This window comes from Mobula hypostoma, chromosome 7, assembly GCF_963921235.1.
Source record: "Mobula hypostoma chromosome 7, sMobHyp1.1, whole genome shotgun sequence".
Taxonomy (NCBI): Eukaryota; Metazoa; Chordata; class Chondrichthyes; order Myliobatiformes; family Myliobatidae; genus Mobula; species Mobula hypostoma.
Genome location: NC_086103.1, coordinates 6,591,682 through 6,663,770, shown reverse-complemented (window position 1 = coordinate 6,663,770; position 72,089 = coordinate 6,591,682).

Below are 72,089 nucleotides of genomic sequence, written 5' to 3'. Positions count from 1 at the left end.
AAGGCAATGGCAAACCATTTCTGTGGAATAATTTGTCAAGAATAATCATGGTCATGCAGCCCATGGTCGGCCATGTCATACGACACGGCACATCCTGATGATGACTGTACGTAGCTTAATTGTACAATCTATCAATAACGTAAAGCTATACACAGGACTGTCTGTACATGAGGTGACTCTGACAAGAAATGATAAAGAAATAGTAGTGGGAGATGCATTGGGGCGAGTTTGTAGGTGAAAGAGTTGATCAGCCTTACTGCTTGGGGCAAGTAGCTATATTTGAGTCTGGTGGTGCTGGCGTGGATGCTATGTAGCCTCCTCCCTGAAGGGAGTGGGACAAACAGTCCATGAGCAGGGTGGGTGGGATCCGTTATAAAACTGCTGTCTTTTACTGACTCCCTTCCGTATATATTGTGTATCCTTGATTACGGGTGGTCTGGTGTTGGTTCCAGCTATCTTTCCCTGCACTTTCAGTCCAGATAGAGGGTCTTGACTCCCCATGATTGCTTCATCATTTTTATAATATGTTGGAAGGATTGGACAGAGTAGATGCGGAAAGGCTGTTTCCCTTGGTGGGTGAGTCCAGGACAAGAGGACACAGTCTTAGAATGAGAGCGTACCCATTTAAAACAGAGATGAGGAGAATTTTTTTTTCACCAGAGAGTCGTGGATTTGTGGAATTCGTTGCCACATACAGCTGTGGAGGCTCGATCATTGAGGGTGCTGAAGGAGGAGATTGGTAGATATCTAATTAATCAAGGTATCAAGGGATATGGGGAAAAAGCCGGAAATTGGAACTTGATGGGAGAATAGTTTAGCTCATGGTGGAGTGGCAAAGCAGACTCGATGGGCCAAATGGCCTTCTTCTGCTCCTTTGTCTTATGTGATCTAGTGATAATAATATTGATTGAATGATTTATCTCAGCCATTGAGAATAGCTTCTCTAATCTTTATATTATTTTTATTTTTTATTTAGAGATAGCAGTGTGGGACAGGCCCTTCTGGCACCACCCAGCAACTATACCTATTTAACACTAGCCTCATCACAGGACAATTTACAATGACCAATTAACCTGCTAAGTATCTTTGGACCTTGGGAGGAAACTAGAGCACCCGGAGGAAATCCACATGCTCATGGGGAATATGTACAAATTCCTAAAGACAGTGCCAGTATTGAACACTCAACTCTGGAATTCTCTGAGCTATAATGAGGCAGAGCTAACAGGATTGTACCACTGACTATGGAACACTCCATCAGCACTTCAGAAGGCCATAAGAAGTTTATTCATTCATTACGTATCGTGTCGTTTGACGTGAGCATCATGGTCTTTCTATGACCATGACTGTTCATGAAAATTTTTTTGACCGATGTAGCTTGCCATTGCCTTCTTCTAGGTAGTGCCTTTTCAAGATGGTGACCCCAGCCATTATCAATACTGTTCCGAAATTGTCTGCCTGGCGTCAGTGCTCACATAACCAGGACTTGTGATCTGCACCAGCTGCTCATACGACCCTCCACCACCTGCTCCCGTGGCTTCATGTGACCCTGATCGGGGAGTTAAAGCAGATGCTGCATCTTGTCCAAGGGTGACCTGCAGGCTGGTGGAGGGAAGGACCACATTACACCTCCGCTGCTAGAGATGTATTTCCACTACGCAACCCAAGACGTAGGAGCAAAATTAGGCCATCCGGCCCATCGAGTCTGCTCCGCCATTAATCATGGCTGATTGATTTCCCTCTCAACCCCATTCTCCTGTCTTCTTCTTATAACCTTTGACACCCTCATTAATCAAGAACTTATCAGTCTCAAACGGCTTGCTTGGCCTCCACTGCCATCCGTGGGAATGAATTTCACAGCCTTGCCATCATCTGGCTAAAGAAATTTCTTCTCGCCACTGTTCTACAGGGTCATCCTTCTACTCTGCGAATGTTTCCCTTGGGCATTGACTCTCACACTACAAGAAAATTATTCCCTCTGCTAGAGCTTGCATGCTCTGTATCTAGGCACCGCAATATCACCTCAAACTTTTGTCCTCAAGTATCGGACTATCTATGGAAGATGCTGCCTCAACAAGGCAATATTTGTCATCAAAGATCCCCACCATTAGGACCATGCCACCTTCTCATAGTTACCATCAGGCTGGAGGTACAGAGGCCCGAGGTATCACACCAACATGTTCCAGAAGAGCTACTTCCCTTCAACTGTTTGATTCTTGAACCAACTGGGATAACTCTTGCAACCACAGCTTAGCAACACTGTGACCACTTTGACTACCTTGCACAAAAAGGGACTTCGTTTTGCTGTGACTATGATTTCTTGTTAAAATTGTGTGTAATTTATTGGATGGTGGGGTGGGGATACGTCTTTACCAATGGACGTGTAAGCTGCTCTGTCCTTCCACTAGCCTGCAAGTCACTCTCGGGCAAGGTATAGTACCTGTTTATGCCCCTGATCAGGGTTATCTGAAGCCATGAGAGCAGGTGGTGGATGGCCAGATGAGCAACTGGTGCACATCACAAGTCCTAATCGTGTGACCACTAATGCCCAATCTCTGAGTGGTATTGATCATTGCTGGGGTCACCCGTCTTGTAAAGACACTGCCCAGAAGAAGGCAATGGCCAGCTACTTTTGTTGAAAAAATTGCCAAGAACAATCTTGGTCATAGACCACGATTATCTACATCATATGAAATAGCACATGATGATGATGATAATTTATGACTAACTTATGTTTTTCTTGTGAATGTTACTTATATAATGCTATGTGCATGCAATGTTACTGCAGATGAGTTTTTTATTACACCTGTGCATACATGTACTTGTGCATATGTCAATTATCTTGACTTTCACTTTGCCTCAGAAAAGTTCTCTATCCACTTGAGGCTTGGCAACATATCCAAATGTAAAGAACTAAAATCCCAACTCAGAACTGAGAATGTATGACAGGGTCTAAGAATCATAGTAACAGTAGAAAGCCGGCCCAGATAGTCTGGAAAGCCCAAGTGTGAGGACCAGAGGTGAGGGTCGGTTTGATTTTGCTTGCTATCCCACAATGTTCATTCCTCCCTCCAGCAGCTGTTGTCTCTGTGAGCTTCCCTGCATGCTTGCCCTGCTGATCTGATGAAATGACACTGAGGTTTGGACCTACTCCAGCTGCTCCTGGCAGCAGATCTAACGACTCAATCTGGTTCAGAATGCTGTCATTTGCTTCTATTGTTTGCATGATGTCTGCAGATTATTTTGTGTTCTTACCACATCTCTTGGACACTCGAGTTGTTTGGGTCATATGAACCCAGCCTATTACATGTGGCACATTGTTGGAGCTGTTCAGTGGGACTTGAACACACAAGCTCCGAAATGAGTGGCTAAAGCACAGCCCACAGGCAGCAAATAATCACTAAGGTTTATACAGTGGATGTGTTACATGGACATGCCCACTTATAACAAACTTAGCGAAATTGAATTGCTATCGGACAGTGGGAAACTGGGAAGCAGGGAGAGGAACAGGAACCACATGGTCTGATCATGCAGTACAACAATTCCCTTCTGCATGTCAGCCAGCAACAACTGTCTTAAAATATTATGCAGAGCAGACCATTAATTCACACGTAGACATGCAGAATAGTGAGTTTCATGGCTGCATCATAACCGATATGAAAGTGCATTGGAAAAGACTACAGAAGGTGGATACAACCCAGTAAGTCACAGGCAAATCCCCCTCTTGATTGAGCACATTTTTATGGAGCGTGTCACAGGAAAGTAGCATCCATCAACAAGGACCCCAACCATCCAGACCATGCTTTCATCTTGCTGCTGCCATCTGGCCGGAAGTACAGAAGCTTTAGGTCCCACACCACCAGGTTCAGAAACAGTTATCCTACAAACTTCAGGCTGCAGAACCAACATGGATAACTTCCTGAACCTCAACTATGAACTGATTCCACAGCCTATAAACTCACTTTCAAGGACTCCACAGCTCAAGTTCATGGTATTATTTTTTGCACAATTTGTCTTCTTTTGTACAATTGTTGTTAATGAGCCTTTGTTTATATATAATTTTTCATAAAGTCCATTGTATTTTATTATTTTCCTGAAAGTGCCTGCAAGAAAATAGATCTAAAGCTATGATATGATATATATAAAGATATGACTGTCATTCCACAGTCTGGCCACCTCTGGTGACGAAGACTCGAATCAAGTTTAGAATTCTGGTTCATCGGACAGCTCCCAATCCAGAATCCTATTGGGCTCTATAAAAGCATCTCATAGGCACACTAGAAATTCCCCCTCTTAGAATCCAGCACCAACCTAATTTTCCCAATCTACTTACATATTGAAATCCTTCAGGACTATTGTAACATTTCTCTTTTAGAATGCTTTTTCTATCTTCCATTGCAATTTGTAGACCTCATCCTTACTACTGCTTGGGTATCTGTATGCAATTCATCAAGGTCCTTTTACCCGTGCAGTTCCTTAGCTCTATCCGCAATTCAATACCTTCTGATGCTATGTCACCTCTTTCTAATGATTTGATTTCATTTTCTATCAACAGAGCAATGCTGCCCCATCTGCCTTCTTGCCTGTCCTTTCAATACAATGTGTTTCCTTGGACAATGCCATTGTTCTTTTGTGAACTTTTTGTTCAATTCCATCTCTGGTCTACACTGCACTTGGCTCCATCTGTTTCAAGTCCTTTCTGAAGCTGAACTTTGCCATAACAACCTTTGTTCAAACCCAGACTAGGAACTGCTCCTGTAACAGTACGCATACTTTAATAACAAATATATTTTGACTTTGACTTGACTTTGACTTTGACTATTCAGTGATTTGCAAATCAGTTACTTTTTGAAATTTCCCATGTCCTCACTTGAGCGTTGCATTGAGGCAGTAGCTTCTTTGAGTGTGATGGAAACTTGTAGAAGAAAGCTGAATGAGAAGTACTTTATTTCCTCAGAAAGTGTCCTAAAAAGGTCCAATCAGCTCAAGTACCTGTAGCAAATTATTGGCATTACCCTATCTCATTTTTCTACAATTTTCTTCTGCCCATAAAGAAAAGGAGCTTTCATTTACATGGCATCTTTCATGACCTGAGGACATCTCAAAGCTTCGCACAGCCAATTAAATTCTTTTGCAATGCAATTACTGTTGCACTGTGGAGAAATGTTTAGCATTTCCAGTACACATGGGAGGAATAAGAGTTCTAAAGCATATTTCGCATGCAAATTTCACATTTACTGGAGCAACTCAATGATATGAAAAAAAAAATCAAATGTCTTGAAGTATAATTTGGTTCCTAGCAGCTCGAGGCTTTCTGAGATTGTGACAAACCTACTGAGATACAGTGATATACACTCAATGGCCACTTTATTAGGTACTTCCTAGACCTGATAAAGTGGCCACTGAGTGAATGTTTCTGATCTTCTGCTGCTGTGGCCCATCCACTTCAAGGTACAATGTGTTGTGTATTCAGAGATGATCTTCCACACACAATTGTTGTAACGTGTGGTTATTTGAGTTCCTGTCATCTTCCTGTCTGCTTGTATCACTCTAGCAGATATCCAGTGATCTCTCTCATTAACAACACATTTTTGCCCACAGAAAAGTCACTCATTGGATTAGTTTTGTTTCTTGCACCATCTCTGAAAACTCTAGGGACAGTTGTGCATGAAAATCCCAGTTGATCAGCAGATTCTGATATACTCAAACCACCCTGTCTAGCACCAACAATGATTCCATGGTAAAAATCACCTAGATCACATTTCTTCCCCATTGTGATGCTTGGCTTGAACAACAACTGAACCTCTTGATCATGACTGCATGCTTTTATGCATTGAGTTGTTGCCACATGATTGGCTGACTAGGTATTGGCATTAGCGAGCAAATGTACAGGTGTAGCTAATAAAGTGGTCACTGAGAGTAAATAGATGGCACTGATGCACTGACTATTGCTTTCATAAGCGCTAACCCCATCCATCTAAAAATATACCATGCACTAAAAATGATATCCACACTGTCACCTAGGTATACACAAAATTCTAAAAGGCATACAAGTACAAACACTCAATAAAATACATCTAACACACATGCTGCCTTACATGTAACATACTTAAGTTCTAAGTTCTAAGTAAATTTATTATCAAAGTTAATACATATAGCATATGTTACCATATACAAACCTGCGGTACATTTTCTTTTTTGCACTCATAGTAAATACAAAAAACACAACGACCACAGCCAACAGGATGGTCAACAGGCAATGTGTGAAAAAAATCAAACTGTGCAAATACAAAGAGAAAATACATAATAATAATAATAAGATAAATAAGTAAGTAATAAATATTGGAAACATGAGACAAAGATCTTTAAAAGTGAGTTGATAGTTTGTGGGAACAGTTCAAGGATGGGGTGAGTGAGGTTGAGTGAAGTTATCCCCGCTGGTTCAAGAGCATGACAGCTGAGGGGTAATAACTGTTCCTGAACCTGATGGTGCCATTCCTGAGGCTCCTGATCCCTTTTACTGAAGGCAGCAACAAGAAGAGTGCACTGTGTTCCTTGAATATAAAATTAATTATGTCCTTTCTTTACTAAGATATAAAAATGTACATAATTATAACACAAGATATCCTGCAGATGCTAGAAATCCAGAGCAACCCATACCAAATGCTGGAGGAACAGCAGGTCAGGCAGCATCTGCATGTACTGTATTGTGCAGAAGTCTTAGGCACATATATATTGCAAAGGTTTTAAGACTTTTGCACAGTACTGTAGTAATTTTATGTATTACACCATACTGCTGTTGCAAAAAAAAACAAATTTCATGACATTTGTGAGTGATGATAAACATGATTCAGATATGCGTCTCTGAATCATATTTCAGAGACTGAGAATAGAAAGGTGGCAGGGAAAAGGAATAATGGTTGGGAAAAGGGGAAGTAAGAGGGGAGGGAGCGGAAACTACCAGAGAGACATTCCATAGTAATTAATAAACCAATTGTTTGGAATCAAATTACCTTGCCTGGTATCGCAGGACTTGGTGTGTTGGCACCCGCACTACCTGTGGAATGCTCTGCCACAGACTGCGGTGGAGGCCAAGTTCATGGGTATAGTTAGGGAGGAAGTTGATCATTTTCTGAACAGTCAGAGCATCAAAGGATATGGCAAGAAGGCAGGTGTATGGTGTTGAGTGGGAACCAGGGATCAACCACGATGGAATGGCAGAGCAGACTTGATGGATGTATGGACTAATTTTGCTCCTATGTCTTATGGTCTTATGATCTTAATATCCCCCGCCCCGGCAGTCCTTCTCTTCCCTGCTCCTGTGGTGCTCCATCACCACCATTTCCATCATCCTTTGCTCAATCAAATTACTCACTTTCTGCTCCATGTTGGTAAATACAGGACTGTGCAAAAGTCTTAGGCACCCTAACTATGTATAAGTGCCCAAGAGTTTTGAACAGTACTATACATAATTAGTTGCAACAACAGCACCAATAACTTCCATTTATATGAACTCTTCAATGTACCATGCATTGAAAGTCGCTAAATTTTCATGGAGACATAAAGAAAAGTTGATTTCCATCGATTTTGGGATAGATAGAATACAAAAAAAAGGCTATTTGGCCCATCGTGTACATGCTGATTCACTACCAGAGGAAGTCACTAGTTCCACCATGTTGTCCCACCTCCTGATAAATTGTTCCTTACTATTTATTTATCTAATTCCCCCGGAATGTCATGATAGAACCTACCTCTACCTCATCTGCGGGCAATAAACTCCAGATCCAAAGTTCAAAATTTCAAAGTAAGTTTATTCTCAAAGTACATATAGGTCACCAAATACTACCCTGAGATGCATTTTCTTGCGGGTATTGACAATGATCAGAAAGAAGCACAATGGAATCAGTGAAAAACCACGCACAACAAAGACAGACAAACAACTGATGTACGAAAAACAACAAACTGTGCAAAGGCCAAAGGAGAAAAATAATTCTCAGTAATAATAAATAAATAACCAATACGATGAAGAGTCAGTGAAAGTGAGTCCATAGGTTGAGAGAGCTGTCAGGTGTTTGATTGAGTGAAGCTGAGTGAAGTTATACCCTCTGGTTCAAGAGCCTGGCTGTAGAGGAGTTAAACAAGAGTTCCTGAACCCGATGGTGTGGTTCCTGAGGCCCCCGTACCTCCTTCCTGCTGGTTGCAGTGAGAAGAGAGCATAGTCTGGCTGTTGAGGGGTTAAACAAGAGTTCCTGAACCCGATGGTGTGGTTCCTGAGGCCCCTGTACCTCCTTCCTGATGGTAGCAGTGAGAAGAGAGTATGGCCTGGATGTTGGGGGTTGTTGATGATCGATGCTGTTTTTCTGCAACAGCACTCCAGGTAGATGGTCTAAACAGTGGAGAGTAGGTTTTGTTTTGTACAAGGGCATTGGTGTTTCTATACCAGGCTGTGATTCCAAGCACATGCTGTGTAGAAATTCCCAATAGCCTTTGCCTTTAATTTGTACCTTTGACCTCTTCTCCCTGACACTTCCACCAATAGAACAACCTCCCACAGTAGGGTCAGACCCTTTATCATTTTCTATATTTCTATCAGAACTCTCTCCAGCCTTCTCATTGCTAAAGAAAACTGCAGGTCTCTAATTTATCTTAGTAACTTTTGTCTTTCGTCACAGCTTTTATTTCCATAAATCTTTTCTGATTCCTCCCAAATTCTCTCTCATTCTTCTTATTCCACCGAGATGCAACACTGAGCATCATAGGAAGTCATTCCTGCCTGTGGCCATCGAACTTTACAACTCCTCCCTTGGAGGGTCAGACACCCTGAGTCAATAGGCTGGTCCTGGACTTATTTCCTGGCATAATTTACATATTACTATTCAATTATTTATGGTTTTATTACTATTTAATTATTTATGGTGCAACTGTAGCGAAAACCAATTTCCCCCAGGATCAATAAAGTATGACTATGACTATGACTATATTGAGGTGACCAGAACTGGACACAGTTCTGAGTCCATAACTCTGCATTCATGAATCCATAAGACCATAAGACTTAGGAGTACAATCAGGCCATTTAGGCCATCCAGTATGCTCTGCTATTCCATGATGGCTGATTTATTATCTCTCTCAATCCCATTCTTCTGTCTTCTGCACATATCCTTTGACACCCTGACTAACAGAAACATTCCCAATGTTAAAAGGCCTGAACAGATTAGATATGGCAAAGTTATTTCCCATGGTAGGGAATTCTAGGAGAACAGGGCACAACTTCAGGATTGAAGGTCATCCTTTTAGAACAGAGATGCGGAGAAATTACATTAGTAAAAGGGTGGTAAATCTGTGGAACCTGTTGCCATGAACAGCTGTGGAGACCAAGTCATTGGTCATTGGGTGTATTTAAGGCAGAGATAGATAGGTTCTTGATTAGCCAGGGTATCAAAAGGTATGGGGTGAAAGCAGGGGAGTGGGGATGACTGGAAGAATTGGATCAGCCCATGATTGAATGGCAGAACAGACTCGATGGGCCAAATGACCTACTTCTGCTCATATATCTTCTGGTCTTATAGTCTATCAAACTCCGCTTTAAATATACTCAATGACTTGGCCTCCACAGCTGTCGATGGCAATGAATTTCACAGATTTCACACCTTCTGACTAAAGAAATTCCTCCTTGTCCCTCTTCCAAAGGGACGTCCTTCTATTCTGAGGCTGTGACCTCTGGTCCTAGGTTTTCTCACTGTTGGAAACATTGTCTCCATGCCAGTTCTATCTAGGACTTTCAATCTTTAGTAGGATTCAATGAGAACCTTCTTATTCTTCTAAACTTCCATTTTAAATATACCTAATGACTTCGCCATCAGATAAACCCAGATACATCTTAATAAAGTTTCAGCATTACTCCTTTGTTTGCAGGAGGTATAGAAGCCTTAAATACCATCCCACCAGGCTGAGGAACAATCAGAATCATCAGGTTCTTGAACCAACTTCAACAACCCCAATTTCTTCCTTATGGACAACTGAATATACAACCATGGATTTGTATTTCTTGCACTAATATTTTGGCTTGCACAGTTTCCTTTCTTCACTGTCTTGCATACTTTATGCATGATTTATAGATAATTTTTATTCTGTTCATTGTTTTGTATTTATGTACAAAGTACATTTATTATCAAGGTATGTAAGAGAAAACTATTCTGAGATCTGCCCTCTCACAGGCAGCCACCAAACAAGGAACCAGCGAGGAACACGGCCACAGAAAATATCAAACATCCAACACACTGGGAGAAAAAGAACAAATCATGCAAAACAGCAAAAAGTAAGCAAGCAACACATAGAATATCAAACATCAAACCAGAGAACAGGTGTATTTGGTTTAGTTAATCTCAGTTCATTTCAGCAATGTGGTGCTATCTGTCTGCAGGCCACAGAGACAATCTTACTGAAGTGGCCCAATCAAACAGCAAAAAAAAATAGAGTAACCAGAAGCTAAAAACACATGCAATATGAGCCTCAAAGTCCCCCCAAACAAGTCCACAGTCACAAATCTCACTGATTAATCTATGCAACGTAGAACCCAAGACTTCTGCACTTTCCTTCAACAGCAGTTAGCTGAAGGGAGAGGATGACTGGTGAATTGCAAGCAGAGGGTGCTGACCATCCACCCGCCCTTCGCTCTCATCCTCGTTAACTTCAACCTTGCTCGATGGCTCAATCAGAGAGAATCATTGGAATTCACCTCCAGGACACGCACTCCGTTCCCAACCTCACTGAACTCTATTGGAGGCAGCAACGCACAAATGGCATAATAACACACCATCAAAATCACAGGTTCCAGTCACACATAGCTTAGTAGTTAATAGTTAGAGTTATATTTGAAAGAAGTAAAAGAAGTAAAATAAATAGTTTTATGGATTGTCTACATTGGCTACATTGCTCGTTGGCGCCATCTTGTCAACGTTCCGGTTAGGAAGATTTTTCATTATACCTGTACCTTACCTCGGTTGTGCACATGACAGTGAACTTGTGTATATTGACAAGAATTGGTTTCTTGTTGTCACATGTACTGAGATACTCGTCTTGCATGCTGTTCTTACAAATCAAATCATTATACAGTGCATTGTGCAAAGTAAACAACAACATGCACGATCGTAAATGAGTTAGCTTGAGACATCAAGACAAGGAAACCATTCAGAGCCATATACAGAATGCTGGAAAACTCACCAGTTCAGGCGGCATCTATGATGGAGAAGTAACAGTTGACTTTTCACGCTGCGATGTTTCCTCAGGATGGGAAAGGAAGAGGGATGAAGCCAAATAAGAAGGTGTGGGAAGGGCGGAGGACTACAAGTTGGCAGGTGATAAGGGAAGTCAGGTGAAGAGGAAGGTGGGTGGATGGGGGAGGGCAATGAAGTCAGAAGATGGAAGGTGATAGTTCAAAGAGGTAAAGGGCTGAAGAAGAAGGAATCTAGCAGGAGATGGAATGGATCATGGAAGAAAAGGAAGGAGAGGAGAACCAGAGGGAAGTTATGGGCAGGTAAGGAGAAGAGAAGGAGCAAGAGAGAAGCCAAATCAGGGAATGGAAAAAGTGAGAGGAGGGAACCGTTCGGTAGTCTTATTACAGTGGGATGGAATCTGCTCTTGATCCTGGTGGTTTGTGCTTTCAGGCTTTTCTATCTCCTGACCAATGGAAGAGGATGGTATCTGATCATATATAGATATATAAAAGGAGTTCTTTGATGCTGGTAGAATGTCTTTGGGCCAGGATTGGAAGTGGTGTAAAGGGATAAAGGCATGCCTACACTTGCTGCCGCTGGGGCTTTAGAGCAGAGGAAGGAATATGAAAAAATCGCCTGGTTTCCTTTGAAGAATTGTTTGTTCCCTGCACTGATTGAGCAGATTTTGACTCAGACTGCACTTGTGGCTGAGTGATGTGAAGGGCCATTGAAGTCTTGTACTTGATGTTGCCTGGGAACAGTAGAATGTGACTGGGGTCTGCTTACTTGATTAGTGTAATGTACTAATTGTGTAATTAAGCTATTTCTCACGCATTGACTAGATTAGAACCATATGGTTATAAACAACTGTTTGTAAGCTTAAAGTAAATTTATTTGTCAAAGTACAAACAGTATGTGTCATCATATACTACCCTGACATTTATTTTCTTGTATGTATTCACAGCAGAACAAAGAAATACAACAGAATCAATGAAAAACTACACACAAACACTGACAAACAACCAATGTGTTAAAGAAGACCATCTGGGCAAGTACAGAAATAATAATAGTAACAATATGATCACTTACACAGGCACAATCAAGTGCTAAACGTCATTCACCAAAATCTTGGTTTAAAATACAAACTCATAAAAGAAATCAAACCTTACTACAAATAGGAGCCTTTTGCAGCTTCAGAGTCGGAATACCACAAATTATATTTTGAACACTCCATTATTACAGATAGGACAATCCATAATAACCATCCAGATATAATAATACAGGATAAGCAAGCAAGAACAACTTGTTTAACAGGTATAGCCATTCCAATCACTCATAACTTACAGAAATCAATAAGTGAAAAACACCGGAAATATACTGAATTAAAAGAGGAAATTTAAAGAGTTTGGAACATGATCAAGGTATACCTTGTTCCGATAGTAATGTAAGACCATAAGACCACAAGATATAGGAGCAGAAGTAGGCCATTCGGCCCATTGTCTGCTTCCCCATTCAATCATGGGCTGATCCAATTCCAGTCATCCCCACTCCCCTGCCTTCCCCATACCCTTTGATGCCCTAGCTAATGAAGAACCTATCTATCTCTGCCTTAAATACACCCAATGACTTCGCCTCCACAGCTGCTCGTAGCAACAAATTCCACAGATTTACCACCCTCTGACTAAAGTAATTTCTCTGCATGTCAGTTCTAAATGTACATCCTTCAATCCTGAAATCATTTCCTCTTGTCCTAGAATCCCCTACCATGGGAAATAACGTTGCCATATCTAATTTGTTCAGGCCTTTTAACATTCCGAATGTTTCTATGAGATCCCCCCTCATTCTCCTAAACTCCAGGGAATGCAGCCCAGGAGCTGCCAGATGTTCCTCATATGGTAAACCTTTCATTCCTCTAATCATTCTTGTGAATCTTCTCTGAACCCTCCCCAATGCCAGTATATCTTTTCTAAAATAAGGAGCCCAAAACTGCACACAATACTCCCAAGTGTGGTCGTATGAGTGCCTTATACAGCCTCAACATCATATCTCTGTTGTTATATTCTATACCTCTGGAAATGAATACCAACATTGCATTCGCCTTCTTCACCACCGAATCAACCTGGAGGTTAACCTTTAGGGTATCTTGAACAACGACCCATCGAGTCCCTTTGCATCTCTGCATTTTGGATTCTCTCCCCATCCAAATAACAGACTGCCCGTTTATTTCTTCCACCAAAGTACATGACTATACACTTTCCAACATTGTATTTCATTTGCCACTTCTTTACCCATTCCCCTAAACTATCTAAGTCCCTTTGCAGGCTTTCTGTTTCCCCAACACTACCCGCTCCTTCACCTATCTTTGTATCATCGGCAAACTAAACCACAAATCCATTAATACCATAGTCCAAGTCATTGACATACATCGTAAAAAGCAGCAGTCTCAACACCGACCCCTGTGGAACTATGCTTGTAATCGGCAGCTGGCCAGAATAGGATCCCTTTATTCCCACTCTCTCTTTTCTGCCAGCCAGCCAATGCTCCACCCATGCTAGTAACTTCCCTGTAAGTCCATGGGCTTTATTTTGCTAAGCAGCCTCATGTGCGGCACCTTGTCAAAGGCTTTCTGAAAGTCCAAGTACACCACGTCTACTACATCGCTTTTGTCTACCTTGCTTGTAGAGCCCTTGAAATTGAGTCTGTAGGTTGTGGAGTCAGTTCAGAGGTGAGGTGAGTGAAGGTATTCACTCTGGTGGAGGAATCTCATGCTTATAGGGTAGTAACTGTTCTTGAACCTCATGGTGTGGGACCTAAACTTCCAAGAAAAGACACACTGGAATGCAACAAAAAGCGTGGTTGAAGATATGAAGGTAGACTTGGTTGAATAACAGTTAGTGTAATGCTATTACAGTGCCAGTGACCTGTGTTCATTTCTGTTGCTGTCTGTAAGAAGTTTATACATATTCCTCTAGATGCTCTAGTTTTCTCCCATATTCTAAAGACATATAAGTTGGTAGGTAAATTGGTGACATGAGTGTAATTGACCAGCGTGGACTTATTGAGCCGAAGATTTGCTCGGATGTTGCCCAGATTGGGGAACATGCATCATAAGAATAGGTTGAGTGAACTTGGCCTGTTCTCCTTGGGGTGACGGAGGATGAGAGGTGACCTGATAGAGGTGTATAAGATGATGAGAGGCATTGATTGTGTGGATAATCAGAGGCTTTTTCCCAGGGCTGAAATGGCTATCACGAGAGGGGACAGTTTTAAGGTGCTTGGAAGTAGGTACGGAGGGGATGTCAGTGATAAGTTTTTTACGCAGAGCGTGGTGAGTGCGTGGAATGGGCTGCTGGTGGCTGTGATCAAGGTGGATACAATAGGGTCTTTTAAGAGACTCCTAGATAGGTACATGGAGCTTAGAAAACTAGAGGGCTATGGGTAACCCTAGCTAATTTCTAAAGTAAGTACATGTTCGACACAGCATAGTGGGCCGAAGGGCCTGTATTGTGCTATAAGTTTTCTATGTTTCCATGTGATTCTGATTGTGTGTAGGATCATCTCAGACAGCTGTCTGAAGTCAACATCTGAAATTATGCATTGTCTGGAATAAGTAAACATGCCAAATTCTTTTCCCTACTAACAATCTGTGTTATAGAACATAGAACATTACAATACTTGCCCTTTGGCCCACAAGGTTGTGTTAACCTTTTAACCTACTCAAAGATTGATCTAACCTGTCATTCCTACATACTGTAGCCCTCTATTTTTCCATCATCCATCTGCCTATCTAAGAGTTTCTGAAATGCCTTTAAAATGTACCTGCCTCTACCTCCAGCCCAGTCAGGGTATTTCACGTACCCACCTCTCTCTGCGTAAAAAACTTACTTTCCCCCCTGTATTTTCCTCCTTAAACTTCTGCTCCCTTATATTACTCATTTCTGTCCTGGGAAAAAAAGTCTCTAGCTGACCACAATCTGTGCCTCTTTTTGTCTTGTGCTGCTCTGTCAAGTCACCTCTCATCCTTCTCCACTTCAAAGAGAAAAACTTTTGCTTGCTCTCTAGTCCAGGCAGGATCCTGGTAAATCTCCCCGTCACTCTCTCTAAAACTTCTGCATCCTTTCTATCATGTGGCGTCCAGAACGGAACACAAGTTCAAGTTGAAGTTTATTGACGTCTGACTGTAAATACCGTGCCTTGAAAAGTATTCCATTCACAAAAATGAGTATGACAAGAAAGGAATTTTTCTCAACATAACTGAGAATTTTAAATTCTGAATTGCATGCTCCTTTTTTCACAGTCGAGCCCAAAAATCAAAGAAAAATTTAACGCATAAAAAACTCAAAATTCAAAAACTGAAAAGTCAGCCATTCAAAAATATTCACCCCCTTTACTCTGTACTTAGTTGAAACACCTCTTACAGCTATCATAGCCAGTAGTCTTTGGATGCTTTGGGTTGTTGTCCTGCTGAAAAACTAATTTCCTTCCCAGTTTAAACTTTCTGGCAGAGGCAAGCAGGTTTCTAATCCAGGATCTCTCTGTATTTAGCAGTATTCATCTTCTCATCAATCCTGATGAGATCTCCAGTCACTGCTGTGAAAAGCATCCCCTAGCACGATGTTACCTCCCCATACTTTACAATAGTGATGGTGTTACCTGGCTAATGTGCAGTAGTAGGATTATGTTATATGTAACACTAAAAAAAACATAGACTTGAACGTAAAGACTTTGCGAAGTGTCACATAGAAGCTACCGTAAAGATGTAGAAGTAGATCTTGTGGTCAGATGAGACAAAAGTAGAACTTTTTTATTGAGTTATTTATGCTTATTATGTTTTTTATGCTGCATCAGATCTAGAGTAACAATCATTTCTTTCTCCTTTACTTAGTAGAGCAGTTATTCGAGTTGAGTACGATGTTCTCCAAAGGGGTGGTCTTATTGGTTCAGGATGCTTTAGAGGCTGTCCAGGGATCCACATATTCAGGACATTAGGGAGTAGTAAAAAGGTAAATCTGTGTGTTTGATTGTAACACCACCAGTGTGCGGCCTTGAATGCATGGTGGGACATATGCAGAGTGGTGTCAAGTGACGACTGGATCTGATTTGGTGGTTTGACATGGTACTAATGTATTGGAAGATTTACTGCAGCATTTCATATTTCATGGGTGCCATGGCAAGCCAGTGTTGCTATGACAGCTTGGGGCATCGGAGTTCAGACTTCAATTCTGCTGTCACTGTAAGGAATCTGTATGCCCTCCCATTGGAATGTGTGGATTTTCTCCAGGTGCTCTGGTTTCCTCCCACAGTCCAAAGATGTACCGGTTCATACATTAATTGGTCATTATAAACTCTCCCACAATTAGGCTAGAGTTATATCAGGGGTTGCTGCGCAGTGCAGATTGAAGGGCCAGAAAGCCTATACTGCACTGTATCTCAATAACTAAACAAATAAATATCAATGGAAAGGGTATAATTGTAGAGAGGTTGGGAGACTTGGGGTAGAATTTCAGGGTTCAATGATGGGCTGATGATGAACAGTGTCACCAATGTGAGGTGTGCTGCAGAAAAAGAGGCCCATGCATGCCTGGATAAGTATTTTAACGCTTGCTCTGTTCTGTCCTAATGATCAACGTTTTGTGAATCCAAGTAGATAATTGGAGTTTGTGCCTTTCTGCCTATCTGAGTCGGATCCGAGAACCTATTGTTTGACAGAAACAACTCCCTTCATGGAGAATGCCTGAGCGTGACTTTGTTTAACGTGGGGAGGCTGATGCAGAGACAGGCACCACACTGTCCGTTGCAGATCAGGGTCAGGGTCCAGTAGCGTGGAATGCAAGATGACCGGGGACGCTTTACTATGGCAGCATTCCTCCAACTTCATTGCATTTGTGATGCGTCATCATCTCCCGCCAGTTCCACCATTGATTGCTCCTTGTCTGAAGCCTCACCCTTGACCTTACAATCATGGGTGATCCCATCAGGAGCAAAGTATCTGATGGCTGAACTCCAGGCGGCATCACTCTTGGGATATCAGAAACTAACAAGCCTCTCCACCATGACAAGAAGAAAATCCTCGGAGAATGGGCAATAAACCCATGAATGTATTTTTGTAATCTTATTTAATTTCATTTATATTGATAAATATATCATATTGCTTATAATAGTTTATAGTGCATTTTATGTATTACACTGTACTTCTGCTACAAACCACTTCAAGATTCAATATGTTGTGTTCGGAGATGCTCTTCTGCACACCACTGTTGTAATGCTTGGTTATTTAAGTTACTATCACTTTTCTGTCAGTTTGAACCAGTCTGGTCATTCTCCTCCAACTTCTCTTATAAACAAAGTATTTTTGTCCACAGTACAGCTGCTCACTGATTTTTTTTTTTTGTTTTTTCACACCATTCTCTGTAAACTCTAGTGTCTGTTGTAAATAAAGATCCCAGGAGATCAGCAGTTTCTGAAGTACTCAAGCCACCCTATCTGGCACCAACAATCACTCCACAGTCAAAGTCACTTAGATCACATTTCTCCCCCATTCTGATGTTTGGTCTGAACAACAAATTAACCTCTTGATCATATTTGCATGATTTTATGCATTGAGATGCTGCTATGTGATTGACTGATTAGATATTTGCATTAACAAGCAGGTGTAGGAGTGTATCTAATAAAATGGCCATTGAGTGTATGTTAGTGATAATAAACACAATGCTGATTCTGAAGAAGCTTTTTCTTTATTCTGCCCCTTTAAATAACATTCCCTCACTATTTTAGTGAAAGGATTTCAACAATATTCCTGGATTAATCATTTAGGCTTCTCGCTATTGCACTAAGAAAGTCTGAATGTTTCTACACTGAGGGTGTCACACAGAGATCTCAGCTTCAGTCTACTGATACTGAATCTCAAATTCAGTGTGTGTGTGTCCAGCCAATCAATAAATGTATCTGTTGGCAAGACAACTTGAAAGTGTTTTGCTGTCTATTGACAGGTCTGCTGCTGGGTTCACTGGACACTGGATGTGGGATACCTGCTTAGTTTAATGAAGAGTCCAGGCACAATAACCTAAATGCTGAGTAACAGTGGGATATTAGACCTTTGTACCCCTGTCAATCTTACCTAAATATAATCAATGAATTCTTACTCGCGCTTTATATCTGATGATACTGTGTTTGATGAGTGTCTGTGTGTATGTGTTACTTGAAGTGTACTATAGACTGGAAAAGAGATTTTTAGCATATGAAGACCTTGCTAACCATCAAAGTACATCAAGATGGCGGCGCGTGTGTATCGTGAGGCTCAGTGTCTGACCAGATTTCGAAAAATAGTGTTAATTTATCTGCTTGTTTCATGCGTGTTCGCTCGATTCGGCTATGCGAAATACACTTACAGCAAACAGTCACTTTTGGACATTAACTATCGATGCACCAACAGAGTTTTGGACTATCCATTCAACTTCGACCAACTACCTCTGGAGTCAGTAAGGACACCACGGACCTGCATTCAACTCGCTCTGACCAGAAGGGCCCGGCACCAGCGTCGAGACGGTAAACAAAAATGGGGGAAGCATGGACGCTTGCGTGCTGGGCTAAGGCTAAATCCACAGCATCTTCCTCACCAACGTTCGGTCTCTGACGAACAAGCTGGATGAACTAAGGACTTGGATCCTCACATAAAGAAGGCTTATGGATTGCAATGTGATGTTTTTTACGGAGACGTGGCTAATCAGTGATGTCCCAAACAACGTGGTGGAACTGGAAGGGCGCACGGTCTTCAGGGCTGACAGAGCTGCAACAGCGACAGGTAAAAGTAGGGGAGGTGGTTTATGCATCTATGTGAATCGATCATGGTGTACTAACTCTACCATTGCTGACACTTACTGCTCTGCTGATCTGGAATACCTGATTATTAAGTGCAGATCTTTTTATCAACCTTGAGAGTTTACATGCACCATTGCTGTTGCAGTTTATGTTCCACCGGATGCTAATGCTAAAGTAGCCATGAAAGACCTCAGTGTCATAATTAGCAAGCTGCAGACGGAGCCTTTATTGTCGCTGGGTCTTTAATCATGGTAACCTACGTAATGTGCTCCCAAGATTTTACCAAAATGTATCATGCACCACAAGATCGTGTCTACACAAATGTGGCTAACGCTTACAAAGCCACTACCCTCCCCCACCTGGGACAGCCCGATCATCTTTCACTGTTTCTGCTTCCCAAGTATAGCCCGGTCATTAAACGTGTGAAACCCACAATGAAGACTATTAAGATCTGGCTGGAGGGTGCTGACTCTGCTCTTCAGCACCAATTCCAGCACACAGACTGGAGCACGTTGCTGCCCATGCCACCACAGACTCTCAGATTAACATTGATTTATATACCAACTCTGTCCTTGAGCACATCAACAAGTGTGGGGATAGAGTGACAGCACAAAAACAAATAAAAGTTTTTCCCAATCAGGAACCATGGATGAACAGGGAAGTTCACCTCCTGCTCAAAGCCAGAGATTCAGCCTTCAGGTCTGGAGACCGGGAGGCTTACAGCTCAGCCAGGGCCAACCTGAGGAGGGGAATCTCTCAGGCTAAACACACATACAAACAGAGAATCGAGGAGCATTTCAACTCCTCGGACACCCTGTGCATGTGGCATGGCATACAGGTCATTACAGACTTCAAACCACCTAGTACTGTGCCCCCTTCCAGCTCTGCTTCCCTCCCTGATGAGCTCAATTACTTCTACGCTCGCTTTGACCGAGAGAACAAGGAGGTCATCCTCAAAGCGGATCTCCCACCTGGTGAGCTGCCTCTCTCACTTTCCATCTCCGATGTTTACGCCACCCTGAGCAGGGTGAATGTACGGAAGGCAGCTGGTCCGGATGGAATACCTGGCTGTGTGCTCAGAGTCTGTGCAGGACAGTTGGCCAGTGTCTTCAGGGACATTTTTAATCTGTCCCTGGCCCAGGCAGTTGCCCCCACAAGCTTCAAGATCGCCACCATCGTGTCAGTGCCGAAGCATTCCACTGCCACGGGCCTGAATGACTTCCGCCCAGTTGCACCCATCCCCATCATTGCAAAGCGCTTTGAGAGACTGATTCTATCACATCTGAAATCCTGCCTGCCCACTATCCTGGACCCCCATCAATTCACCTATCGCACCAACAGGTCAACAGAGGACGCCATCTCCACAGCACTTCACTCTGCCCTGACCCACCTGGACAGCCCCAACTCTTACGTCAGAATGCTGTTCATTGACTTTAGTTCGGCATTCAAAACTGTGATCCCCTCCAAGCTGATCGCCAATCTTTGCCAGCTTGGTATCATCCCTCTGCAATTGGACCTTGGACTTTCTGATTAACATACCCCAATCAGATAAGTTAGAGAACCTCTCCTCCTCCACTCTCACCCTGAACACCGGCGTGCCTCAAGGCTGTGTGCTGAGCCCTCTTCTGTACTCCCTTTTCACCTATGATTGTGTCCCTATACATGGTTCTAACTCCATAATCAAGTTCGCAGACGACACCAGGGTGGTTGGCCTGATCAGAGGGGATGACAAGACGGCCTACAGGGACAAGGTCCAGCACCTGGCCGCGTGGTGCGCTGACAACAATCTGGCCCTTAACACCCAGAAGACCAAGGAGATCATTGTGGACTTCAAGCATGCTAGGAGCCACACTTACGTCCCCATCTACATCAACGGAGCTGTAGTGGAGCATGTATCAAGCTTCAAAGTCCTTGGTGTCCACATTACCAAGGATCTCACCTGGTCCCTGAACTCCTCCATCCAGATCAAAAAGGCGTAACAGCGCCTTTATTTCCTGCAGAGCATCAAGAAAGCTCACCTCTGTCCCAGGATACTGACGGACTTTTACTGCTGTACCATTAAGAGCGTACTCACCAATGGCATCTCAGTGTGGTATGGCAATTGTCCCGTATCGGACTGCAAAGCACTCCAGCGTGTGGTGAAAACTGCCCAGTGGATTATCGGCACCCAATTGCCCACCATTGAGATCATCTACCATAAACGCTGATTGGGCAGGGTGAAAAGCATTATCAAGGATGCATCTCACCCTAACCGTGGACTTTTTACTCTCCTCCCACCCGGTAGACACTACAGGAGCCTCCGCTCCCGCACCAGCAGGCACAGGAAGAGCTTCTTCCCCGAGGCTGTGACCCTGCTGAACCTCACATCACAGCGCTAAGCAGTATTGCATCTATACTGTACTGTCTCAGTACTTTTATATTTGTGTGCTGTAGCACTTACTTAATATTCGCAGGTATTTTGTAAATAACACTATTCTTTGCATTTCTGCTCAGGTGTTAACTGCATTTCATTGGCTTTGTATCTGTGCTTGGCACAATGACAATGAAGTTGAATCTAATCTAATCGAATCAAAGACCCATTTACACTCATCCTACACTAAAGGAGGTGGCACAGTGGTATAGTGGTTAGTACAATGCTTTACAGTCCCAGAGATCCTGGTTCAGTTCCCACTGCTGCCTGTAAGGAGTTTGTATATTCTCACTGTGACTGTGTGGGTTTTCTCCGGGTGCTCCGGTTTCCTCCCACAGTCCAAAGACGTACTGGGTGTTAAGTGAGCTGGTCATTGTAAATTGTCTGGTGATTAGGCTAGCATTAAATTAGGGTATTACTGGGCAGCATGGCTCAAAGGGTATTCTGCCCTATATTTGAGTAAATTATACATTTTCAATCCTTTACATACGGCTGTACTCCAGTACTCACTTGGCTTCTAAAAAAGTGTGTTGTGGAGAGCATCCAAATATCCAAAGATTGATGGAAGTTTTATCTACCTATTGTAGGATTCCACAGAAAATGTGAAACGTGGTGGGTAGGTGGATCCTACAATGGGTGGTTATCACTGACCCGTGCACCAGCAACACCAGCTTACCCACCATTAAAGACATACAGTATCTACTGAAAGGTGCCAAAACAAAAGGCTGGCAATAGCATGAAAGACCCCACCCACCCTGCTCATAAACTGCATGTACAACTCCCTTGTACATGAAGGAAGCTAAGTAGCACCCACAGCAGAACCAGCAGACTCAAAAACAGTTTTGTTTTCTGAGCCATCATGCTGATCAAAACCTCCACCAATCAAAGTATCCCATCATCCCTATCACCATGACTTTATCACTTCCTGTCGGAGTCACCTTATGTAGATACAGTACTCTTGTACTTGGCGTCGTTCTGTGTACATACCATCAGTCTATATATATATAAGCTAACTTTATGTATTTATATTTATTGTGCTTCTTTTTTATTGTGTTAATTATGCTTATTATGACTTTTTATGTTGCATCAGATCTGGATTAATAATCATTTTGTTCTCCTTTACACACTAGTGAAACACTGAAGTTGCGTATGATGTTCTCCCAAGGGGTTGTCTGTCGGTGGGTTATCAGACGGCTGTAGAAGCTGCTCTGGGATCCACGTATCCTGGTGCCGTGTGGGTGAGAGTAAGTGGTGGCTGTGGTTAGTAGTTGGGTCTTTTGTTTGTTCAGCTTCTCCTTTCGCAGCTGCCGCTTGTTCTCTGCGATACAGCGGAGATCGTTTTCATAAACAAGAGAAAATCTGCAGGTGCTGGAAATCCAGAGAAACACACACACTGGAGGAACTCAGTAGGCCAGGCAGCATCTATGGAAAAAAGTACAGTCGACGTTTCGGGCTAAGACCTTTCGGCAGGACTTTTTTCCATAGGTGCTGCCTGGCCTGCTGAGTTCCTCCAGCATTTTGTGTGAGGTCGCTTTCAAGTTACACAGTTCCCTCTTGAGCAGATTTCCTCCAGGTACATCTATTGAGTGCCAGTCTTCCCAGTTTTTAGATGTAATATTGAAATTCTTCAACCCGATTTTAGTGTTATCTTTGAAGTGTTTCCTTTGCCCTCCTTTACACTTGGTACTGAAGAATGACAATAAACAATCTTGGATTTGAATCGGCTCTCTGCAGGTCTTTCCATTTACATGCACAGATCAATTTACAGTGATAAATAGATAGAAAAGCATCTGAGGAATCACATTGACAAGTCTGCCAATGACACAGCAGTGATGGGGATCATCACCAACAATAATAAGATGGCATATAGGGAGGAGGAGGAAGAGCTTGAGGCCTGGCGTCTAGTAAATGACTTCTTCCTCAATGTCAAGAAGACAAAGGAGATGGTTATCGACTTCAGGAGAACTTGCCTTCTTTACACTGCTGGCACCAACAGTGGAAATTGCAAGCAGTTTCAAACTCCTAAGAGGCCACATCTCGCACAACCTCCCATGGTCCCAGAACACATTCTACACAATGAAGAAATCTCACCAATGACTCAACTTTCTGAGGAAGTTGAACTATGCACATCAATACTCGCATCTTTCTACAGCAGAGAGCACTGTAACAAACCATATCACTGCGTGTTACAGAAACTGTACTGCGGTGGACAGGAACGCTCTACCACAGGTAGACATAACCGCCCACCACTTCACTGGCATCAGCCTATCCACCATTCAGGACATATATACAGAAAGGTGCCAGAAAAAGGTCAGTAACATCATGAAGGATTCCACCCACTCTGCTTATGGACTGTTCTTCCCACTCCCATCAGGGAAGAGGCTACGTATCATCCATGCCAAGACCACCAGACCTAAAAACAGTTACTTTCCTCAAGAAGTAAGGTTGATCAACACCTCCACCTACGAGCCCACCCCACCACTACTACTCTACCATTTCCTGTTAGAGTTACCTTTTGTGGAGACAGTCCTGTGCCTAGCATCACTTTATGTACATACAATCTATGTATATAAGCTATTTTATGTACCTATATTTATTGTGATTTTAAAAAATTATTATCGTGTTCTTTACCGCTGTGGTGATATCACGTGCAATGATGTGCCAGTACATGATTGGACAGAGCACTGAGCATGTGCGGGACTTGCCAGTATGTTCCAGCACATGGCGTGATTAAGTCGTGTTTGTTTACAGCTGTAAATAAAAGTTCTCTAATACTTCCAGAATATGATTCTTTACTGTTAACCCATGGTACATTTAAATAGAAGAAATATAACATGGTGTCAGAAGTGTTTCTGGAAGAATAATACAGGAGAATTGAGAATCGAAGATAATCGAAAAAAGAAGAAGAAAAAAGTTCGAACTGCGAACGGTAAAATGGAAGGTTTACAAACCTCACCAAAACTTCAGCTGACTGGGAACGTAGCGGAGAACTGAAGGATCTTCAAGCAACAGTTTGAACTGTATCTAGTGGCGATCGATTATGAAGAGAAATTGGATAAAACAAAAGCAGATATTTGAGATAATCCTCCTCTTGTCTGTATATATGTACTTTTTTTAAATTAATAAAAAGATTGATAAAGAAAGAAAGAAAACCAAAGCTGTGCTTCTGCTCTGTATAATCAGGAATGAAGTGGTAGAGGTGTATAATAATTTTGTCTTTGAAGATGGAGATAATTTCAATTTAGATTAGATTATGAGGACACGCAGTTCTCTTTTATTGTCATTTAGTAATGCATGCATTAAGAAATGATACAATATTTTTCCAGAATGATATCACGGAAAACATGAAATACCGACTTAACAAAAACCACATAATTACAACATATAGTTACAACAGTGCAAAGCAATACCGTAATTTGATAAAAACAGACCATGGGCATGGTAAAAGTCTCAAAGTCTCTCGAAAGTCTCATCATCTCACGCAGACAGTAAACCTCCAGCGCTGCAAACTTGCCAATGCAGCATCTGGAAGCATCCGATCACAGTCTGACTCCGAAACCGTCCAAAATCTCCAAGCCTCCGACCAGCTCTCCGACACCGATCACCGAGCACCATCTCTGCCGGGCACTTCGACCCCAGCCCTGGCTACAGGCAATAGGCAAAGCCGAGGATTTGGGGCCTTCCCCTTTGGAGATGCTCGATCGCACAGTAGCAGCGGCAGTGAAGCGGGCATTTCAGAAGTTTCTCCAGGTGTTCCTCCGCATTTCTCACGGCTGTCTCCATCAAATCAGGATTGTGCACAGCCCCTAGTTAACACGTATCGATATCAATTTGGAATCACCGCGTGCGCTGCGTCACGCCGTCATTTAAAGTCGATAATGGACAGATTTGAAGTATTTTGTATGCCTAAGTGCAATTTAACGTATGAATGATATAAATTCTTCACATGTGCACGGGGAGCTGCTGAAACAATTGATCAGTTTGTTACTGAGTTAAGAAAACGTAGTAGAACATGTGAGTTTGGATTGCTCACGGACTCCCTCATTAAAGATAGAATTGTCTGTGGCATTCGAGATAATGCTCTGAGAAAGGCTGTTGAGAGAGCAAGATTTAAATTTTGAAAAAACTTTCATGATCTGCAAAGCTTCTGAGACTGTAAAGTTGCTAGCTGCAGAGCTTTTTGTTGAAAACTGCAATGTAAACGCTGTAAAAAAGCGCGAATATATCAAGAAATATAATAATACCGACCGGGAGCAAGATGGCATTTGAAAAAAAGTCATGTGATCGCTGTGCATGGGAACATCATCCAAATCAGTGTCCCGCATATGGCAAAATTTGCTACAACTGCCGTAAGTTTAATCATTTTTCGTGCTGTTGTAGAAGTAGAAAGAAGGAAAATAAAATGAAGCAAGTAAATGCTGTACTTGAAGAAGAATGAGAGGAATTTTATCTCGACGTGCTTTGTGAAAATAAGCAAAGTAAGAATGGCTGGACTATTCTGTTGCAAGTGAATCAAAACAATATTCTGTTTAAGCTTGACACTGGAGCGCAAGTAAATGTTCTTGCAGAATCTGAGTTTAATGCTTTAAAGCCAAGACCAAAATTACATCAGACAAATACTAAAGTGACTGATTATTCAGGTGTTCCATTTAAAGGGACATATGTGGCAAAAGTATCACATGCTTTCATTTGTGGTCATGCCAAAAAATGTACAATCAATACTTGGTGTATCTGCCTGTGAAAGACTGAATTTGGTGAAAAGAATTTTTGTCTTGGATAGTGACACAGAGCTGGAGCGAGAGAATGTTGCAGTACAGTCTGCAGAAGGTGATGTAGCTCGACTGCAGGTCCAGCTCATGGAGGCAAATGATGTTGAGAATATAAAAGCAGTAGCTGCAGTGTCTGAGACAACCAAACGGGAGGCAATTGATGATGTGAAAAAGCAATGGCAGGAGGAGGTTGCTTCAATGCAAGCGATAATGAAAGAGACACGGAGAGAATATGAGATTCAGTTTCATCACCGTCTAGAGCAAGAACGCTCACAGTGGGCACAGTATAAGGAAGAAGTGAAAGCACAAGTAGCAGAATTGAGAAGTTTTATTGAAATGATGAAGTCTCAGCATAAAAAAGAGACTACACAGTTAATGGATGAATTAAATGAAGAAAAGAAGATTTGTATTTCATTCCAAACAGAAGCAGGAAAGCAGATTGCTGAGGAGGACAGCGTGAACTGCTTACCTGAAATTCCAGATTCTAACGAGGAGGCGTGTGAGAGTATACCAAAAAGTTTAGTTGAGATACATAAAGAAAAGCTTAAAGCAGGAAAGAAGAAGCACAAGAAGGGTCATGGCCCAGATAGCGAAGAGCCAACTTCAGAGTTTCTGTTAGCTGATTTGTTTATTGGTTAATTTTATTATTTGTTTTTCTTTTTAAAAGGAAAAGAAGATGTGATTCTTCAGAGATTCAGTTAATTGATGAAGACGAGACAAAACATGTAAATAATAACAAGGAAACAAAGGAACTGTGTGTACCACTTGGAAGGTCTACTCGTGTTCGTAAACCCACAGAGAGACTGATAGAGACTTGTTGAATTATGTATTTGCTTTGATTAATGTTGATTTTTTTTTAAGTAAAGGAAGATGTGGTGATATCACGTGCAATGATGTGCCAGTACATGATTGGACAGCACTGAGCATGCACAAGGCTTACCAGTATGTTTCAGCACATGGCGTGATTAAGACGTGTTTGTTTATAGCTGTAAATAAAAGTTCTCTAATTCTTCCAGAATATGATTCTTTACTGTTAACCCACGTTACGTTTAAATAGAAGAAATACAACAATTGTGTTATGTTTATTTGGTGCAGCATTGGATCTGGAGTAAAAATTATTTCATTCTCCTTTACACTTGTGTATTGGAAATGACATCAAATCAAATCAAATTCAAGCTTAATTAACATTCAACCATACATGGATATGGCTGAATGGAGCAACTTTCCTCTGGGTCCAGGATGTAAAACACACAGAGCATATTCAAAATAGCCAGCAAAAAAACATACAGTAGTCACACAAAAAAGAACACATTTATAGCCCAAGACACAGAACAACATGAAATAATCTTGAATCTTTACTCAAAGGGCAAGAGTTTCTGTCATTTAATAAAACATAGCTCACAGAACAGATACAACATAGTACCGGCCCCATGGCCTCAGATTGATATGCCAACCTATATAAACATAGTCCACAATCAATATATTGCCTCCCTCCTGCACAGCCCATAACCTTCCAATTTTCTTTCATCCACACACCTCTCTCAGTGTCTCTTAGAGTGTCCCTGTTGTACCACTCCCGGCAGTGCGTTCCATCTACTTACCACCCTGTGTTAAAAAAAAAACTACCTCTGACATCACCCCTAAAGATTTTTTCCACTCACCTTAAGGACATAAAACACGGGAGCAGAATTAGGCTGTTCGGCCCATTAAGTCTGCTGCACCATTCCATGGCTGATTTAATATCCCTCTCACCCTTGCTAAATTTTGCTGATAGTTAGAAAGATCTGCCAATCGAATACAAAGCCTGAGAAATGTACTTATTCATTCCTTATTTATCACACTACATCATCTCAACACATAAAGCAAATGTGATTCCTCTGATTTTTCTGATTTTGATGATCCTTTTTGATGTGTTTGACTCGTCATGAATACAAATTACCACTAGGACAAAAGCTTTTTTGTTTAAATGGACAAAAACGACATTTTAAATTCAGAAGAATAAAGCCATTTTAGACGATTTAGGATTTGAACCACACAACATTAATGGCAGCTAGATACTGAATAATGAGGTGTGAGACTCGTTCATTTAAATGTGCAAATTTTGCAGAGGTGATAATGGTAAAAAATTGGACCTATTAATCTTGTGTTTAAATGTGTACAGAGAATCCAAAATGTAGACTCTGCTGTAAATGACCTACTTTGGGACAAGATTAACGTAATTCCTGAATCTTCTGCAGACGTACTGTTGAATGTATCCTGAGAGATTGCATCCTGCTCTGGTATGGCAATTTGAACAAACAGGAATGTAAGAAGCTGCAGACAGTACTGGACTCTTCCCAATACATCACGAGCATTTTACTCTCTGGCATCAGTAGTGTCTACAGGGGGTGCTATCTCAAGATGACAACGTCCATCATCAGAGATTCCCACCACCTTTCACAGCTACCTTTTTATTCTGGCTTCTTTACCCTCCAACTTTCTTTCAAGGTCCGATGATGGGTCTTCAACACTTCAGTCCCCTCCATAGACGCTGCCTGACCTGCTGAGTTCCTCCAGCATTTTGTGTGTGTTACTCTGGACTTCCAGCATCTGCAGAACTTCTGTGGATTAAGTTGCACATTCAAATAACTGATTCAAAAATATACTGCTGCATAAGATACATAAAATAAAACTGTTTCAGTCATCACCAGCGTGTTTGAGAAAAACAGATGTGTGCTTTTTCTCTTGGAACCACTACTTTAGTTTCTGTTATAGGTCAGCATACAGGGTGTATCTTTTCAGTCTTAAGTCCCACTGTCACATAATGCGTCAGGACCATAAAATGAATTGTGAATTGTGAATTGACTTTATTATTTACATCCTTCATATATATGAGGGGAAAAATTTTTACGTTACGTCTCTGTCTAAATGTGCAATTTATAGTAATTTATAATAAATAGTATGTACAACATGAGAGTCAATACAGCATAGAAATACAATCATATCAGCATAAATTAATCAGTCTGATGGCCTGATGGAAGAAGCTGTCCCAGAGTCTGTTGGTCCTGGCTTTTATGCTGCGGTTCTGTTTCCAGATGGTAGCAGCTGGAATAGATTGTGGCTGGGGTGACTCACGTCCCCAATGATCCTTCAGGCCCATTTTACACGCCTGTATTTGTAAATGTCCTGAATCATGGGAAGTTCACATCTACAGATGCACAGGGCTGTCTGTACAGAGTCTTGTGATTGAGGGAAGTACAGTTCCCATACCAGGCAGTGATGCAGCCAGTCAGGATGTTCTCAGTTGTGTCCCTGTAGAAAGTTCTTAGGATTTGGGAGCCCATAATAAACTTCTTCAACTGTCTGACATGAAAGAGGCGTTATTGTACCTCTTTCACCACACAGCTGGTATGTACAGATCACGTGAGATCCTCGGTGATGTGTATGGCGAGGAACTTAAAGCTGTTCACCCTCTCAACCCCAGATCCATTGATGTCAATAGGGAATTGCCTGTCTCCATCCCTCCTGTAGTCCACAACCAGCTCCTTTTTTTTTGCGACATTGAGGGAGAGGTTGTTTTCTTGACACCACTGTGCCAGGGTGATGATTTCTTCTCTGTAGGCTACCTCATTATGATTTGAGATTAGGCCAATCAGAGTAGTATCGTCAGCAAATTTAATTAGCAGATTGGAGCTGTGCGTGGAGATACAGTCATGGGATTATAAAATACGTAAAACAAAGTTGTTTACAATAAGTTACCATATAGCACTTTTCAGGAATATCACAGTGTATACATTTTGCTAGTTGATTCAAAAACTAAATAATTGAAGGGAAGTAGTCATTCATGAACCTGGTGATGTGGGACTTCTGGCTTTTGTAGCCCTGCCCAATTGTAGCTACAAAGATAGAGAGGGTGCAGAAAAATTTCACAAGGTGCCACCATGAATAGAAGCCTTGAGTTCCAAGAGATTGAAGAAGGTGAGATGCTTTTCACAGAGTCATAGATTCATAGGATCATAGAGCACTAAACATTGATAAAAGCCCTTCAGCCCTTCTAGTCTGTATCATATAATTCTGCTTAATAATAATAACAATATATTAGTAACAATAATTCTGCCTCGTCCCACCAACCCGCACGTGGCCTTCCATACCCACATCATTCATGTTCTAATCCAAATTTCTCTTAAGTGTTGAAATTGACCCCCTATCCACCACTTCCACTGGTAGTTCATTCCACACCCTGACCGCCCTCTGAGTGAAGAAGTTTCCCCTTCGGTTCTCCTTAAATATTTCACTTTTCAACCTTAACCCATGACCACTAGACCTAGCCTCACCCGCCCTCTGTGGAAAAAGCCTGCTTGCACTGACCTGGCAACGTTCTTGTATATTATCCCTGTACTCCTTCAATCTTATTGACCTTTCCTGTCGGTGGGTGAACCCAGCTGCACACAATACTCCAAGTATGGCCTCATCAATGTCTTACTCAACGTCAATATAACATCTCAACTCGTGTATTCAACACTCTGATTTCTGAAGGCCAATGTGCCAAAAGCACTCTTTATGATTTGATCTAGCTGTGACACCACTTTCAAGGAATTATGGATCTGTATTCCCAAATCCCTCTATTCTACTGCACTCCTCACAAACCTACCGCTCACTCTGTAAATACACAGTTCCTCTGGAGTGAAGGAGACTGAGGGGTCACCTGAGGGAGGTTGATAAAGTCATGAGGGTCATAGATAACACAGGTAGATGTGTCGATATCTTAGCCCTTGGTTTGTCATGATTACCGCACAAAAATTGGGGAGGAGGTACAGGAGCCTGAGGACACACACTCAACAATTTAGGAACAGATTCTTCCCCTTTGCCATCAATTTTCTGGATGGGTAATGAAACCATCAACCCTGCTTTGTTGTTTCTTATTTGCACTGTTTACTTATTCTAGAATTAATAGTAATTTTATTTCTTTGCTGCCACAATGCAACAAATTTTACAACATATAAGTCAATGATAATAAACCTTTGTTACATTATCCTACCAGCTGCATCAATGTTTAAAACATTTCAAAGTAAATTTATTGTTGAAGTATATATATGGCAGGTTCATTCAGGCTGTTTTAGCTGGGGGAGGTAGTGGGGATAAGCTCCCATTAACTATTAAATGTCCCCAGCAAAAGGCCCTGATGGCAGTTATATACAGGCTTCCGAACAGTATCTGAGATGTTGACCATAGCTCACAATGGGAAACAGAATGGTGTGTCAAAAGGACAATTTATGATAGTCATAGGAGATTTTAACATGAAGGTCTATTGGGAAAATCAGGTTGGTAATGGATCACAAGAGAGTGAGTTTGTTCAATGCCTGCAAGATGGCTTTTTAGAGCAATTTGTCGTTGAGCCTGTGAGGGGATCAGTTATACTGGATTGGGTGTCATGAATGAACGGGAGGCAATTAGGGAGCTTCAAGTACAGGAACCCTTAGGAGGCAGTGATCACAAATGATTGAGTTCAACTTGAAATTTGATAAGGAGGAAGTAAAGTCTGACAGAGCAGTATTTCAGTGGATTTAAAGGAAGCTTACGGTGGTATGAGTGAGGAGTTGTCCAAAGTAAATTGGAAAAAAATGCTAGCAGGTTTAGGATAGATGTATTCCAAAAACAAAGAAATGGTCAAATGGCAAAATAGTACAACAGTGGCTGACAAGGGACGTCCAAGCTAATGTAAAAGCAAAAGAGGGGGCTTACAACAAGGCAAAAATTAGTGGGAGGATAGAGGATTGGGAAACTTTTAAATACCTACAGAGAGCAACAAAAATAATCGTTAGGATGGAAAAATAAAATATGAAGCAAGTAAGAAAACAATATCAAAGTGGATAGTAAAATCCAAAGTATACAAAAAATAAGACAGAGATGAGAGTGGATATAGGACCACTAGAAATTGAGGCCGGAGATAACAACGTGGGGGACAAGGAGATGACAGATTAACTAAATAAGTACTTTACATCAGTCTTAACTGTGGAAGACATCACCAGTGTGCCAGATGTAGAAGGGTATGAGGGAAGAGATATGGGTGCAGTTACTATTACAAGGGAGATGGTGCTCAAAAATCAGAAAGACCTAAGTGTACATAAATCACCCGGACCAGATGAACTGCACCCTAGGGTTCTGAAAAAGGTAGCAGTAGAGATTGTGGAGGCATTAGTAATCATCTTTCAAAAAGAAGGAAATCAGGAAGGCAAAAAGAAGACTTGCTTTGGCAGATAACGTGGAGATAAACCCAGAGTTTCTACTATTAAGAGTAAAAGGATAGTAAGGGGCAAAGTTGGTCCCCTAGAAGACCAGAGTGGTCGCCTATGTGTGGAGCCTCAGGAGATGGGGGAGATCTTAAACAGTTTTTTTTCATCAGTATTTACTCAGGAAACTGACAGAGTGTACATGGAAGGAAGGGAAACAAGCAGTAGTGTCATGGAACATATAGAGATTAAAGAGGAGGAGGTGCTTGCTGCCTTACAGAAAATAAAGGTAGATAAATCCCCCAGGCCTGACAGGATACTTCCTTGGACATTGAGAGAGACTAGTCTAGAAATTGCAGGGGCCCTGGCAGAAATATTTAAAATGTCCTTAGCCACTGGTGTGATGCTGGAGGACTGCAGGGTGGCTCATGTTGTTTTGTTGTTTAAAAAAGGTTCCAGAAGTAAACCAGGCAATTACAGACCAGTAAGCCTAACATCAGTAGTAGGTAAATTATTGGAAGGTGTTCTGAGAGATTGGATATACAAGTATTTGGACAACCAGGGGATGATTAAGGATCGTCATCATGGCTTTGTGCGTGGTAGATCGTGTTTAATGAATCTTGTAGAGTTTTTTGAGGAGGTTACAAAGAAAGCAGATGAGGGAAAGGCTGTGGATGTTGTCTACATGGACTTTAGTAAGGCCTTTGACAAGGTCCCACATGGGAGGTTAGTTCAGAAGGTTCAGACACTAGGTATCCATGGAGAGGTTGTAAACTGGATTTGAAATTGGCTGTGTAGGAGAAGACAGAGAGTGGTAGTGGATAATTGCTTCTCAGACTGGAGGCCTGTGACTAGTGGCTTGCCTCAAGGATCTGTGCTGGGACCATTGTTGTTTGTTGTCTATATCACTGATCTAGATGAAAATGTGGAAAACTGGATCAGCAAGTTTGCTGATGACACTAAGACTGGAGGCGTTGTTGATGGCGAGGAAGACTTTCAAAGCTTGCAAAGGGATCTGACCAGCTGGAAAAATGGGCTAGAAAATAGCAGATGGAATTTAATGCAGACAAGTGTGAGGTGTTGCATTTTGGAAGGGCAAATCAAGGTAGGACATACACAGTAAATGGTAGGGCACTGAGGAATGCGGAGGAACAAAGGGATCTGGGAGCCCTGAAAGTGGTCTCACAGATGGACAGGGTGGTAAAGAAGGCGTTTGGCGTCCTGGCATTCATAAATCAAAGTACTGAGTATAGGAGCTGGGATGTTATGGTGAGGTTGTATAAGACATTGGTGAGGCCAAGTTTGGAATATTGTGTGCAGTTCTGGTCACCTAACTATAGGAAGGATATCAGTAAGATTGAAAGTGTGCAGAGAAGATTTACTAGGATGTTGCCGGGTCTTCAGGAGTTGAGTTACAGGGAAAGATTGAACAGGATAGGACTTTATTCCTTAGAGTATAGAAGAGTGAGGGGAGATTTGATAGAAGTTTACAAAATAATCAGGGGTATAGACAGAGTAAATGTGAATAGGCTCTTTCCACTTAGATTAAGAGAGATAAACACGGGAGGACATGGCTTTAGGGTGAAAGGGGAAAGATTTAGGGGGAACATTAGGGGGAACTTCTTCACTCAGAGAGTGGTGGGAGTGTGGAATGAGCTGCCATCTGACATGGTAAATGCAGGCTCACTCTTAAGTTTTAAGGACAAATTGGATAGACACATGGATAGGAGAGGTCTGGAGGGTTATGGACTGGATGTAGGTCAATGGGACTAGCGGAATAAAGTTTCAGCACAGACTAGAAGGCCCGAATGGCCTGTTTTTTGTGCTGTAGGGTTCTATGTTCTATGGTTCTATTAGACTCTGGCCTGGTGCCAGAGGACAGGAAAATTGCAAACGTTACTCCAATCTTTAAAAAAGGAAGTCAGCAGAAATGAAATTGTAGACCAGTTAGCCTGACCTCAGAGGTTGGGAAGATGTTGGAGTAAATTGTTAAGGATGAGCTAAGGTGTACTTGATGATACAGGACAAGATAGTACACAGCCAGCATGGTTTCGTTATGGGAAAATCTTGCCTGATGAACCTGTCGGAATTCTTTGAGGAGATTACAATTAGGATACATAAATGGGATGCAGTGGATGTTTTATATCTGGACTTTCAGAAGGCCTTTGACAAGGTGCTACACATGAGGTTGCTTACCAAGTTAAGAGCCCATGGCATTACAGAAAATTTACTGGAATGGTTAGAACATTGGCTGATTGGTGGGAGACTGGTGTTCTGCTGGGGTTGGTGTTGGGAACGCTTCTTTTTATGCTGTATATCAATGACTTAGATGATGGAATAGATGGCTTTGTTGACAAGTTAGCAGATGATATGAAGATTGGTGGAGGGGCAGGTAGTGTTGAGGAAACAGAAATGCTGCAGAAGGACTTACACAGATTAAGAAAGTGGCAAATGAAATACAATGCTGGAAAATGTATGGTCATGCACTTTGGTAGAGGAAATATATGTGCGGACTATTTTCTAAGTGGAGAGAAAATCTAAAGTCTGAATTGCAAAAGGACTTGGGAGTCCTTGAGCAGAACACCCTAAAGGTTAACTTAGAGGTTGATTTGGGGCTGAGGAAGGTAAATGTAATGTTGTCATTCATTTCAGAGCTCTAGAATATCAGAGCAGGTATGTGATGCTGAGCCTTTATAAGGCACTGGTAAGGCCTTGCCTTGAGTATTGTGAACAGTTTCAGATTCCTCATCTAAGAAAATATGTGCTGACATTGGAGAGTGCTTAGAGGAGGTTCACAAGGATGATTCTAGGAATGAAAGTGTTATCTTACCAGGAACATTTGATGGCTCTGAGTCTGTGCTCACTGGAATTGAAATGGACAAGGAGGAATCTCATTGAAACCCTTTGAATGTTGAAAGGCATAGATGTGGAAAGGGTTTTTCCCATGGTGAGGGAGTCTAGGACAAGAAGGCACAGCCTCAGGATAGAGGGTCACGCAGTTAAAACAGATGCACAAAAAACAGAGCTGTCAGGGCACTGGAGCAAGGATCCAGTCACAGACCCAGTACTGTGCACACAGTGATATTAATTGAGTAACAAATCCCAAGGTGCAAACAATGTCAGCGTCAAAATTCAGGCAGAGATCAAAGCATTCAGAGAAATCCAAAAACCAGAATTAGGAAACAGACAGAGCCAATATTCAGACGGAGAGATGATAGATACAAATGCTGGAAAGGCTCAGGAAAATTCACTAACACAACCTGTAACAAACAGGTGAAAACACAGGACTGAACTACACTGAGCAATAAACAGAGAGGCAGATGATAGGTGGATCACAGTGAGACACAGGTAGCAGCAATATAGGTAATAATTAGAAGCAGGTGAGAGACGGAGTACTCAGTAATATGGGAGCTGGAGTAGAGCAGGAGCGGGGACAGGAGCACATGGCAATACAAAACCACAGACTGACAGCTAGGGGGAAACACAGAAAAAGACAGAGTTCAACTGGAGGTACTGACAAGAGGGTGGTGAATTTGTGGAATTTATTATCGCAGGCAGCTGTGGAGGCCAGGTTGTTGGGTATATTTAAGGCCGAGCTTGATAGGTTCATGATTGGACGTGGCATCAAAGGTTATGGGGAGAGGGCCGGGGAGTGGGGCTGAGGAGGAGAGAAAAGGATCAGCCACGATTGAAAGGTAGAGCAGACTCGAAGGGCTAAATGGCCTAATTCTGCTCCGATATCTTATGGTCTTTTGGTGTAGCTATCTTTCAACAAACAGGTCCAGCTCCTGGCCTTCGCTGGTGTGGCTTCGCTACTAAGCCCATTGGAACCATTTATATCAACAAGAAAAGGGGCAAAGGTGGGTTACTAGTGCTTTAAAACCAGTCACTTCAGAAAGGTGGGGGCTTATCAGCTGTGGTTGATAGGTCACCTGGGAGAAGGAAAACCTGATCAGAAACCTACACTATCTTGCCTCTATATGGGGAAGACTTAGGAAGTAAACCCCAAGGGAAAAATACGGAACTGGAGTCCCTAAAACAGTCTTATGTTGAGTTCAGCGCTGACTGGCAACTCTTGCAATGCTGCTGTTACCAAACTATATCAGTCTCTGCCGTTCCTTTGGTGTCATCAGATGGGTGGAGATGGGGAGCTTGCTACTGCATATGGACAGCAGCTTGCTCTCCAGTTGGTACTGCCCAGGCTTTCATATGTAGGCAGCTAGCACACAACATCCACAGTTGACTCCAACCGATAGAGGCCTCTCTTACATATATTTTACCATATCATTCCCCGAAATTCCATTTCCTCGTGGGCATTCACAGTAAATACAAAGAAACACAATAGAATCAATGAAAATTCACACAACAGAGATGGTCAATGTGAAAAAGACAGCAAACTGTGTAAAAACAAATTGAATAGGAATAAATAGATAGCTAGGTAGACAGATAGATAGATAGATAGACGGACATTCAGACACACAGGCAGACAAATAATAGATAGGTAGATACACACATGCCTAAGTAAATAAATATAAATATAAATAAATAAGCCGGCAAGCAAGCAATAAATATTGAGAACTAGAGTTGCAAAGTCCATAAAAGAGAGTCTATAGGGTTGTGGAATCAGTTCAGTGTTGAGTGATTGAGGTTATCCCCTCTGGTTCAAGAGCCTGATGGTTGGGGGATAACAACAGTTCCTGGACAGTTATAACCCATCATCCTCTAAACCACAGGTTCCTAACCTGGATCCGTGGACCCCTCGGTTAATGACAAGGATCCATGGAATAAAAAATGGTTGGGACCCCCTGCTCTAAACTAAAAATGAGAAATAAATACTGACTGTAGAGGTCTAATCTGTACCACACAGCCTCAAACTGTTTATTTAAATCCTTAAATCAGGATTTATTTGCTGGTGTTCATTTTGTTAAACTGTAATGAATAGTTCAGCTCACTATCAGCTATATTCAGCAGAGATCTGATCCATTATTCCAGAGAGTGCCACTTCCCTGAGTGAGAAAGAATTCAGATTTCACCAAATTATCACTTCTGAAAAATCTCCCTCCCCCCGACAAGTAGCGAAGAACCAATCAATTTCCTAATTGCATCTGGCAGTATCTTGTTGCCTGCGAAATTGCTGCCTTCAGAATAATTCATTGTGTGTTCCCAGAAATCTGATAAAGAGGGATATAAATGGGTGCAGTCTCTCTCAATCTAACTGCTCTCTTCTGTAACTGATTTATTTCATTTTCCAAACTTGGGGAACTGCAGACTAACCAAGCCGGACAGGTGGATCATGTTTTGCTTCTGGGCATTTTGCAACCAATTTCACATCACTTGTTCAATGATAATAAACCTGATTTTGATTTTTATTCTGATTACATATAAACAGTGCATGCAAGCTCAATTTTGACTTTTAAGAGAAGTTTGGATAGGTACCTGGATGGTAGTGGTATTGAGGGCAATGGTCCCGATGTTGGTTGATGGGACCAGGCATTTTAAATAGTTTGGCATGAACTAAATGGGCCCAAGGGTCCGTTTTTGTGCGGTACTTTTCTATAACCATAACAAATGTGGTGACACAGCAGCATTGCGGTTAGCATGAAGCTTTAAAAATTCAAAAATCCGAGGTGCAAAGGGACTTGGGAGTCCTCATGTAGGATTCCCTAAACGTTAATTTTCAGGTTGAGTCGGTGGTGACAAAGGCAAATGTGATGTTAGCATTCATTCTAAGAGGACTAGAATACTTCAGCAAAAGCGTAATGTTGAGGCTTTATAAGACACTACTGAGGCCTCACTTGGAGTATTGTGAGCAGTTTTGGGCCTCTTATCTAAGAAAGGATGTACTTACATTGGAGAGGATTCAAAGGAGATTCAAAAAAATGATTCAGGGATTGAAAGACTTGTCATATGAGGAGCACTTTTTTTAGATTATGAAGACTGCAGTCCTCTTTTATTGTCAGTTAGTAATGCATGCATTAAGAAATGATAGAATATTTCCTCCGGTGTGATATCACAAAACACAGGACAGACCAAGACTAAAAAAAACTAACAAAACCACATAATTATAACATATAGTTACAACAGTGTAACAATACCATAACTTGATGAAGAAGTCCATGAGCACAGTAAAAGTTCAAAGTCTCTCAAATGTCCCACATCTCACGCAGACGGGAGAAGGAAGAAATACTCTCCCTGCCATGCCGACCACAATCCGTCTCTGAGTCATCCGAAAACTTCGAGCTCTGATCAGCTCTCTGACACTGAGTACTGAGCACCATCTCTATTCGAACGATTCGACCTCCATCTCGGTCGCCAACAACAGGCAAAGCCGAGAATTTTGAGGCCTTCCCTCCGAAAGGTTCCCGACAGCGCAGTAACAAAAGCAGCAAACGAGCGTTTCAGAAATTTTTCCAGATGCTCCTCTGTGCTTTTCTGTCCATCTTCATCAAATCAGAATTGCCCACGGCCCCTATTTAACAGATACAATATAATTTTTCACCGGAGGGCTGCGCACGCGTGGTGCGCTGCTCTCTCTCCTCCCGCCTATGATGGCTCAGGGACTGCACTAACTGGAATTCAGAAGAATGAGGGGTGACCTCATTGAACCCTATCAAATGTTGAAGGACCTTGACAGAGTGGATGTGGAATGGATGTTTCTTATGGTGAGGGAAGTATAAAACCAGAAGGGACAGCCTCACAATAGAGGGGCGTCCTATTATAACAGAGATGAAGAGGAATTTCCTAAGCCAAAGAGTGATGAATCTGTGGGGTTTGTTGCCACAGGTGGCTGTGGGAGTCAAATCACTGGGTATACTTAAGGTAGATTTTGAAAGATTCTTGATGAGTCAGGGCATGAAAGGATACGGGAAGAAGTAAGAAGATTGGGGCAGAGAGGAAAAATGGATCAGCCATGATGAAATGGTGGAGCAGGCTTGATGAGCCAAATGGCCTAATTCCACTTCGTATATCAAATGGTTCAAAGTTTCAAAGGTTCATTTTATTATCTATGGTATCTTCTGTAGATAACCACAGAATATAGAAAACCATATAAGTAGATGAAAGAAAGACAACAATTCACCGCCCCACCGCACGAAAAAGAAACAAAAACTCACAAACCCCAAACACCTCCAACCCCTCAGTTGCACAAAAACTAACAGATCATCCAAACCCCCCAGGCTACCAATCAGCAACAAGAAAGAATGGGTGAGAACATGAAAAAACACAGCACTGAAAGAAGCCAGTATGAACTTTAGTCCAATCCATCAATCTCAGAATTACAATAACATCTCCGAGAGCATTGGGACCTAGCAGCCCCTCCAGTGGCAATGACTCGAACCAGCGGCCTTTTTGACAGCAACAACTTGAAACACATGCCCTTCCAAGGAAAGTGACGCGAACTAGAGGCCTTATGGTCTTTAAGGATGTAATGCTAAGACTTAATAGGTCAAAAGGACTAATTCTGCTCCATATATCTTATGTTTCAAAAATGAATTTTATTATTTTATTGAGAGAGAGACCGGTCAAAAGCAGGTACCTTCCTCTCATATTAACGACCAAGAGAGAGTATACTAGACCATGGTAAACAGTTTTGCATCCCTTATCAAAGAAAGGATACATTGGCATTGGAGAGGGTCCCGAGGAGGTTCTCGAGAATGATTCTGGGAATGAACGAGTTAATATATGAGGAGGTTTTGGTGGCTCTGGGCCTGTACTTACTGAGCTTAGAATAATACGGGGACATGTCATTGAAACATATTGGTTAGAGCAGATTTGAAGGGGGGTGGGGGAGTGTGGGACCAGAGGGCAGACCAGAGGGGTCCTTTCAGAATGGAGATGAGGAGGAATTACTTCAGCCAGAGAGGGGGGAATCTGTGGAATTAGTTGCCACAGGCAGCTGTGGAGGCCAAGACATTGGGTATATTTAAGGCAGCGGTTGATAGATTCTTGATTAGTCAGGGCATGAAGGGTTACGGGGAGAAGGCAGGAGAATGGGAATGAGAGGGATAATAGATCAGCCGTGATGAAATGGAAGACCAGACGTAATGGGCCAAATGGCCTAATTCTGCTCTTAAGTCCTATGGTCTTCACGGCCTCAGCGATTAGCAATCTGGGTTCAAGTCCCACCTCTGCCTGTAAGGAGTTTGTCCCAGTGACTGCATGTGTTTCATTCAGGTGCACCAGCTTCCTCCCACGTTCCAAAGATGTATTAGATTAGATTATGTACGGGTTAAATTGTGGTCATGCTCTGCTGGCGCTGGAAGTGTTCACACTCTTACACTGAATTGATATTTCAGTGTACGTCTGACAAATAAAGCTAATCTTTAACCTTCATTACCTCTATGTGTGGGTTCCAGTGTCAGATGTCCTGACAAGTTTTAAACTTTTGATGTGTAGTCACTGTTGCACTTTAAACAAAACATGGTGGACGCTACATACTTTGTTGTAGTCAGGGCTTTGAGTATGAAAAGCCATGTCATGGCTATTTAAAACTTTAGTTAGGCTGTAGGACCTTAAGACACAGGAGCAAAATTAGGCCATTCGGCCCATCAATGTCTACTCTGCCATTCCATCATGGCTCATTCAATATCCCTCTCAACTGCATTCTTTTGCCTTCTCCCTGTATCCTTTAACACTCTCACTGATCAAGAACCTATCAACCTCCACTTTAAATATGCACAATGGCTTGCCTCCTGGGACATTGTGTGTGATTTTGGTTGCACCGTTACAGTTGTGGACACAGCTTAGCATACCAGAGGCACCAACCTCCCCTCTGCAGACTCTGTCTATACTTGTCGCCAGCTCAGTAAAACAGAGAGCACAATAAAGACCTCACCCACCCCAGGCATTCTCTCTTCTCAGCTCTCCCTTCAGGGAGAACATACACAAGCTGAAAGCTCTGGGCTGAAGAACAGCTTCTACTTTGCTGTAATACACTGAAGATTCCTCATTTGACAAGATGGACTCTTGACCTCACAATCTACATTGTTGTGACCTTGCATTTACTGAGGGCCGGATCCCTGAGTCAGCGAATTGCTGTGAGTCCACTAGAAAGTCATAATCTCAGTGCCTGTGAATCCACAAGTCTGCTGGAGGCCAAAGATGACCTGTCCCCATGTTAGAGGACTCTGTGTGTGTGTTGGGAGGGAAGTGGTGCTTGCTTTGCTGTTGTTTTTGTTCCGTATTGTTCTGCCAAGCATTGTGGGTATGCTATGTGGGCGCCGGAATGCTTGGCGACACTTGTTGGCTGTGTTGGTTGATAATGCAAGTGACACATTCACTGTACATTTTGATGTACATGTGACAAATAAATCTGAATCTGAATCGACTATTTACCTGCACAGTGCTACCTCTGTACTGTAACACTTTATTCTGCTCCCTCTCATTGTTTTGCCTTGTTCTAACTCAATGCACTGTTTACTGATTTGATCTGTATGAACAAAAGGCAAGACACGTATCTCGGTACATTGTGACATTAATAAACCAATCCAATCACAAGCAAGAGAAAATCTGCAGGCGCTGGAGATCTAAGCAACACACAAAATGCAGGAGGAACGTAGCAGACCAAACAGCATCTATGGAAAAGAATACAGTCAACGATTCAGGTCAACTCTTTTCCACAGGTGCTGCCTGGCCTGCTGATTTCCTCCAGTGTTCTGTGTGTGTTGCTTAAACCAATCCAATGTTAGGTTGGACAAACTTCATGCTTTCTTCCAAAACCTATCACAAATTTATAGTGTTTTTAATTTGCTGTCAAAGAGACTGAAAAACAGAAGCCTCGGCGGATAACTGAGGGAGTCATGTCTCCACTGTTGCTGTTATGATCATGAAGGCTGTACACTACAGCTTTCTTTTGGGTGGCACGGTGACGTAGTGGTTAGTGTGACTATTTACAGTGTTGGCAGTGCAGTTTTATTTCCTACCGCTCTCTGTGATGAGATTGTAGATTCTCCCAGAAACTGCAAGGGTTTCCTCCCACATTCAAAAGTTGTATGGGGTGGTTGGTTAATTGGTCACATGGGTGTAACTGGGCTGTGTGGGCTTGTTGGGCTGGAAGGGTCTATTGCCGTTGATATTTGTAAATAAAAACAAATAAATAAATAAATACCTACATTCTCCATGAGATCAAAATATGACAGAGACAATATACCTTTTTGTCAATAATTTAACAGTGCTAGTTTCTCCAGCATTTTAAAATAAAATCGTCATCCTTATTAATCCAGAATATAAACAAGCTCTCACTATTTGATGTTTTAATCAGTGCAGCTCATCTCATTATAGGAAGGATGTGGAAGCTTTCGAGAAGGGCAGTGGAGATTTACCAGGATGCTGCCTGGATTGGAGAGCATGTCTGATGAGGAAAGATTGAGCAAGCTAAGGGTTTTCTCTTTGGAGAGGTGACTTGATAGAGGTGTATAAGATGATAAGAGAAACAGATAGAATGGTCAGCCAGAGACATTTTCCCTGGGTGGAAATGCCCAATACAAGGAGGAATAATTTTAAGGAGATTGAAGAGGTGGGTGCATGGAACACACTGCCAAGGGTGGTGATAGAGGCAGGTACATTCGAGATATTTAAAAAACTCTCAGAGAGGCACATGGATGAAAGAAAATGGAGGCCTATGTGGGAGGGAAGGGTTAGATTGATGCCAGAGAAGGCTAAATGATCGGTACAACATAATAGGCTGAAGGGCCTTCACTGTTTTTACTGTTCTATGTTACATGTTTTATAAGATATCCCAAGATATTTAATGCTAAGACATCTTGGCAATGATTGAATATATGTGGCCTATAATGCTGTCCTGGCAACTTCCTACATGTGTCTGAACACCCTTTCAAATCACCCACTTGAACAAGTGGACATCCATCTGTTTAAGATCATAAAAGACACATCAGCTGTTTGATTCATGGCCCCTGATCCCTCAACAACAACAAAAAAAAATTCTTCTGGCTTACTTTGTTAAAATAACTGGGTCATGAAAATTCCCAGTCATGGAATTTCACATTTACAGAACAGAAATACTGTGACAAGCCCTTTTGAAGAGACATGTAGGTTGTCCCAGGTCCCATCTCTTCCCATTACAGCCACAATATTTTCTCCCCTTTGTTCTTATCCCATTGTACTTTAATGGCCTTCCAGTTTAAGAAGGCACTGATAAAGCCGAGCGACTACTTACTGGCGGCAAACAAAGAAAAGAATACGACTAGATACTTTATTAATGACACTTTTTCTGGTATAAATTTATGTTCCACAATTACCACAAACAGTGGAGAGGTGCGTGAACATGAGGCTGTCAAGGATCACAGCAAGGAGGTGTGAAGTGAGGTTGAGGCAGCTGGGGCTAGCAGAGGGGAGCAAAGCCAGAGCGGAGGTGAGGTAGATTCAAGGCCCTTGCACCTAAACTGAGAGCGAGGTTGGATCGGTCTAACTGCCAGGCTCATTTGGAAAGGTCGGATTTGGCCCAAAACGTGGTGATGATGTCCAGGCCTGGGTTCTAAAGCAAGGAACAACCGGATGTTTGGATGATGTAAACACCTGGTCAGATGGATTGAAAAGGCAGGGTGTCGAGACACATGAAAAGCTAAGGCTGCTTCTGCTTGCTACTCCATGACGTTTAGTCAGCTCTGTGCTAAGCTGAGGCTGAGGCTGAGGCCTGCTCCAGGCTTCCTGTCTGTGGACTTGATTTCATTCAGAACACTATTTGCTTACTTTTTATTTTTAGCATGATTTGTTTATTTTCCCTCCCTGCACATTGGGTGTTTGACAGCCTTCTTTTGTTTTAACAGGTTATTTTGTGGTTCTTGTTTTGTGGCTATCTATAAGGAGACAAATCTCTAAGATGTATAATGTATATATACTTTGATAATAAATGTGCTTTGAACTTTAGTTTATTCAATTCCCCTTCAGTCAGTGCAATCCAACTCATAACCAAAGTTTAAAGTTAATTTATTATCAAAGTACATGTATGTCATCATATACAACCGTGAGAGTCAATTTCTCTGGGCATACTCAATAAATCCATAGAATAATAGCCATAACAGAATCAATGAAAGACCACCCAACTTGGGCATTCAATTAGTGTGCAGAAGACAACAAGCTGAGCAAATACAAAAATAAATAAATAATAATAAATACATACGTAATAAAAATGGAGAACATGAGATGAAGGGTCCTTGAAAGTGAGTCCATTGCTTGTGGGAACATTTCAGTGCTGGGGTAAGTGATCGGGGATGTGGGGTTGCTGGGCCAGCATGGCTGAAAGGGCCCCTTTGGTTGAAGAGCCTGATGCTTGAGGGGTAATAACTGTTCCTGAACCTGGTGGTGTGAGTCCTGAGGCTTCTGTCCCTTCTTTCTGGTGGCAGCAGCAAGATGAGAACATATGCTGCAGGAAAGATTCAGGTTATTTATTTATATATTTGTTTATTGATTGATTGATTAATATAGTGTGGAGCAGGTTTTTCTGGCCCAGAAACATCCCCACATCCCTGATCTTACCCTACATCCCTGGAGCAACTTACAATGACCAGTAGGTTTGCACTTGGAATGTCAGAGAAAGCAGAGAACTCATGGAAAACCCACACATTCCATGGGGAGGACATAAAGGGACTCCTTAGGAACACCAGAATTGAACTCTGAACACCGGAATGCCTTGCCATACTAATCACTATGTTACCATGGTGCCCATTGTCACATCAGAATCACATTGAGGCAATTACAGAGAAGGCATGACAGCAGCTATATTTCATTACAAGTCTGAAGAGATTTAGTATGTTTACAAAAACTCTAAGTAATTTCTGTAGGTGTTTTGTGGAGAACATTCTACCTGGTTCCGTCCCCATCTAGTATGGTGGGGCCACTGCACAGAGTTGAAAAAAACTTGCAGAGTAAACCCAGCCTGGTCCAACATGGGAATTGGTCTCCCACCATTGAGGACACCTTCAAAAGGAGATGCCTCAAAAAGGTGGCATCCATCATTAAGGACCCCCAATACACAGGACATGCCAACTTCTTACTGCTACCTCCAGGGAGGAGGTACAGGAGCCTGAAAATTCACACTCACCATCTTAGGGACTGTTTCTTGTAGAAAAAAAAACTATTTCATAACATAAGTGAGTGATAATAGACCTGATTCTGATATGGGTCTCTTTTATAAACTGAGAGTGAGAAGGGGGCAGGGAGAGCGGAATCATTCTTGGGAAAAGAGGCAGGGTGAGGGGAGGGAGCAGGAAGCACCAGATAGACATACTGTAATGATCAATAAACCAATTCTTTGGAATCAAATGACTTTGCCTGGTGTATCAGGACTGGGTGTGCCTACCCCCTCACCACACCTCTCCCCCACCTCTGGCACTCTTTTTCTGTCACCTGCCCTATACCTTTCCCATGGCATTCCACCCTCACCATTCCCAACATCCTTTGCTCCCACCAGATTTACAAACTTGCCCACTATTCCTTGTTGACAAACACTGTACTGTGCAGAGGTCTTAGGCACCTTAGCTATACATGTGTGTCTAAGACTATTGCATAGTACTGAATATATTTCTTACTGGAATTTATAGTAATTTTTATGTATTGCTCTGTACTGCTGCAACAAAACAACTCATTTCATGACGTATGCCAGTGATATTAAAACTGATTCTGAGGTTTGTTATCACTGACATATGTCATGATATTTATTGTTTAGCAGCAGCAGTACAGTAAAATACATAAAATAATTCTATGTTACAATAAGGAACATGAAAACTAAGCAGTGTAAAACGAGAACAAAATAATGAGGTTGCATCCATGTGTTCATGGACCATTCAGAAATGATGGCAGATAGGAAGAAGCTATTCCTAAAACTAAAAGAGTATCTTCAGGATCCTGTACCCGCTCTTTGACAGTAGCAATAGTGTACATGGGTTCATAATCCAGTCAGAAATCTGATGGCAGAGGGGAAAAAGCCATTTCTGAAACATTGCGTGTGTGTCTGCAGGCTCCTGCTCCTCCTCCCTGTTGGTAGCAATGAGAAGAGGGCATGTCTTGGATGGTGAAGGTCCTTAATAAGACCATAAGATCATAAGATATAGGAGGAGAACTAGGCACTTGGCCCAGTGAATCTGCTCCACCATTACATCATGACTGATCCACTTTTCCTCAGCCCCAAACTCCTGCCTTCTCCCCGTATCCCTTCATGCCCTGACTAAGCAAGAATCTATCAATCTCTGCCTTAAATATATTTGCACACTTTTGCACTTGGTTGTTTATCAGTCTTTGTGTGTGTGTAATTTTTTTTATTGAATCTATTGTATTTTTTGTTCTACTGTGAAAGCCTGCAAGAAAATGAATCTTAGGGTAGTGTATAGTCTCTCACACACGCACGCACACACACACATACGCACGCACGCACACACGCACGCACACACACACACACACACACACACATATATATATAAATAATAAATTTTCTTTGAACATTGAACTTTTAACCTTGGTACCACTTCACCAATTCTATTTGTCGTACTTCTATGCAATTAATTATCCTTTCTATGTCTAAAGTCTTTCTGATTTGAAACATTCTCCATCAATTCTCCTCTTCCTCCATTTTTGGTGTAACCTTTTCCAATGTTGACCTTTCCCACTAGGTTGATTTAATTTCTTGAATTGTGATTTCCTGTTTCAAATTTGAACTCAATTGTCCAAATTTCTGGACACCTTTCCAATAACTTTACTACAATGCTGCCCAACTAAGAGTTCAGTGAGTGGTTGCAGACAGATCTGGATTTTTGTTAAAATAATCTATTTAGTTTCATAAGCAGAACTCTTTCCAATTAAATCAGAATTGAGTTTAATGTTTCTTTCCAATATGACATGAAATTTGTTTTGTGACAGTACAAAGACACTTAAAAAGAAAGGCCCTGTCAATATCCTAGATTGAACAAAAGTAGTGGAAGCTTTTTTTTCCCTTTAGTCTTGTAAACAAGATCTTTAACAATAATAAGCAAGCTTGAAAATAACCTTGATTGTTTCCCTCAGCTACAATTGTTACCAAGGACAGTTTTCAAGGAAGAAACACAAGTTCTTTCACCACCCCCATGGCCAAATTCTCTTGATAATTTCAAAAGATGAAAACTTCAATTAAGTGTGGCATTCCTAAACCATATGTCCTTTTCTCGGAAACATTCAGGAAATGTTTCCCTTCTTGTTTTTTTTAACTGTTTTTAATGGAGGTCGGGTTTGAGGACGTGATTTTAAGTTCTTTAACTCTACTTGGTTCCAAGTTAGCCCATTGCTTTGCTTTGCTTTTAGTTTAGTTGCACGGTGGGTTTTTTTTTGGGTTTTTTTTTCCTTTTCTCTATTGATATATATATACAAATTAGTATACTATTATGTTACCTTATTATGTTATGTTTAAATTACATTGTTTGTATAATTTTTTTATCTGTATTAATATCTCCTGTAATTTTATTATATTCTAACAGTGTATTAGTGCCTATATGGCTTACCTTTTTGTATACTTATTCAATAAAAAGATTTAAAAAGAAAGGAAACATTCAGGAAATGTTTAGCGTGACAATGTTCCCTGATGAACTGCTCTCTCTGTCATCGAACACTACAACCATAGGCAAGAACAGAATTCAGTGAGAGAATTAGGCTATTTACAAAGGACGTGTAGTCGTATTTGTGTTCCAACTGCATTGTGTGATCCTGGCAAGGAAATAAAGATCTGTGAGTTTATAAATCACTTTGCAAAGCTACAAAATGGTTTCCACACAAGCCCAAGATGTTTGGGCCATGTTTATTTATTTATTGATTTGGCTCCTTAAGGTTCTCTTAGCCGAGTGTGGTAATGGGCACAAGCTCCCACGACCTATTAAATGCTCCCAATGGTGTGTACTTCAAATAGCCTTTGACAACCAAGTTCAGCTCCTGGCCTTCACATGTGGCCTTGATACTAAGTTTGGCAGAACCGTTTCTACTGATAGGAGAAGGGGTACAGGCGGGTAGCTGGTGCCTTAATACCAGTCGCTTCGGGTAGCTAGGCTTTGTCAGCCGAAGTTGGCAGCTCATCTGGGAGAAGGAAATCTCTGATCTCAAACCTCTGCAGTCTTGCGGCTATCCCCACTCATGGGGAAGGCTTCAGGAGGAGACCCTGAGCTGGAGTCCCTAAGGCAGTCCTACATTGACAGTCGCAAGGCTGCTGGACCGGATGGCATCCCAGGGCGAGTACTCAGGATGTGCACAGCGCAACTGGCAGGTGTGTTACTGACATCTTTAATCTCTCCCTCTCCCAGTGTAGAGTGCCCTCCTGTTTCAAATTATCCACCATTATCTCTGTACCAAGAAGGACCAAGGTAAATGCCTGAACGACTGGCGTCCTGTTGCACTCACCTCAATAATAAGCAAATGCTTTGAGATGCTAATCAAGGATTACATCTGCAGCTTGCTACCACCCAAACTGGACCGCCTACAATTCACCTACCGACACAACCGATTGACAGACGACACAGTAGCCACTGCTCTACATACCATCCTGACACATCTGGAGAAGAACGATGCTTATGTGAGAATGCTGTACTTGGACTACAGTTCAGCATTCAACACCATAGTTCCATCCAGGGCCAACGAAAAACTCAGAGACCTCGGCCTTGACCCTACTTTGTGTAGCTGGATCCTGAACTTCCTGTCAGATCTCCATCAGATGGTAAGAGTGGGTTCCCTCACCTCCACCCCTTTGACTCTCAGTACAGGAGCCCCTCAGAGCGGTGTATTAAGTTCCCCTCCTTTACTCCTTGTATACCCATGACTGTGTCACCGCCCACAGCTCTAATCTGCTAATGAAATTTGCAGATGACCCTACATTGATTGGTTCAATCAATATGGATGGCTACAGGGAAGAAGTCATCTCTCTGACACAGTGGGTGTCAAGAAAACAAACCCTCCCTCAATGTCACAAGAGCAAAGGAGCTGGCTGTGGGTTACAGGAGGAATGGAGACGGGCTAACCCCTACTGACATCAGTGGATCTAGGGTTGAGAGGGTAAATAGCTTCAAGTTCCTCGGCATCCACATCCAGCTGTGTGGTAACAAAGGCTGAATAGTGCCTCTTTCACCTCAGGTGGTCGAGGAAGTTTGGTATGGGCCTCCAAAACCTAAGGTCTTTCTACAGGGGCACAATTGAGAGCATCCTGACTGGCTGCATCACTGCCTGGTATGGGAACTGTACCTCCCTTAATCGCAGGATTCTGCAGAGAGTGGTGCAGGTAGACCAGCGCATCTGTAGTTGTGAACTTCCCATGATTCAGGACATTTACAAACACAGGTGTATAAAAAAGGGCCTGTAGGATCATTGGGGACCCAAGTCACCCAAGCACAATCTATTCCAGCTGCTGCCATCCGGGAAACGGTACTGCAGCATGAAAGCCAGGACCAACAGGCTCCGGGACAGCTTCTTCCACCAGGCCATCAGACTGATTAACTCACGCTGATTTGAGTGTATTTCTGTGTTACATTGACTGTTCTATTTATTATAAATAACTATGATTGCACATTGCACATTAAGACTGAAACATAACGTAAAGATATTTACTCTTCATCTATGTGAATGATGTAAGAAATAAAGTCAATTCAATTCAATTGAACGTTGACTGCTATCTCCTACAATACTGCTGGTACCAAACTGTTTTGGTATCTGCCGTTCCTTTGGGTTCATCAGATGCACGGAGAGGAAGGGCTTGCTATATGGACAACAGCTTGCTCTGCAGGTCGTACTGCCCAGGCTTGCATATCTAGGCAGCTAGGACACAATATCCATGGTCAACCCTGAGCAACAGAGGCCACAGACTTACCCACTTACTCGTGATTTATTGACATACAGCATGGAATAGGTCCCTCTGGCATTTTGAACTGTGCTGCCAGTAACCCCAGTATAATCTTAGATTAATTATGGGACAATTTACACTGACCAGTTAATCTACTACCCTGTACATCTTCGGATTATGGGAAGAAACTGGAGCACCCGGAGGAAACCCACATGATCATGGGAGAATGTACAAGTTCATTACAGGCAGCGGCGAGAATTGAACCCGGTTTGCTGGAACTGTAAAGCGTTGTGCTAACCACTATGCTACCATGCTGTGCTATGTTCGGTTGGTCCACAAGGGCCTCTTCCCATTTTCCTTCATTTCACCCCACTAAGTACAATGCTTGCAAAAGTCTTAGGCACATACCATAGCTAGGTTGCCTAAGACTTTTGCACAGTCCTGTTCTTGTCAATGTAGCAGAGAGCGAGTTTGTGAATCTGGCGGGAGCAAAGGATGTTGGGAATGGTGAGGGTGGAGTGCCACAGAAAGAGGGTGGGACAGGTGGCAGAGAAGGAATGCCGGAGAAGTCACACCCAGCCCTGAGACAACAGGCAAGGTAATCTGATTCCAAACAATTGGTTTGTTGATCCTTACAGAATGTGTCTCTGGAGCTTCCCACTCCCTCCCCTCTCCCTTCCCCTTTTCCCAACCATGATTCTCCTCTTCCTGCCCCCTTCCCACTCTCAGTCCAGAATAGAGACCCAGATCAGAATCAAGTTTATCATCACTCACATACATCATGAAATCTGTTTTTTTTTGTGCCAGCAGCATAGTTTAATTCATAAAATTACTACAGTACTGTGCAAAAGTCTTAGGCACCCTAGCAATATTCAATATATGTGCCTAAGACTTTAGCATAGTTCTGTACATTCATAAATTATAAACACAAGAGATTCCACAGATGCTGAAAATCCAGAGCACCACGCATAAAATGCTGGAGGAACTCAGCAGGTCAGTCAGTATCTATGGAGGGGAATAAACTGTCACCCTTACTGCCATGGGTGACCCTACCAGGAGCTAAATGCCAGATAATTAAATGGCAGATAGCCAGGAACTCGCAATCCTCTCCACCTCAGAGAAGATCTAGATAATCAGTACTCTCTGAGTAAGACATCGATTCCTCACATCTTTGCTGGACATTTTCATTGTGCCCTCTCATCTTTGAACCGACAGTAAATGAAAGCACTTTCCCTCTACTTAGTCGCTCTGCACCAGTCCATAACCTTCAAATGACCATAGGAGAGAGGAGCAGAATTAGTCCATTTAGTCTGCTCCGCCATTTCATTATGACTGCTCCATTTTTCCTTTCAATCCTACTCTTCTACTTTCTCCCTGTAACCATTCACACCCTGACTAATCAACCTCTGCCTTAATTACACCCAATGACCCGGCCTCTACAGCTACGATTTTCACAGATTCACCACCATAAAGAGATTCTCGTATATCTCTGTGAAATCTTCTCTCCTTCTTCTTTGCTTCAAGAAAGAAAACAACTATACCCCAGATTAAAACTTGAGGCCACAATTCCTCATCTCTGAACCTACCCTGAGAAATCTACCTCTCTGAGGCATCTGCACCTTCCCTAAAGGATGTTGATCAGAATTGGACTCCAAATGAGGCCTAGCCGATATTAAATAAAAATTAAACTAGCATCTCTCTTTTGTCCTCTCTGCTACTATATCTGAATTTTTGTATTGCTTATAAATTAATTCACCTTCCTTCAACCACTCCTGCTCAGGGTTGAGTAAGTTTAAATGGGAATGGGCTCAGTGGACCTGCACACCTTTGCCACAGCGATGAACGAGAATCAGAATCCAGTTTAATATCACTGGCATAGGCTGTTTGGCAGCAACTGTACATTGTAATAAGACCATAAGACTATAAGACATAGGAGCAGAATGAGTGCATTTGGCCCATTGAGTCTGCTCCGCCATTTCGTCACAGCTGATCCATTTTCCTTCTCAGCTCCAATCTCCTGCCTTCTCACCGTCAACCTCCACGCCTTGACTAATCAAGAATCTATCAACCTCAGCCTTAAATATACCCGGTGACTTGGCCTTCACAGCTGCCCATGACAACAAATTTCACAGATTCATCATGCTCTGACGAAAGAAATCCTTTCTCAGCTGATTGTAAAAGGACATCCCTCTATTCTGAGGCTGTGTCCTCTAGTCTTAGACTCCCCCATCATAGGAAACATCCTCTCCAAATCTACTCTATCGAGGCCTTTCAATACTCAATAGGTATCAATGAGGTCACCCTCCCTTCTTTTGAATTTCAATGAGTCAAAGCTCAGAGCCATCAAACACTATTCATATGACAAGCCTTTCTTTTCTTTTATTTTTTAAAATTTTATTTTTATTTGGATAAGGAGTTCACAATTATCATGTACTTTTTTCACACATATAACCTTTTCCATTTTTTTATATGTATAAAACTACAATTATTTATACATTCTTAAGTACACATTGAGATGATATAAAAGCAAAATAAACATTTAAATAGATAATTATGTACTGTGGTAAATCTAACCTATTAGGCTAAGTAATGAAATTAGTTGTTAAGAAAAATGGTAATAATAGTTTCCATACAACCCTTCTGGACCATTTCCACTGGTCCAAAATGTTGCATACAAGCCTATATACCAACCATTGTAGGTGTTTATATCCCAATTTGTTCGTGCTTGTTCCTGCCCGCAGACATAATTATCCAATCCCTATGTACTTATTTACTTAATTTTTTCATTTTTTTAATCCCTTTCCCAAATCTTTCCCTTTACTTGTGTTAATTCTCTATTTTCCAAAAAAAAAACAAACATTTAGACTAGGGGTGCTTACGTTAGCAATATTACTGTGTTGATGAGAAGAGCAATATAAATCATTAGGAGAGTCATCTAAAGTCTGCTCGCATTGGGGTTATATATTCAATCCATTTATTCCAGATTTGATAAAATGTTTCTTTTTGAGTTCTCAGGGAGTAGGTCAACTTTTCCATTTTAAATATTTCCAAGATAATTTCGTACCAATCTTCTAATGTAGGTGGTATTGGATTTAGCCATTTTCTAGTGATTGATTTCTTACTTGCCGCTAAGAGGGCCTGCAGCAACTTTATATCTTCCTTCTGTTCAAGGAACAATACATGCCCCAAATAGAGCGTCTCAAAGTTCAGAGGTATCTGGGACCTAAGTACCTTAACTAATGTTCTATGAATACCTTCCCAAAATAGACTTAATTTAGGGCAATCCCAGAAAATATGAAAATGATTTGCCTCCTTAGAGCCGCACCATCTCCAACACATCACATTTGTATCTTTATATGTTTCCTGATATGGGGTCTTGAAGTATCTTATAATGTTTTTCCAACAATGTTCTCTCCAAGTCAAAGAATTAGTCGAGGACCATTGAAAGCTGCAGATTTTCCCCCAAGCCTCCTCTGAAAGTACCAACCCCGCTTCTTTCTCCCACTTCTCTTTAATATACAGTGTATTTACATTTTTAGCATGGGAGAGTGCATTATATAGGCGAGAAACTGATTTACTAGGTATTGAACTGCAAGCCGAATTCAGAATCTTGAAAAATTCTAATTCTACTGTTGATAGGTCTGTATATCTACAACTCTGGTTAACATAGTTTCGTATTTGAAGGTACCTAAAAAAGTCATTATGTTCTAGGCCATGTTTGTCCTGCAGGATTTGGAAACTTTGTAATACTCTTTTATCTATAAATGAGAGGTAGGTTGTAAGACCTTTCTTTATCCATAGCTCAAATCTTTTATCTCCTCTGTTGGGAAGGAATTCGGTATCATATGCACACATCTAAAGAGTTTTAGCATGTTATTAATTCCACATGAATTAACCACCTTCTGCCATACTTTTAATGTAAGATTTATCCAAGCATTATTAAATTTTTCCAACTGGGCCATCAATCCTTTGTCAGCTATTGAGGCCTGAAGAGGAAAACTGTCAACTGATCCAAATTCTATTTCCTTCCATCTAGCCTTATATTCCCTATTACACCAATATAACAGAGGGGTTATCTGTGAGGCATAAAAATAATTTCTCAGGCAAGGAAGAACCATACCTCCTCTTTCCTTCCCTAACTGTAAGGTGTTATATCGAATTCTAGGTTTCCTTCCTTGCCAAATGAAGCGGGAAATCCATTTGTCCCATTCCCTGAATTGATTATCATCCACCTCCACTGGTAAAGTACGGAAAAGATATAATAACCGAGGAAGAATATTCATTTTTATAGTATTTATCCTTGAATTTAAACTTAAAAAGGGGATAAGATTCCATCTATGCATATCTGCTTTTATCTGTGAGATTAATGGCCCATAATTTACCTGTGACAGTGTTGAAAGATCCTTCGGCAGGTTTATTCCTAAATATTTTAATGATTTAGCTTCCCACTTAAGATCGTATGTATCCTGCAATTTTTTGGATGGTGTATAATTTAGGGACATAACCTGCGTTTTCTTTACATTTATTTTATAACCTGATATTTTCCCAAAGTCATCCAACAGTGTAACCAATCCTATAAATGATTTTTCTGGTTCACTCAGATAGACCAAAACATCATCTGCGAATAACGCCACTTTCTGTTCAATCCCTGCCACCTTGATACCTTTTATGATTTCGCTCTGTCTTATTAGTTGGGCAAGTGGTTCAATATATAGCGCAAAAAGGAGAGGAGAAATTGGGCATCCCTGTCTAGTGCCTCTCTCTAAAATGAAGGAGTCAGAGAGGTCCCCATTTATCTTAATTCGGGCTGTTGGGCTGTCATACAGAGTCTGAATTACTTTAATAAACCTTTCTTGAAAGCCGAATCTTCCTAACACTCTGTATAGGAATGCCCAACTAACCGAATCAAAAGCTTTCTCAGCGTCCAATCCTACTACCATTGTCTCTGTATCGTTCTTATTAACCTGTTCTAATATGTGCAGAGTTCTCCTTATGTTGTCCTGTGTTTGTCTTTGTTGAATAAATCCAGTCTGGTCTAAATGGATTAGGCCAGGTAAAAGCTTTTCCAATCTGCGCGCTAATATAGATGTAAATAGTTTGTAATCTAAATTAAGAACACTAATTGGCCGATAATTGCCACATTCTAGTTTATCTTTACCCTCTTTAGGAATAACTGAAATAATCGCTTCTCTCCAGGAAGGTGGAGTTTCTTCTCTCTGCAAGATCCAATTAAAGGTGTTAAGTAGTAATGGGGCTAACTGTGTCTTCAGGGACTTGTACCACTCTGAGGTAAACCCATCAGAACCCGGGGACTTTCCAGCCTTTAACCTAGAGATGGCCACGTTCAGTTCTTTGACAGTTACTGGTTCTAATAAACTTTCATTTTGTAAATCTGTAAGTTTAGGTAGATCTAAAAAATTCAATACACTGTCTATATAGGGCTCATTGGGGGCCCGGGGTTGGGAGTACAGCTCTCGATAATACGTTTCAGAACTCTCTTGAATTTTCCCTATTGTACTCTCCACAAGCTTTGTCTTTGGATTCTTTATTTTATGAATTGTATTGTCTGCTTGTTGTTTTCGTAATTTATATGCTAATAATCTAGCTGATTTACCTCCTACCTCATAATTCTTTTGTCTCAGGTAAAGAAAATTTCTTTGAGTTTCCAACGTATAAATATCATCAATTTCACTTTGCAATTTCCTAATTTCCTGTTTTCGATTTGAATTACTTTTGTTGCTATCTCCAACTTGAAGTTGTTTTAATTTTCCTTGAAGGTCTGCTAATTTTTGTGCATTGATTTTTTTCATATGAGTAGTAATGGAAATAATTTTCCCTCTCAGTACAGCTTTCAATGTATCCCATAAAATCACTGGTGATGTTTCTCCCGTGTCATTAAAGTCTAGATATTCTTTGATTTCTCCCCTTAATCTCTCCATTACTTTTGGGTTATTAAGTATATGTGAGTTTAGCCTCCATAGTGTTTTCCTCATTTTCCTTTCCAGGATTAGAGACATAGAGACTGGGCTATGATCCGACAGATCAATTGTTGCAATATCACAGTTTTTTATCCTGAGTCTATCTGTATTAAAGATAAAGAAATAGTCTATCCTTGAATAGGCTGAATGAGGGAAAGAGTAATATGTATAATCTTTACTAGTAGGGTGTAATTCCCTCCAGACATCTATAATTCCCAACTCCTCCATCAATGAATTCACTTTCCGAGTCAGAGGTTTATTCTGAGTAACTATTCTTGAAGAATCTAATATAGGATTTAATCTAATATTAAAATCCCCTCCACAAATTACTACCCCTCGAGAACTGACCATTAGGTCAAAAATGTGTCTATAAAATGACCATTCACTACCTGGAGGAGCATAAACATTCAGCAATGTTATTTCTGTACCTTCTATTCTTCCTGTGATTTTTACAAACCGTCCTTCTTTGTCTCTAGTCTCTGAAATATGTTCATAATTAAGAGTACTTGATATTAAAGTAGCTACCCCTCTTTTGTGACTCAATTTATATGATGAATAAAATACATGCTTAAAGCCCATTCTTTTTAATTTTCCATGTTCAGATAGGCTCATATGTGTTTCCTGGAGGAAAGCTATTTGTGCCCTCTCTTTTTTCAATTTAGACATAATCTTATTTCTTTTAATTGCATTCAAAACCCCATTAACATTATAGGAAATTATTTTTACCAATTCAGTTTGCATTTTTCTCTAGTAGAAAAAAAGCACTCTCCTTTTCTAACCAAACAGTAAGCAATCCCTTCTCAACAGTAAACCAAGACATATAACCACACCCTAGACATTTCTGAACGTATAACATTTGAAAATTTTCCCCGACTTCCCACAGTGAGGCCTGAGCACCGACCCGCCTCAGTTCAGAGGGATAACCTCTATCTTCACCCTGTGTTAGAGGGCCCTCAGCAGTTTGAATAATCATAGAGAATTTTCTCCTATTTATGTCTCGACCATATTGCTATCATTCAAGTTATTCCGCCTAGATTATTTTCAGTTACCAGTTTTCATTTTACTTTTAAGTCCGATTTACTCTTTTCAGTCATTTCTCTTAATTAATCTGTATTCTCTGTACATTCGCGTCTGAATATTTGCAGCTTTTCCTTGTAGTTTGACACTCTGGTTCGAGTGGAGCGTCCTCGCCCCACTAACTGCCACGACTTCTGCCGAATCCTCTCCAGTAGCGACTCCGGTTGGGTGATAACTTTAATAGGTAGTCCCCGGTCCGCCAGGTCCGACGTTGCCTCCTCCACCGTAGCGTAAGTTTTTGTCCCTTCGTCGTAAAAGACTCTCAGCCGAGCTGGATACAGGGTCTGGAATCTGATGTTGTTTTCCTTCAGGACTCTCCGTGTTTCCGTATATTCCTTCCGTCTGGCAAGAATCCCCGGTGCGTAGTCGTGGTCTAAACTGATTTTGCAGTTGTTCCACATGAAACCTTTATTTTGCCATGCTCTTTTAAGCACCTCTTCCTTCGTCTTGTAACTGAGAAATCTGACCAGAATCGATCTGGGCTGGGCACCTGCCGGAGGCTATGGTGCCAACGCGCGGTGAGCCCTTTCTATCTGTAGGTCTTTTGCGGCCGGTATATCAAGGTTCTCTCTAAGCAGCTTCTCCACGAAGGGAATCATCAATCCGGGTTTACCTTCGGTTCCTTTGGGAACTCCGTAGATCCTCACATTTTCCCTTCTCGAGCGGCCTTCTTGATCTATTAGTTTCCACTGGAGTTGGTCTAGTAGCTTCAGCATTTCTGCTATCACTTCCTCGGCGTTTTGTAGCTTCTCTTCAATTCCAACAATCCTCGCTTCGGCTTCATCTATCCGCGAGTTAGTTTTTACTATTTCTCCTTTAATATCTTCCAGCTGTTTGCTGTTATCTTGTCGGAACTCGCGAATCTCTCCGAGAATCAAAGACAGAGTCACCGATTCCCCCTCATTATCTCCATCCTGGCTTGCCGTGGGGGAGCTAGGCCCGTCGCCTTGCTGCGTCTCTTTATGTTTATCAGCCTTCGAAGCGGACTTTTTATTCTTGTTCTTAGACATCATCCTTGCCCCTTTTATTAATATAGTTATGCAATATTAAGTATTTGTCTAAATTCGATTTTGGGGCAGTTTACCTTCTTTTTTGTCGAGCGACCTTTTCCTTACGCCGCCATTCCCTTGATGACCCGCACCAGTATTATGACAAGCCTTTCAATCCCAAAATCATTTTTGTGAAACTCCTTTGAAACCTCTCCGATGTCAGCACATTCTTTCTTACATAAGGGACCCAAACTGCTCACAGTACACCAAGTGAGGCCTTACCAGTGTTTTATAAAACCACAAAATCGCATTCTGCTTTAATATTCTAGTCCTCTCAAGACGAATGCTAGGATTGCATTCGTCACCGACTCAACCAGCAAATTAACCTTCTTGGAATCCTGCAGTAGGTCTCCCAAGTTCCTTTGCACCTCAGATATTTGAATTTTTTTCTCCATTTCGAAAAGTCTACCCTTTTATTTCTTCTACAGAAGTGCATGACTATACACTTCTCAATGCTATCTAAGTCATCATGTAGCTTCTCTATTTCCTCAAAGCTATCTGCCCCTCCACCTATCATATATAAACTTGGTCCCAAAGCACATATAACGTAAAAAGAAGCAGTCCCAACACAGACCCTAATGGAACACCATTAGTCATAGACAGCCAGTTCCCTTTGTTCCCACCCTTTGCTTCCTGCCAATCAGCTACCACATTATCCATTCTAGTATATTTCCTGTAATATCATGGGCTCTTAATTTGTTAAGAAGTCTCATGAGTGGCACCTTGTCAAAGACCTTCTGAATATCCAAGTACACAGCATACACTGATTTTCCTTTGTCTATCTTGTTATTTTTTCAAAGAATTCCAACAGATTTGCCAGGCAAGATTTTCCCTTGAGGAAACCATGCTGACTGGGACCTATGTTATCATGTGCCTCCAAGTTCCCCAAAACCACATCCTTAACAATTGACTCCAACATCTTCCCAACCGACACACACAAAATGCTGGAGGAACTCAGCAGGCCAGGCAGCATTTTGTGTGTGTTGCTCAGATTTCCAGCATCTGCAGATTTTCTCTTGTTTTTATCTTCTTAACCACTGAGGTTAGACAAAATGGCCCATAATTTTCTTTCTTCTGCCTTTCTCCCTTATTGAAGAATGGAATGGCATTTGCAATGTTCCATTCCTCCAGAGTCATGCTAGGATCAATTGCTTTGTAAAAGATCATTACTGATGCCTCCACAATCTCTTCAGTAATGCATAATAATAAGAAAATTATAAATTATGATAAAAAAATTTAAAAAGACAATTAAATTAGATAAATTGTGCAAAAAGAGAGCAAAGAGATAGGCAGATGATGCACATGAGTTCATTGTCAATTCAGAAATCTAATGGCGGAGGGGACGGAGCTGTTCCTGACACACTAAGTGTGCATCTTCAGGCTCCTGTATCTCCTCCTTGATAATCCTATGTGATTGTCTCTTTATGCCACATTTTTGAAGCATTGCCTTTCAAATATCGCACATAAAAGTTGCTGGTGAACGCAGCAGGCCAGGCAGCATCTATAGGAAGAGGTACAGTCAACGATTCGGGCCGAGACTCTTCGTCCTGACTTTCATGTGTGTTGCTTGAAATTCCAGCACCTGCAGATTTCCTCGTGTTTGCCTTTCAAAGATGTCTTCCAGTTGAGGAGGCAAGTACACATGATAGAGCTGGCTGAGTTTGCAACTTTCTGCAGCTTTTTTCAATCTTATGCAGTCACTCTTCCATACCAGATGATGATGCAATGAATTACAGTGTTCTCCATGGTATATCTGTAGAAATTTGAGAACGTCTTTGGTGTCATACAGTCTCTTCAAACTCCAAATGAAATATAGCCACTTGTAATTGCATCAATATCTTTGACCCGGGATAGATCTTCAGAGATGTTGAAACACAGGAACCTGAAACAGCTTACCCTTCCCACTACTAAACCCTCAAATTCCCCTTCCTGAAGTCCACAATCAATTCCTTGGACTTACTGATATTGAATGCAAGTTTGTTGTTATGACACCACTCACAGCTGATATATCTTCCTCCTGTATATCCCCTTGTCACCATCTGAAATTCGGCCAACAATAGTTGTGTTATTGGAAATTTATAGATGGCATTTGAGCTCTGTATGTTGAGAGTGCAGAGCATGCATCCTTGATTGTCAGCAAGGAGATATTAATTCCGATCTGCACTGACTATGATCTCCAGGTGAGGAAGCCTTTATGAATATCTTTCACCAAATGCATGTAGAAGTATTTTTTAATCACTCCTGGTTCTCATATTGAAGATTTGCACCCTATTCCCAAGTTCCCCAATTAATGTAAATAATTTCTCTTTAAGTTGGGAATAGCTGGTTTAGAGGAATTGTGGCAAATAGGACAATTTCAGTATGGAGCAGTAGTGCTGAAAATCCTGTTTCTGTGCTGTATCATTCTATGAGATAATCTATTTATGGGAAAATTTCAGAACAGAATTGCAATCAGGTTTATTATCACTGACATGACTCCTAAAACACGTTGTTCATGGCAACAGTACAGTGAAAGACATAAAAACACTGTAATAATAGCACTCAACAATAAATAAACAAACAAACAAGCAGATAAATAGATAGATAGGTTAGATTAGATTAGATTATGAGGACACGCAGTCCTCTTTTATTGTCATTTAGTAATGCATGCATTAAGAAATGAAAAAATGTTCCTCCAGAATATCACAGAAAACAAGACAAACCAAGACTGAAAAACTGACAAAAAACACATAATTATAACATATAGTTACAAAAGTGCAAAGCAATACCGTAATTTGATAACAGACCATGGGCACGGTAAAAAAAAAGTCTCAAAGTCTCTCGAAAGTCCCATCATCTCATGCAAACTGTAGAAGGAAGAAAAACTCTCCCTGCCATGAGCCTCCAAGTGCTGCAAACTTGCCGATGCAGCACCCTGGAAGCACCCGACCACAGCCGACTCTTGAGTCTGACTGAAAACTTTGAGCCTCCAACCAGCCCTCCGATACCGAGCACCGACCACCATCTCTGCCGAGTGCTTTGACGCCGGCCCCGGCAATAGGCAATGCCAAGGATTTGGGGCCTTCCCCTCCGGAGATTCTCGATTGCACAGTAGCAGCGGCAGCAAAGCAGGCACTTCAGAAGTTTCTCCAGATGTTCCTCCATTCTTCTCACGTCTGTCTCCATCAAATCAGGATTGTGCACGGTACCTACTTACAAATACGATATCATTTGAGAGTGGCTGCGTGCGCTGCATCGCGCCGCCATCTTCTCCTTCCCTATGTCTATATATAGACATATATATAGATTAGATAGTCTTGATCAATGGATAGATAGATGGATCAATTGATACAGTGTATAGATGGATGGATGGATAGATAGAAAGAAAGACAGATGAATAAATAGATACACGGATGGATATATAGATGGATAGATAGATAGATTGATATTGTAACAAAAGAAAAATGAGGTAGTGTTCGTAGGTTCATGAACGATTCAGAAACTTGATGACGGAAGGAAAGATCTGTTTCCTAAAACTTTGAATGTGTGTTTTCAAGTTCCTGTACCTCCTCCCTAATGGGAGTAATAAAGAGGAATGGTGAGGGGCCTTAATGATGGAGACCTCCTTCTTGGGGCACCATCTTTTGAAGGTGAAACATTAGCATTAGACTGGAACTGACAATCTATGTACATTTCTAGTAATCTCATTATAGGAAGGGTGCATTTGCACTGGAGATGGAGCGAAGGAAATTCATGAGGCTTTTTGTGCTGAGCTGGAGCATTTTAGTTATGAATAGAGACTGGATAAGCTGGTCTTATTTCCCTTAAGAATAGAGGAGGCCAAGGGAGAGATCTGATAGGTGTAGCAAAGTTATGAAAAGTGTAGAAAGGATATGTGGTAAGTAGCCACATTTGGCGCAACAAGCATGACACTGTTACAGTACCAGTGACCGTTTCTCAATTCCACCATTGTCTTTAAGGAGTGTGTACTTTCTTCCCATGACTGTGTGGGTTTCCTCTGGATGGGCTGGATTCCCGCCAGATTCCAAAGATGTACCGATTAGCAGGTTGATGGTCACATGGGTGTGATTGGGCAGCGTGGGCTCGTTGAGCCAGAAGGGCCTGTTCTCTTGTTATATCTCTAATAACAAAATCACAAACAGTTCCTGATAACAGCAGTGTGTAAAACATGAGGGCATGGGTTTAGGAGCAGGGGCAAGAAGTTGGGGGATCTGAAGAAGAATATTTTCACCCACAGGTTGGTTAGAATCTGAAACAATTGCCTGTGTGTAATGAAGGCAGAGATTTACAGCATTGAACTTTGAACTTGAAAAGTATCGGGGAGGAGTGGTGAGCAATTGAATTAGCAAGGCTTTGAAAGCTATAAACCAAGTACTGGATAATGGGCAAGCATAGACTGATAATCAGATAGTGGGGGTGGTGCAGATTCTTTACTGTCATGGGACTCACTTATTCTGTGATGTGAATTATAATGACACAGGTGAAGAACTCACCAACTAATCTTCAAATGGGTATCTTTACCATTCACCTGAGGGGGACTCAGTTTAATCACTTCGGCAACATGGTGCTCAGTACTGCGGAGCTTCAGTCTGAAATGTCAGCGGAGTTTGAAGGACCTGGAGTCCCACGGGCACCTGAGTGTGGGCCAGGAAGATCACCCCTGTTATGAACAGTCGCATCACAATTATTCAGATCTCTGCACTTTCTACGTAATTGGTTCAAATGGCAACTCGAAAAATTGAATGTCATGAGGTATTAGACAGACTGGACTGCAAGTCACCGGAACACCCATTTGCAGTGTTCCTAATGTCTTCCTTTACAAAATAAAACCTTTCTGAAATATTCATGAATACACATATTGAAAAGTGCATTCAATTCTTTTGAGGTGTCTGTCAGTGTGGGGGAATTCAACAGTGACTAACTAAATTATACAATGTTTATTCTAACAGATTGAAAAGGATGTGATATATAAACCATCTCATTCCTTAATCAAATACAGCAATGGTAAATTTTCTATAATACCATTAAGGGTAAATCTGTTGATGCCTCATTTATACATATTTATACATTAATAGAGATATATATATATACAGAAAGGTTCTGGAAAAGGGACAGTAACATCATGAAGAATCGAACCCATCCTGCTCATGGACTGTTGGTCCCAATCCCATCAGGGAGGAGGCTACATAGCCAGGACCTCTAGACTCAAAAACAGTTACCTTCCCCGAGCAGTAAGGTTGATCAATACCTCCACCCATTAACTCCACAACTTCTTTATTATTTCTACCAGTTACCTTTTGAACAGCCTAACATCACTTTATGGACATAAAACCAATCTACTGTGTGTATATATATATAAGCTACCTTATCTACTTAAAAGATAGTGTAAGATTCAATGATTCAAGATTCAAAAGTGCAGTTATTATCAACGAATGCATAAATTATACAACCTTGAGATTTGTTTGCTTACAGGCAGTCACAAAGCAAGGAACCTGAAAAAACCCAATTTTAAAAAAATAAGACCAACCCCCAGTGCCCACAGAGAAAGAGAAAAAATATAAAACAAATCATGCGAACAGTAGAAGCGAGCAACAACAAGAGCATTCCGAGCCATATTGAGTCCTTGGATCCAAATCCCCAGAGCAGCCCAGAGTAGGCCCAAAGCCTCAGTATCCAGATCATTATATCAGCATTTAAGGCTGAGCCACACTTCCACCCCACCACACCCAGCACCACCACTTCATTATCATTTTCTGTCAGTCACCTTACATAAAGACAATCTTTGCCGAGCATCACTTTATAGATATACAATCTATCTACATATATAAGCTATATTATTCATTTATATTTATTGTGATTTTATTATTTTTATTATTGCATTCTTTATCTTATTGTATTTTTTTTCCGTTGCATCGAATGTAGAGTAACAATTGCGTACAGGAAATGACATTAAGCAATCTTGAACAACAGGAATTCTGCAGATGCTGGAAATTCAAGCACTTTGAATTTCAAGAACTTTGATGTGTGTTGCTTAAGCAATCTTGAATCCTGAATTTTAAATGTCTCAACTTATTCAGACAATGAATCGATAGCTGGAGAAGTCGAAGGCCCATCATTTGTGAATCTGTGAGTCCGCTGGAGGCTGGAGACCCTGGTGCAGCTTGGGATTTGAGAACTGTCTGCGTGTGTGCATTGTTGGCCGGGTGAGAGGGAGGAAAGTGGCTTGTTCTGCTGTTGCTTCGTTTTGTCGCGGTTACTGTGTTGTTGTTGTTGTTGATTGTTGTGTTGTTCCGATGGCCATTGTGGGCAAGCTAGAACGTGTGGTGACACTTGTGGACTGGCCCCAGCACAAGCTTATATTGAAAAATAAGATTAAATATTAGCTTTATTTGTTGAATGTCATTGTAACATCAGAACCTACTGTATAGTCAGACGTGTAACTTGCATCAATGACCAACACGGACGAAGGATACATTGGAGGCAGCCCGCAACTGTAACCACGTTTCTGGCACCAGTTTAGCGTGCTCAACTTACTAACTCTAACCTGTACATCTTTGGGAAGTGGAAGGGAATGCATGAACGTTCAGAGAAAACCCACGCAGTCACAACAAGAACATACAAAACTCCTTGCAGACACTGTAATCGGGTCGTTGGTCTCTGCCCCCTTCCCATTCTCAGTCCACAAGAGAGACCCATAACTTAACCAGGTTTATCATCATTCACATATGTCATGAAATTAGCTTTTTTTTTTGCGGCAGCAGTACAGTGCAATACATAAAATTACTTCAGCATTATACAAGAGTCTTAGGCACCCTAGTGATGTATATGTGCCTAAGACTTTTGTACAGTACTGTGTGTTATGAGAATTTACAAGAAAGTACCAAAGATTATACACAAAGCACTGTAGGAATTCCGTGGGTGAGGCGGCATTTATGGAGAGAAATGGACAATGAGCTGAGACCCTTCATTTGGACTGAAAGATAGGGAGGAGGCACCTAGTATAAAAAGGTGCAGGAAAGAGGTGTAGCAAGAGTTGGAGTGTAATAGGTGGGTCCAGGTGAGGGAGGGGAAAGTGACAGGCAGTGTGAGAAGGGGAGTAGTGGCAATGGTCAGAAACTGGGAGGTGATAAATCAAAATGACAAAGAGCTGCAGGTGATGGAATCTGATAGGAGAAGGGGATAAGCAGGTAATAAAGGGAGGGTGGAGGAGGAGGAGGGGAAGTGATATGGTGAGGGGATTGAGGCGGATCAGGCCGAGGGAGAAAAGAGACAATGGACTGAGGGAGACCAGTTACCAGAAATTGGAGATTTCCAAATTCAATGTTCATGCTACAGGTTGGAGACTACTTAGGTGGAATTTTTTTCACTGTATGGCATAATTTTATGTATAATATGTATGGTTATAATTTATATTCTACGTGTATTCTAAACTCACATGCCTGTGATGCCTAGCAGTGCTTGTGGGCTGCCCCCAGCACATCCTCGGACTGTGTTGATCATTGACTCAAACGATGCATATCACCGTATGTTTGAAAGTATGTGTGACAAATAAAGTTCCAAATTCAATGCTAATTAGTAAACAAAGCTAATTTCTAAAAAAATCATTGGCTTTAACAGATGTTAATTGGCTTTAACCTTTCATTATACCTGTCCTTGTCCATGGTTGTGCACATGAGAATAAACTGGACTGCAATTGACTTGAATTGATTACGTTTATTTTGTGAGATCTCACGATAGCGAACAGATCTGCTGCCATACTGGACAACAAACATCAGATTCCAGTTTAATATCGCCAGCCTATGTGGCAGTTAGGCAACTCACTACATAGATATAAATAGACAGATAGGTGGATACGGTAGATGGGTGGACAGACAGACAGACAGACAGACAGATAACTAGACACACGGTGCAGAAGAGGAAGACTGAGGTGGTGTTCGTGGGTTCACAGACCATTCAGAATCCCGATGGTGGAGGGGAAGAAGCTGTTTCTGAAATAGTGAGTGTGTGTCTTCAGGCTCCTGTACTCCTCCCCGATGGTGGCAGGACATGTCCCAGAAGGTGAGGGTGCTTAATAATAGATGCAGGTTTCTTGAGGTGCCAGCTTTAGAAAACACCCTCAAGGGTGGGAAGGCTAGTGCCTGTGATGGCGTTGGCTGAGGCTAAAACTTTCCGGAGCCTTGTGCAATCCTGTGTATTGGAGCCTCTCTCCTAGAATTTCAGGGAAGTTCAGGGAAGTCACACTCTAATTACCAATGCAGCAGCACTGTCACCAGACTTGATTGATTAGCTGAGCAAATGCACTCGTCTTGCAATAATGTTGTCACTGAAGGCAGCCTAAGCAAACACCATTTGACAACATAATCAGCCTTATGTTTTTCCTTGTGGAGATGCCTAATGTCCACTTCACCCACAGAGAAATAGTTGAGATCAGGACCTGCTGTGCGAGGAATTGCAGATGTGATCAAACTTCCTGCTTTGCAGAGCAGTATCCTCAGCACAGCTAGAAAAATCAATGTGCAGTCCTCCAGGAAACAAAATCTGATGAATGGGAGATCAACAAAAAGACCAGAAGTCCATAAGACATAGGAGCAGAATGAGGCCATCCAACCCATCGAGTCTGCTCTGCCATTCTATCATGGCTGATTTATTATCCCTCTCAACCCCTTTCTCCTGCCTTCTCCCATAACCTTTGAGACCCTGATTAAACAAGAATCTATCAGCCTCCACTATAAATATACTCAATGTCTTCAACACCACAGTGGTCTGTGGCAATACATTTCACAAATTCACCAACCTTTAGCTAGAGCTGGTGGGACACTCTGTAATGGGGATATGGACGATGTGCACGCTGATGGCATGAGTTAGACTGGCATCATGGTTGGCACCAAGATATTGGGCCGAAGGGCCTTTTCCTGTGCTCAGAGTTATGTTTAAGTGAACAGAGTTATACATATAAAGGGGGCCACAGTGGCACTATTACAGCTTGGGTTGTCGGAGTTCAGAGTTCAGTTCTGCATCCTTTGTGAGAAAGTTTGTGCATTCTTCCCTTGAGCACGTGAGTTTTCTCCAGGTGCTCCAGTTTCCTCCCACAGTTCAAAGACGTATTGGTTAGTGGATGAATTCATCGTTGTCAGTTGTCCTGTGATCAGGTTGGGTTTAGGTTGGTGAGTTGCTGGGTGGCATGGCTAATCAGACTGGAAGGGACTGTTCTGTGTCGTATCACAAACAAATTAGTAAAAGAGATATAGCGAATTAGGAGAGTCAAAGATCTGGTTAATTGGTCATTGTAAACTGTCCTATGATGAGGCCAGGGTTAAAAAGGTGGATTGTACAGCTCATTCAGCCAGAAGGGCCTGTTCCATGTTGTATCGCTAAGTAAATAAAATTTAAAAATAAAATAAAATGACCAAACTTTAATTCACAACACGGTTCTGAATCCAAAGGGCCTTTAAATGACCTTTATCTCAGAGTGAAAGCTGAAGACAAAGGTGAAATCATTACCCTTCTGTTATAGCTGTCCACAAAATAAAGGAAACAGCAGACAAGTGACAACCTTGACTCCACCAGGTGTCAATTCACCCAGTAAAAGTTTATAAATGCTCGGATCCTTGTTAAAATATTATCAGCCCTTCAAATTCCAACTAAACCCAGCACTTTAAAACCCCTTTGACTAATAATGTCAAACATCAAACAGGGTTATATTTCCTACATGACAGTGCAATGGTTCAGTTAATCAACGTTCATAAAGTAACATCAAGCAAATTGAAAAAGAGGAAATACAATAAAGATTGTATAATCAAAGGTTAGGTGATGGCTATGGGGTAAAATTGATTGCATAAAAACAGTGTGCAGAATTTCCTGATGTTATACCAGTGTAGGGAAGTTATTGAAAATTGGGTGACGTTAATGTAGCAGTTAGCGCAATGCTATTACAGATAGGGGCTTTCAAGTTCGGAATTCAATTCCGGCACCATTTGTACGGAGTTTGTACATCCAGCTCATGGAAAACATAGGTTTCCTCCGGGTGCTCCGTTCTCTTCCCACAGTTCCAGTTAGTAGGTTAATTGGTCAGTGTTAAATAGGTGGGTTGCTGGGCAGTGAGTCTCATTGGGAGTGAAAGGCGATGGGAGAAGGCAGGAGAATGAGGTTGAGAGGAAAATGCATCAGTTATGATGAAATAGCAGAACAGACTCCCTATTTCTGCTCCTATGTCTTATGGCCTTATGTAAATTGAAGGCTCAGTGACTGTGTGTCTGAGCCCAAATGAGACTGGAGGCCAAAGATTGCTTGTCCTGGGGTTGGACATACTACCTTGGTGACATACGCATTATCAACAGCAATGTGGGAGTACTTTCACTAGCAAGTCTGCTGGAAAGGAGAAGATGTTTACCTTTTCAGGGGGATGTTAAGGATGGGCAATGAATTCTGAAATTGTCAGCAATGGCCAGAACCTCAAAAAACTAAGTGCTTGAACCCAAAATAACATACACAGATGATGGAAGAGCTCAGCAGGGCAGGCAGTATCTAAGGAGAGGAATAAGCAGTTAATGTTTCGGACCAAGACCCTGATGAAGGGCTGTTTATTCTCCTCCACAGATGTTGCTTGACCTGCTGAGTTTCTCCAACCCTTTGTGTTTGTTTACTGAAATCGTAAGTATGTAATAAATAGAATTGACTTATGATGTAGGTCGGGTTGATATATAGGCTAGATAATACATTGCCAACTTACTGTGAATGCAAGTTTGTTTATTTTTGCTATATGCATTCATGTAGAGTCATAGAAAATTACAGCACGGAAACATCCCATCTTCTGTACTCAATACTTTGATTTATGAAGGCTAAAGTGGCAAAAGCTTTCTTTACGACCCTCCTGACCTGTGCGTCCACTTTTATTGAACAATGGACCTGTATTCCCAGATTCCTGCTGTACTCCTCAGTGTCCTGCAATTCACTGTGTAAGGCCTACCGAGGTTGGTCCTCCTGAAGTGCAAAACCTCGCACTTGTCGGCAGTAAATTCTGTCTGCCGCTTCTCAGCACATTTTCCCAGCTGGTCCAGATTCCTCTGCAAGCATGATAGCATTCCTCGCGGTCCGCTACACCCCCAATCTTGGTGTCATCCGCAAATTTGCAGAGAATAGAAATGCCATGAATATTAGCTGTTTTGGCAACAGCAGTACCCTACATTATGAAATGAACAAATATAAGGTGACATAAACTTGAGCTAACAAAAATTCTACAGAAATTACATGTGTAAAAAATAAGCAACATAACATTACTAGTGTATGTTGAGAGTGAGAAAAATTAACTATAGTCCAAGGTATTGTTAAGATTTTTCAGGTTGGTTTAAGAACCCTATGGCAGTGGGGAAGAAGCTGTTGTTGAACTTTAAGATATGGTTCTTTAGGCTCCTGGTGTCAACGTCACAAAGAGGGTATTGTCAGGATGGTGCGGGAGAGCAAGGTCCCTGATGATAGATGCCCTTTCCTGAGACATCACCTCTTATAGATGCCCTTGATGGTAGGCAGAGCTGTACCTGTAGTGGAACTGGCTGAGTACACCACTCTCTGTAGCCTCTTGTGTTACTGTGTCCTGGAGGTTCCAAAGCAGCCCATGATGTGACCAGCAAGATTCACAACAGTTGGCGAAAGGTGGGGGTGAGCAGGGTGCAATGAAGATTTGGCCATCATGTAAATAAAAGTGGAGAACATAACCAAACAGGGTGACCTGATCTGTCATTTGAACACGTACCTCATGGATTATCAGTGGATTGACTATTGGCAAAGCCATGAATGCACAGGAATAAGTTTGTCAGAACATAGAACGTAAAACAAGAACCATGATATTGTTCAACGTTCAAAATAATTTCACTATTGAAGTACATTTATGTCATCATATACAACCTTGAGGTTCGTTTCTTTGTGGGCTTTCACTGTAAATCCACGAAACACAATAGAATCAATGAAAGACTGAGCCCAATATGACCAAACAACCAAAGACAACAAACTGTGCAAATACAAAAAGGAAAAAAAAGAATAATGATAAATAAATAAGTAATAAATATTGAGAACGTGAGATGAAGAGTTCTTGAAAGTGAGTCCATAGCTCAGTGAAGTTGAGTGAAGTTATCCACTCTGGTTCAAGAGCCTGATGGTTGGGGTGGTAGAAGCTGTTCCTGAACCTGGTGGTGTGAGTGCTGAGGCTCTTGTACCTTCTTCCTGATGGCAGCAGCAAGAAGAGAGCATATCATGTTGGAAAAATTAATCTAATAATTAAATGCTTGATTAAACAAATCCCTCTGCCTACACAAGGTCCATATCCCCTTCCCCCCCCCCCCACCATTCTCTGCACATTCACATGCCTATCAAAGAAACTCTTAAACGCATCTATCATTATTGGCCTCCACAATGGAAAGAATGCCTGACACTGCATTCCCAGCACCCACAAGTCTGTGTAAAGAACTTGCCTCATACATCTTCTTTGAAATTACCCCCTTACAGCTTAAATGCATGACTTCTTAGACCATTAGGCATAGGAACTGAATTAGGCCATTTGGCCCATTGGGTCTGCCCTGCTATTCCATCATGGCTGATTTATTTTCCCTCTCAACCCTATTCTCCAGCTTTCTCTCTGGAACATTTGACATCCTTACTAATCAAGAACCTATCAGCCTTCAGTTTAAATATACCCGATGACTTGGCCGTGACAGCCATCTGTGGCAATGAATTCCATAGATTCAGAACTCTGTTAAAGAGAGAAGATATTATGGTGTAGGCAGTCATTATTTTGTTATTCTACTTTCCTAATTCAAGTACAAATAGACCTTTGCACAATAATAATTCTGCTTTCTTGCTGTTAGGGCATATTCTGGAGTTCCCATAAATAGCAAATATTAATTTCAACAGCAATCAGTCTTCAGATCTAAATTTGGATTGTAGATTGAGTTTAAAATTCACCCAGAACAATAGTGTTCATGGAGCTGCACACTGGGGTTGACTGCAAATAAAGAAACTCTCCATTTGACCTGAGATGTCTGCATATGCATGAATGCAGCCTCGGGTCAGTAGGGATTAACATTCATTGTGGGTGTCTGGAGTATTGGTGTGAAGATGGAGGTGTTTGAAAATTTTGTGTATTTCAAAAGAAGCATTATGGATACATTGTAACAATTGAATTGTCCTGCTGTTACCTTTGATCTTTAGCATATAAAAATCTCATGTATTATTGGACCATGCAGGCCTCTTCATGAAGAGTGTCTCCAGTATGATTGCTACCTGTTTGGCTGAATAAGGACATTCACCACATTCAATCTCTCTCCAGTGACTTCAGTCAATGTCACAATATCCACTAGACTAGTTCAAACTCCAGTTCAGCCGAGAGCTCAGTCCTCATCCATTTTTAATGAAGTTTCGCTCAGTGGAACTGCCCCTCCAAACACTTCAGTTTGTTAAAAGGATAATGATTTCAGAAGTGATCTGTTTGCATTTTGATCTTCTGGATGTGGAGAAGGTGGAGGGATTTAGACATGGTGCAGATAGCAGGGACCAGTGTTTAGGTGTTTTTGATTTGCTTTTTAGCTGGTTCGGCACAACATAGTGGGCTGAATGGCCTCTTCCTGTTCTGTACTCTTCTATGTTCTACATTCTGTTATCATATCACAGGATAATCAATGACAATTGTTATGTTGGGTGGCAGGGTGGCGTAGTGGTTATTCACTATGCTTCACAGTACTAGCAACCTGGGTTCAATTCCTACCCAACCACTGTCTGTAAGG